The sequence below is a fragment of the Papilio polytes genome, unplaced genomic scaffold, assembly GCF_000836215.1.
Source record: "Papilio polytes unplaced genomic scaffold, Ppol_1.0 DF823731.1, whole genome shotgun sequence".
NCBI classification, from domain to species: Eukaryota; Metazoa; Arthropoda; class Insecta; order Lepidoptera; family Papilionidae; genus Papilio; species Papilio polytes.
Window position 1 is genome coordinate 1458567 of NW_013525473.1, and position 70800 is coordinate 1529366.

General features: G+C 33.8%; 3 protein-coding genes across 3 annotated transcripts in view; 2 read left to right on the top strand and 1 right to left on the bottom strand.

The window, feature by feature from the left end:
* Positions 1-2309: 2309 nt before the first annotated feature.
* Positions 2310-39587, top strand: LOC106103744 (desert hedgehog protein B; the record flags this gene model as incomplete). Its single annotated transcript, XM_013283597.1, has 4 exons — positions 2310-2789; positions 29748-30009; positions 37146-37288; positions 37519-39587. Coding segments are annotated over 4 exons (1353 nt in total), but the record flags the coding sequence as incomplete, so codon positions are not given.
* Positions 39588-61673: 22086 nt separating this feature from the next.
* Positions 61674-63985, bottom strand: LOC106103549 (max-like protein X). The gene is made up of 5 exons (XM_013283333.1): positions 63814-63985; positions 63587-63663; positions 63260-63370; positions 62394-62591; positions 61674-61975 (listed from the first exon to the last, which is right to left on the bottom strand). The coding sequence occupies exons 1-5, from the start codon at positions 63887-63889 to the stop codon at positions 61808-61810; spliced, it is 630 nt and encodes a 209-aa protein (XP_013138787.1). The 5' UTR covers positions 63890-63985; the 3' UTR covers positions 61674-61807.
* A 331-nt stretch (positions 63986-64316) lies between these two features.
* Positions 64317-70800, top strand: part of LOC106103458 (F-box only protein 28) — a 12458-nt gene continuing 5974 nt past the window's right edge. The window contains exons 1-7 of the mRNA XM_013283238.1: positions 64317-64521; positions 64761-65062; positions 65292-65540; positions 65913-66108; positions 68821-69013; positions 69801-69999; positions 70755-70798. Coding sequence (XP_013138692.1) covers positions 64787-65062; positions 65292-65540; positions 65913-66108; positions 68821-69013; positions 69801-69999; positions 70755-70798 — 1157 coding nt within the window. The 5' untranslated portion in view covers positions 64317-64521; positions 64761-64786. The remainder of the gene's footprint in view (positions 64522-64760; positions 65063-65291; positions 65541-65912; positions 66109-68820; positions 69014-69800; positions 70000-70754; positions 70799-70800) is intronic.

Below are 70800 nucleotides of genomic sequence, written 5' to 3' on the forward strand. Positions count from 1 at the left end.
ACTTATGGGCTGATTATGCGCGCCATGCATTTTATTGTACGAGCAAACTCGTCGCAATGCGTACAAATTATCCTAAACGGGCAGTCTCTGTTATGTAAATGTGCATATAAATTTCCCTTAAAGCGACCATTTTCTAGGTCAGAGTTGAAAGAGAAGCCGAGCTGTTGTTTCTTTGAGAGTAAATCTAGTAATGGGTATCTTGACCTTAGATGAATAACTTTAAAAAAACTTTACCTATTTAAGTTAACTAAAAGAAAATGGTGAATATTACCTATGTTATTGGATTTATTACAAATTTGCTTTCGCCAGCGATTCCGTCGGCGTGAAATTGTAAAAGAAACAAAAGCCAGTAGCCTATATGTTCTTCCAGACTATCCTCCACGTCTATGCCAAATTTCATCGAGGTCCGTTAAGACGTGTAGGCTACAAACTTTAACAAACATTCAACCATCCAGCTAAACTTTCGCATTTATAATATTACTAGTGAGAATAGTAAGATTGATTTGTTTATTATCAAGTGCATGTACCAAAGGATGACCGACAGTAAAGGAATAAAATTGCATATAATTTATTTCTATTTCCTAATAAACTAATATGTATTTAAATCTACACTTTTCTGAATTCAAAAGAATGTTTAGTACTTGAACATTTGGCAAGAGAGTGGGCCCCGCCGACACTACGAAAATAATGTAAATGCAAATGTGACTACTTTACATTACGTGATAAAATCAGGCGACACAGCAGTTTTTTGTGTGATAAATGTACTTTGTGAAGTGACAGTAGGGTACAGAAACGTATATACTCCTGAAAATCAACTACATACTTTTGTATATATCGCACTGTACCTACCCATAGTCAGTGTAATAAATAAAAAATAAGTGAGTGTGAGTAATACGGCTTCCTTTAATTAATTACTTGCTACTTGATTTGGTCCCATAATATCAAAAAAAACAACTCTCGATGCACCATTAACTTGCGAAATAGAATTTCTCGTTATCTCTCAAGTGTTACACTGTCGAGACAATTGGTTTCAGTTGTCTGCAAACACTTATCTAGACTTTAGGCTGCGGTGCTAACATATTCTCTAATACCTATATGGATACTCAGACAAATACAAACAATGGATCGTTAACAGCTCAATACCTCATATTTGTGCGACATCGTGGTTTTGAAGTTCTAATTGTGTTTCCCCACTTAACATCCATCGATGTACAAATCTTTAAACATGACCTAGGAATAGTGAAAAGTAGCGTAACTATATTACATGAAATACTTTTCAGTTATGTATGTATGTGTGTCTAATGTAGCTGTTAATTGTGTGTTCGTTTCAGTACATAGATGATGTTCGGAAAAACCATCAGTAGAAGGCATCATGAATATTGTGTTAACAATCTTTTAGCTCAGTTCAATGTTTTATTTGCATAAGAACTACGGGTTGGTTTTTCTTGTTTTTTTACGCATAACAGTTTTCGGTGAATGTAATTATGTAACAATTTTAGTCACCGGTTAAATTAAAATAAAACTTAATCTTTTGTTTCACCGGCGTTTTTACGATTTCAATTCCACGCGGCTGCAACTACTATTAAATAAATTTGTAGAAACTAGTTGCGTTCGATAAAAGATGGGCATGTTGTGAAAAAGAAATCATAGCCCATAATTTTTATAAGTATATTTGCAGTTTTTATAGTTTTACGCACACGTAAAAAAACTTAATTAGTTAGCTAAAAACGGTTTCTTCTATTGTTGAAGCGAAGGGTTGAAGTATAAGGCAAAAAGAACAAAACAAAAAAAAAACAATCGAATACATTTCAAATTAAAAGTGTTAAATTTAAATTTAGTACAGACTTTGTTAAACTATTTATATTTAAAGTGAATCTTAATATTACCTCAGTCGAATAGCTATTTAAACAACCGACGGTAACAATTTTTTTAAGTTACCTTACTTTTTTAATAATTTTCTTTAGTATACCGAGTTTGACGGGCAGACGTATGTGACGTTTGTAATTTTGTCAATGTAATCGAACAATCAAAAACTTACAGTATTTATAAAAGATATAAAAGTGTTAATAACTAGTATAGATTAAATCTCTTCAAGTGAAATTGAGTGTGCAATAATTGATTTTCTTGCGATTTTACATTGGCCTCTGAAAAGAAAAATATTTATTTATGTTTTAGAGTGGAAACATAGCTTATCGATGTCACCCTATTAACTAAGGTAAATTAAAGTTGATACTTTTGTAATTGAACACAGTATTTTCTACGTTAAGTAGATGTGGAAGAATCCACGAGAGAAATTAAGGCTTGGCTAATGGAATGTTTTTAGGCAGCGAGATGAACGTCGAGCGCGGTGTCCGTGGCGTTGGTGGCGCGGGTGGTGCGGTGGCGCGCGCCCAGGGGATGCAGGCCGGGCCGGTGGTAGCCGGGCGGCCGCGCCGGCTTCTCGGGCTCAGTGTCGCTCTGATCGCGGCGCGCGTTGGTCGTGCGTCGAGCGCGCGTGGAGTGATGTCTGCGAGATGAGGCTGCCGCTGGTGCTACTGTGGCTGGGCGCGGCGACGGCGTGCGGGCCGGGCCGCGGCTTCACCCGCCGCCACGGACCGCGCCGCATCACGCCGCTCGTCTTCAACCAGCACGACCCTAACATCGGCGAGAACTCCAAGTCCGCCAGCGGGCCCCCCGAGGGCCGCATCACCAGGGACGACGAAAAGTTCAGAGACTTAGTGCCCAACTACAACCCGGACATCGACTTCAGGGACGACGAGGGCACAGGCGCCGACCGTCTCATGACACAGGTAAGTGCATACGAGTGTTATAGTTTTTAATTGAAAAAGTTTTCGTGCGAGTTTCCGTGTGTGACTGACGACGGTCGACGGTTGAGAGTTGGCCGTTGTTGAAACAATGGGTTTCATGAGGCGTCCTCTGTTTTGAAAACGGGTCCTCAGTGCGCGGGCTGGGACAATCGCCGGTGTAAACATTACCATCCGCGGAACAATGGGGACAAATTGCGGGCGTTACGGTAGCTTCGTAGCGAGTGTTACGATTGTAGCGCGGCAATTACGCAGCCATCGACAACAAACGTTTTGTCTCTGTGACTAATGGATGAATGATGAATTCTTTTCAATATTGATGCCGGTTTTGGTAAATATATGACCGTCGTAAAGTTGCAGGAGAGGGTGTCCGAAGTCGTGCGTTGTCATTCACGATGTTTTGTGCATCGCATAAAGACAATTTACGGGAAACTTATTGTCTCCTCTTACCTCATTGTAGTGTGCATTCTTTATGTTGCTCCTTAAAATTTTAATAAGCATAAACTTTAAGCACATTCAAATCAATCTCTTAATTTTTCTGGGTTGCATAGAAGGTATTAATATAAGCGACGCACGCTCAGTGGTTGTATGGACCGCTTTCGAATAAGGAGTTCCAAGATCGAATAATTTTGTAACATTATATTCATGAAATACCTTTGCTTTTTTGCCCTTTTAATGGTTAAAAGAGTAAATGCAATTTTTCAAATTAGATTCATTTTTTTCTTCTAAAAAGGTAAACAAATTTAATTTTATGGAGTAAAAGTCTTGTAAATTTCATTATGGGAAATAAGTTTTGTCTTAATATGTAGAATTATTATTTTAATTGTAAAAAGTCTTGCGATTTGAACTTTGTCCTTCTTGGCTGAGACACCCGCTCTTTAGTTTACTTTGGAGGCAATTGTATGATTTTAGTATATTTTGCATATAAACTTATTACGGACACAAATACAGTATTATGTTAATGTTTGTTATTTCAATCAACTTTTATGGTAGTGCTTTTTATGTTTTAACCATTAGGCAAATTAAAAAAAAACCCTATTTAAGTTAGTGTTTTTTATAATTGAAGAAAATCTTCATTTATAGGATTTTTTATAGAATTATTTTCGATACGGAGTAAACTCTTAAATCCCTTGTATATTGCCCTTGTTTAATGTTTCGTCATAGAATTAACATGTATTATGCAAGTGATATAGGTACACATTATATGGGAATTACGTTGTACCGAAAACTTTGTCGGATTTCTTTACTTCGGTCAATATTGATCTTCGACATACAGCCTAGCATTATATGAACAAATAAGGTATTTAAGATGCGTGTACGCATTTGTACAATATATTTAAAACTAGACAATCATCCAAAATATCTGTCTGGTTTTTTGCAATATAGTTAGTGTTTATTCTTGTCTTAAATTGACATTACTTTCCTGGTCAAATATTTAGTTTGTACTTGCGAATCGTTGAAGAATACTTACACTCATTTTACGGAAGATTAACGAATCGAGTAGGAAAATGTCTGCGGATAGTTGTAATGTGGTATTTATATACAAACGTAAATCTAATAAAATATCGGTTATCTAAGAAGTATAAAAATAATAGAAGCTGATAAATCAATATTTTTTGTTAATAAGGATATAAAAACGTACCAAATGTAGGTCCCGAGGCCTAGACTATCTAACCAAAGACACCTTATAGTATACTAGCTGTTGCTCGCGATTTCGCACGCGTGGAATTAAAAATAATAAAAATTATAGCCTATGTTACTCATAGATAAATTACCTTTCTAATGGTGAAAGAATTTTTAAAATCGGCCTAGTAGTTTTTGCGTGAATCAAATACATACATAAAAACAAATCTTTCCTCTTTATAATACTAGTATAGATGAGCAACAGCGTGCGATTTCATCGGCATGTATTTAAAATATAGTAAAAATTGCCTACTCGGTAATAACGTAGCTTTTTAAAATCGGTCTTTAAGTTATTTCAGTACATACAAAAATACAAAGCTTTCCTCTTTATAACATTAGTATAGAAAAAATTAACACCTAGACATTTCTAGTAGTAAGTCTTTTAAAATACATTAATAAGAATAATAGTTTTAATCTAAAGTACATTTTAATTATTACTTTATTATAACTGTATCATGGCTAGTGTATCTTTGTATCACATTTATTTCTTTTCAAATGTAACAGAAGGACATATTTTTTATCTTAAACCAAAATCAGTTCAAGTATATTTGATTGTGTAGATAATTTTTAAACATAGATTAGAATATTAAAAGTAATAAGTACCACACAGAAAAAAGTTAGTTGTAATTATTTATTACATTCGTTTCTAGTTTGATGAAGTTTCGTGAATGTTTTTTGACTAAGTTTAATTCATGTGTCATGATTGAGTCTTGTGACACATAAATGGCCGATATTCACCGCGTTTGGCCATGGCCATTTTGCTAACCGCAGTGGGTTTTATGAACACACAAGTATGCGATGCGACTGCCCAACATTTTATTTTAATATTTTTTTTCACTAAATCTTAAAATTTGAATTTGATACTTTCTTAGCTTCGTGGTTAGTAACTAAAGTTGTTACAAATTTTATTGGTTTCAATATCCTATAAATATGTATTTGTATTTAAAGTTCATTATTTTTTTTTTTAATTTGTGTTCATCCTCTGTAAAAATTGAATAGCAATTTTTCTTTCCATGTCCCCCCAAAGAGTTGATAGTTGCGAAAGTTTGTACAAAATCCAAAAGGTTTTAACAATAAATCAGCTAATGCGCTCTGTCGAGTTCAGGTTTCATCGCTTTGTCCAGTTTCAGCCTTTACCGTCGCCGCGCTCTAATGGCTCAACAAACACGCGCGCATGTTGACAAACAAACAAACATTCGCCATTGCGCTCGTACTATTTCCTGTAGGAAGTAGGTCATTTCGAAACGCGACACACTAATCTCGTCTTACGTCCAGATTTCACTAACTCTTAATAGCTTTTTTATGTTCACGCCAAATGTACTTGGTACAAGCAGCACTGAAAAAAATCAATAATTAATTTGTGTTATCAATTGATTTTTAATCACAAAAATCACGTGTATACAAAATTTTCAAGAAGTTAGCCATTGTGTTAAGTGAGTTAACATCAATGCGTTTATCATACAAATGTTATATGAAACTATGTAACTCTAGGATCTACTCTTTGTCAAAGATTACTCAAAGATTACTATTTAATCTTTGATTCAATAAGCCAACTTGTTTTAAAAATTATAAACCTATCAAATGTCTTGATACGAGTTGTGAAAGTGTTTTGAACATTTCATTGGTCATTCCATGGCCAGTTTTATTTAATGTCTGACAAATATTTAAATTCAATTATGCTAATTAGCTATTAATACTAATCTTTACCAAATCATCACAACTTGTGCTAGGTTAGGATTTGATCTTATGTCATACTTTGTTTGTTTGAAATATCATGTCATTTCTGTTTTGATTAAAAATTACCAATCCGCCTGGATTTTCTTGAAAATAAAAATGTGGTCTTGACTACTCGTGAATATCAGAGATTTTTTTTGGTAATTTTATTTTGATAAATAATTATGGTAATTATGGTTTTTGAAACGCATTTACATTATCCAGTGTCGTGTTTAAGTTGGTGCAACGAGTTCAAAAAAAAAAGTTGCAAGAATTTCAAACATGTATTAAAAATTTTAGTTTTAAGTTATCTTATGCATTATACTTTAAAAGATTTGAAACAAATCAAAAATTGTTGGTAATATCACCTGGCCTGTTAAAATTCATTTGCTATTCAATCACCTTCCTCGGCAAAAAGTGGATCCAGAGTTAATCATAGTGGCCTAAACGATAGTGACATGTTTATCGAAGCCGTTATTTGAAATGAATGTTTGCCGCAATGTCGATCCATCGTTGCCGGTAGTTAAAATTAGTTCACTTGATTTAGCGGCCATCGAGCAAGTTGTTTGCGCTAATGGTAAGCGCGTACGCCTCCTCGCTTCGCGTCACAACGAAGGTTCCTGAAATAGTTGTCGCACACTCAAGGATGCGTCTTGTAGGTGCGCAAACAATTATTTAAATGCGGACCGCAGTTTGTGCAGCAAATATTTTTATAGCCTAATGTGCTCACTCGGTTACCAGTTATATGCCGATGATAATGGTCCGGGGCGCAGAGCGCAGGAGACAAGGCGCGGGTATGTGTGCGCGCGGTCGCGGCGCGAATCCGCCGTGGGTTACGTTATGTGCCGGCGCGGCGCGGCACATAGCCGGGCCCCGCTCTCAGCCTTGCATTCGTAAAAATCTCCAAACCGGTTCGTTCCTCCATTACTTTCTTTCTGCCTCCAGTGTGCCTCCCATTTAACTCGGGGCCCACTTTTTATCAGGAATCGGTATCTCCTTCTAATAGTATTATTTATTTCTCATGAATAAGAGGGAATATACGTAAAGTTAATGCGCACGGGAAGCGATGCGGTGCGTTACATGCCGTGCTTCTGAGATAAACGTCTCGCTCGCTCCATTGGAGGCTGCCTGACTAACTGCCGATGCCGTGCCGAGGCGACGCCGGGATTTATGCTGCTCCCACGGCTTCCTAATCTCTCCTAATGAATTATTGTTTTGATTTATGTTCGACATTTTTGACTGACTAATTTTAATGTCTACCAGTAATGTTGTGCGCATTAGCAAATATAATTGATCGTAGAAAGTATTTCATTTTAATTCTATTAAGTTGTAGATTGTAATGCACTGAGACATCCTGTTTTGCCGTATTGTGTGAATACGTATAAAAATTATGTAAGTCGTCACAATATTTTTCTCTCATGGGGTTCTGTCATATCATTTCATGACTTAATATAAATGTAATTACCTAATAAATAGATAGTACCTATTTGTACCTAAATGATTCAGAAAATGATTGAGGTGTAAAGATAAAAAAGCACGTGTACCTAACTTCTACGGGTATATAAAACAATAATTTACAATGCGACTCTATTATTCAAGTCCGCTGTCTAAATCAGAGCTGTAAAATACTCGTAATATATTATATTTGCGCAATTCATGAAATCCCAAGGAGATTTATGAGCGCGTAGTATCGCTTTTCTATTACAAAATCAGTTAGCGACGTCTCGCCGACTAGGCCGGCAGCTCGGCATCTCGGCCGACCGCAGAGTAGGCGCACGACCGCAACGCTTGTACTTCTCCGATTCCAATCGGACTTACTTACCATTTTATGAAAGTTTTTATTTAAATATTTTACATCCCAGGCCGCGAAAAAGGCGCGGGCGGCGAAGGGCAGGCGCGGGGCAGAGGGACATAAATATCTTGGTGATTTATGGCCGGGGCGGTCGCAGGATAGGTCAGCATTATTCAATTTCGTATTTGAGGCTCGGGTTACAATGAGCTTTTACAGCGGCGCGCGCGCAGATAATGACGACCGACGACTATTCCGACCGCCTCACTTACTTTTGTTATCTACTTTTTCCAGGTTATACAACACGGATTAACGTGTGTTTGACGCGCCCTCTAACGACTAAGATTAATCCACGTTTATAAAGTTTTTTTTTCAACTTTGTGCTTTTCAACTTCACTGTTTGCCGGCACATTACATTCTTTTGTCGAGTCGCCGTAGACTCGAAACGATTTGTGACGATATTTGTATAAAGGATAATTTTGTTGGAATTTTATCAAAACAAACACATGGTTTGTTAAAGTCCAATCGTTTAAAACTAGCTTAATTATCGATTGTTAATATTGATTTTATTTCGGCCAGTGATACGCTAAAGTGGTTTAATTTGTTAGCAGCAAAGACACCGCCGACCAAATTAGATACTTTTCGGCTTATTAGCGTTGAGTAAAAAAAACGAAATGAGGCCCTCATCGCTTTGTGAATAATTGACTATAATCAAATTAATCCTAAATTCTACGGTGGGTTTACAGCGTTGTAAAATGTAATAAAGACCTCTTAACGGCCATATTATAACATCTCTTGTTTATCATGAGTTCATGAGTAATCATATATCAAACGAGTTTACGTTTCACGGGAATTTGTTTCAATTTAGATTTTGTCAATATTATACCGTTGTATGAATTGTGCAATATTGTAGATCATTATTTAAAAAAAGTAAAAATCAATGTGTGTATTAACAAGTCTTTTGTAACTTTTTACTTTATTATGACAGGGGAAGTAATAACTAACAGATAAGCTATACCCGCTGATAAATACATTCGCAGCTGATTACGCACGCAATGTGCATAATCTGTGATCATCTGACAGAGAACATGCGTTCAGACTAAAACGTCTGTGTTACTGAATAAAGTAAACGTATCCGTTCAAATAAATTGATCAGCTTTGATGTTAGAGCTACCGTTCGTAAGAGTTCTTAAATATACCCACACTGACCGTGGAATGATGCAGTTTTTATGTGTTCACTAAAATTAAACTTTGTGTTTAGTGTTGCCATGAGGTAAAATCTGAAATACCTTAAAATCATTTCCTTTGTTCCTTTTTTAAACGAGGGCCGATCAATTGTCGAATCTATGTCGTTTAAAGCTTAAATAATATTGAATGAAATCCATTGTCAAGGTATTTTTTGCCCGTCTCATTTTACCTTTTCGTAAAATCCGGTTGCATAATTAATTAAAAATAAAATTAAAAGTAAACACATTTTATAGACGCATCAAATAGACATCTTGTAAACAATATTAAAGTAAGTCATAAAGTACAGATCTGAAAATCGATTCAAAGAACTGCTGCGTATCATTGAATACAATAATGCAGCTAAACAATACAGATATAAATATTAAAACTAATATCTATCATGCAATAATCGTTAATTTATCCTCCATTGTCTACAAGTAGTGTTATACGTTATAATTGACGGGCGAATATGCAATGCAAACTAGAGAAATGAGCCCCATACACATGTGTTGGAGGCAGCGTTAAGAAATGTATAATTATTGTAAACTTTGAGATATGATAATTTATTCCGGTGCTTTAATCAGCGAAGATTAGAATGGAAAAAGTAAAACCTTTGTCTTCGCAAAATATAAAAAAAATCAGATGTTTAGATATGAACATCGATATCACAGCGACTTTAGCTTAGAAACTGGGGTTATTCAAAATAAAAAATAATCAGTTTTTTCTAATTTACAGTTATGATAAATCTGCATTTCCTTATTTAGATATAACAATTTGTTTCGCATTAGTGAACTGTAAACATAACTGAAAACAATTCATAAACAAAAGCTACCAAGTTTCACTTGATGTACGCAATAAAGGGATTTTAGGGAAAACGCGCGATGTGTGCAAGCCCTTTTACAAGTGAACGTAAGCACACTTGTTTAAACACAGACCGAACTGTTCAAGTGATAGGTCTTTGAACCTCACCCGTGTTTGCGGTTTGTTTTATATAGTTGCTTCTTAAGGTGGCGATAAATTAACGATTTGCATCTCCCCGACGAACGTAAACACTAGTGATGTATGTAAACGTTAGTGTGTCAATATCTAGCCGTGAATCTTTGAAGCCGTGTGAACGCGCGAAGCTGCAACTATTACTACGTCAATCTTTGATGTAAGTTCAAGGTAGCATATTAAACATATAGATCGATAAGTTTTCTATCGGAGATCATAAGAGAAGCTGAATTAAGATAGCTCACTAGCACCCACCTTTTTTGTCATTTTTAAGCCAGTAAAGGATTAGTATATTTTCTGACAGAGCCAGTCGACTGCGGTGCGTCTCTCACTGGGTTAAACATCCTACTTCCACTTGATTTATTACTTTTAAGTTTAAATCGACAAATTGAAATGTGTAGTATTGTTATTATTTCATTTAAAGACTTTTAGATATTATCCTTCTTCATTGCTTTTAATTAACCTCCTGAGGTTAAAGTAATAATCAAGAACGGTAAAATCAAAATATGAAACTAGACGATAAAGAAATCCAAAACGCTGCATTATAGATTATTTACGGTGAGAAACAGACAGTATATATTAAGAACATTAGGTCGGTTTGAAATAATTAAGACTTGCATAGATAATGTACCCGATTATTCTGTTGTGCAAAATGTACAATCGGTGATCAATGTTGCACAGATTCGAGTGGTCATTGTGTACACAGCTGCATGCAACACTTGTATGTTTTAACATGTTTTACATTTTAATGTAGCTTTTATAGCTTACTAGATTTCGCCCGCGACTCTGTCTGCGTGGAATTAAAAAACAAAAGTGAATAGCCTACGTGTTCTTCCAGAACACTATCCTCTACATCTGTACCAAATTTTATCAAATGCCGTTCAACCGTTAAGGCTGCAAACTCTAACAAACATCCATCCATCTAAACTTTCGCAATTATAATATTAGTATTATTTTTTTACATTAGTTTTAAATTTTTGTTACCAATTGATGTGAAATATTTGTAATATTTACAGTATTTAATAAAATAAAAAAGTAAAAAGCATTCCTTATTGTTTGTAAGGGTATCTCGTTGGTTTGTTTTAATTATTCCTGCAAATATTAGTTGTGGTACAGCTGTTGCCGCTTATCTTATTCTTATCTGTCAAACCTCAGTCAATGCTACACTATGAGGCACGGCCTTAAGGCACGGGCCACTCGACGTGTAACATTTCATGCTCTTTTCATCTTTCTATAATTCGTGTTTATACTCATGTTCTTTATAAATAGTATGTGCCTTTGATGGTTGCATAAAATGAACCTAATGTTTTCACAGAGGAAGATAAATCACAAATTATCAGGGATAGCTTATATCGTCAATAAATCGAAGGGATTTCATAGATGTAGTTAAAATAGGGCAACATAATAGATCAGTACAGTTGAGGATGAAATGAGGATATGTTGCTGCTATAACTATGAATTCAGATTAATATAAGTAGTTCATAATAATATCTGTTATGTCTTAAAACAGTGTTACAGCCACGAAGCTTGTATATGAGGCAACTAGATAATAATGGACTTGCAACAGTACAAACACCGCAAATACACGATAGGAGGAAGTGTTGAGTAATCAATCATCATAATAAGTATAAAACAAAGAAAATATATCGAAAGAAGATTATCAATGTACCTTCGCTTACACAAAAACTTGTTCTTGCGGATGTCTATGGGTAGCCGTCTCCACTTAACATCAAGTGTGCCGCTCGCTTGCTTCCATCTTCCATTAAAAAAGGGCTTAATTTATATTTCGTTCCATGTTATAAGGAAAAGAGGTTCGTCAAAGACATAACTGGCCGTAAAAATCAGGCAGGGCCGTACTCCAGCGTGTCGATCGGCACTTAAATCTTACACCCAATAAAAGTGCACCTCGCGAGTGCAGAGTGCCGTAATTGGTCCTGCAGCGGGCGATCTGGCGATCACGGCCGCGGAGTCGATCACGCCGGACATACTTTTACGATTCTCATTGGTCCCGTTTAATGATGTGTGACGGCTTGCAGCGAGGAAACAATGCGCTTGTAATTGAATTTTTACAATGTCGAAAATTCTCCCGTTGCTGAGCCGTTTCATGTGTGCATACATTACCGGTTTACCGTGATGAAAGCGTTGTAATGAACTACGTTTACGTCACCATTTCTTTATCATCTGCGACAAGAATCAAATAAACGATAGTACTGTAAATATGCAATATACGTACCACTATGAAAGATAAAGAAAAATTTATAGAGAGCAAACGGAATTGATGAACCAAAGAAGGAAAACAATATGTAGCAAAGAAGGAAAACAAACCTAATTGGACTGATCAAATAACGCACTTACTTATTTAATTACTAAGAAAAGTACTACGAGGAGACTAAGAAGAAAATCCCTAAATGTTTGCAGATCAGTCAGAATTAATAATCAGTTTGAAATCCTAAAAGCTTTGTTACTTTTTGTGTTGTTAAACAATATGTAATTTAATCGATAACGTTAAGGACGCGATGATTTATCGTAAGCTTTGTTTTAAAATCACATACATTCTTTTAAATTGTATTGCGGTGCGGGCTGTGCGCAGGCGCCGCGGGACGTCGTCGATACCCCCCGCACGCCGCACGCCGCACCCCCGCGCGCGTCACACCACCCTCACCTTTATTTATATTTATTTACCTTCCCTTCATTCACCGAAGGTCCGCCCTTTCGGCCCTTTTTGTCGCGCCCGATACAAATATTGTGAAAGAGCCTGCGGTTGGAGTGAATTTATTGTGTTACAATTTGACGTTAGTTCTATGCCGGTGACGAAAAAAAGCATTTTGTAAAAATATGAGCAGCTGGGACGAATGCGTGACATGTAAGTCGTAAATTAGGGTAGACCTACGAAGTATGTATTGTTTAACAATTAAGGTATTGTTATTTGTTTTAGACTTTTAATGGTTTTAATGTTACTTTTTGTACAGGTTGAACCTGAAAAAGCGTACTAAGACTTTCAGTTTTAATTAATTTGCTAATAAATATTTGACATCACTGTGACTGTATTTATGAAATGATGTTAGCTTTAACTTATTAATAAATGTGAAAAGATTAAGAGTAGATAGACGGTATTCTTGAGGCACTAAAGATGAAATCTTCACTTCATTTAGTCTCTGGGAGACGGGGACGTCTGAGCATCAGTTATCATGATAAATGACGTATTTATTTATCCGACGAGCTTAAATAGCTATGGTAATATTGGTCGTACAACAGCACAAAAGGTAACAAAACACAAAAGTTGAAAAAGGTAAACCGCGCTATTTACAAAGTGGCTAGCGAGGACCACACAGCCACAATCGAGCCGCGCGTGCGACTCCGCCGCTTACGACAAAAAAAATCATTCCCAACATAGATCTTTTTTGGTTATAGATCTCGCATTTTGGTGGTGTGATTTGTGACGTTCGGAAACGTTAATGGCACGTCCGATTGATATACTTTTTGTTCATCTTACCATTGTTTGTTGCCTGAATTGTTTTTCTGTCATTACGAGGTACATTTCTAATGATATACCTACCAAGATTTTAAGCATGTGATGCTATACTAGGATTCACCGAATACGCGTGCTCGGGTGCAAGTGCAGATTCACGTAAAAAGACAAATCGATTCGTACGGGCTGTGCGGTGCGCGGCTGTTTACTCGAACGGCGGCGCAGGCGCTGACGGACGATGAACACGCGCACACACTTTGACACCGCACTCGGCAGCTCTCCGCATCCCGCCTTGCCATCCGACCTTAACTATTTTTGTCCTCTCTACTCTCTCACGCTATTGTTTCCCATCATTTCGCTTTTGTTTGCCAATTTGCCTTTCAAATGAGCTCGTCGTATTAAGCGGCGTCTAACGGTATCTATACATCATAAAGATCTATTTATGTTTGGTGACTTGAATCACGTGGTCTACTAGATGGATATTACGTTTGGGAAGTGATTACACGTGTGGAAGTTGATATGTACATGTTATTAGTTGGCCTCACGTGAGTACACACGCGCTACTTTGGGGTCCTTCTAATTGAACGTAGGCGCGGCGGCGGCGGCGGGCTGCCTAACCTAATTTACATTAATGCAAACGAGGAGCATTGTTCAGGTGTGAAACACCAGTGTCAACACGAGCCCTCTACTCAAATAGTTTATTAGCTCCACCCAGCGGCGTGCTGGCGGACGGACCTTTGTTACACTGACATCCCTTTAAAAGACACGCATACTTAACGCTTAAATATGACTGTTTAAGATACCGCGTCATACATAAACAGGGACGTGCCTTTCCACTCATCGTTAGTGTTTATATTCTCAGACTTTTGTCTATTTTAAGAATGTATTCATGATTTTATATAACAATTCTAAACGAACCGGTATCAAATTGTTTTGTTTTAATGATATTTCAAAGGATTTCGATTATCGTTTTACGAACTTTGTGTTTAAATGAAATCCATATGCAGTTTCTTAGAGATGCAAGATTAATTCAACTCTAAAATAAAGCAATCATCCTATAAATTGTATTTAATTATTATGACTTAATAGCACATAATCTATTTCCTGGTCGCGCTTGTTCCTTTTCCAATTGATTAAAGTATGTGTTCCAGATCGGTTTTATTTATGGTGCGCGATTAAAGCCTTATTCCCACTACGTCAATTTCAGAGAGTGCATTAACGATTTTATGAGTGCTTTACATCTGCTTTATAGGACCGTTTAAGAGACAATTTAACGCCTATAAATGTTTGTCATTGATTGTGATACGTGTATACGAGAAATTGTGTTGGTCAGGGAACGGATAGGTCGTTGACTCGAGTCTCGCCTCGCGTTGCGGTCGCCTGAAACACAAGAAGATCGTAGTGGTCACGGCACAGCCTCTATGGATCTCACTACAAACACTTGGGTCGCAGTGAAAGCGCTTCCCCACGTATTAATGACGAGTAATATGAATATAGAATGTTCGTACAACAGTAATTGTGTTTTAACGTAACTGTCCGACTCAGGACGGGTTAATAAACGTATAGATCGACGAAATAAACACGTAACTCCTATTAACGCCCCGAAAGCTCTTCCGGAATTTCATCGCGGGCGTGTTAGCATTCCCCAAACATTATTCACCTCGGATGTACATTCATGGGTGCGCTTCATATCATTATAAAGCGTCAAGACTTACTGACCGGTCCCGAGATATACGTGTCAAAATAAATATTTAATTGAATCGGATACCGATGCGAATGTATGAAATGATGTCACTCAGGGAGACAATGGGTGATCATAAATTTATGTGACAAAACGCCACTTTAGAGATTAATCTTGCGACGTCGGTGTCGTGTGGGCACTATACAAGATCTGGGTAAATGTAAAGAATTACCGATTGAGACTCGGTCGGAAGGTAAAGTGCATTTTTGTGTATATTGGCCGTAGTCAATTCGCGAGTATGTGCGAATGTGAGAATGGAACCTCGGCCAGTTGTTGACTGTCGTAGATATGTGATGCTATGACGGGTTATGATTCACACACCTTTACAGTAATGTTGTTGAAATTAATATGTTAAACTATTTCGAAATTTATACAATAGCTTTGTACTTAATGATGTTGCTTTAGTTATACTGATTATATAAATTGATTGAACACTTTAATGTGTTTTGTTTTTCTTTAGTAAAGTTAAACTTTTATTACTGTATCAGACCTTTACAATAACACCGTGGGCGTCCTACATTCTAATGTTTATATTATTACGAGTGTTACTTATTTTCGTGCGAATAGTCTGTTTACCCGATACTGATGGCTTTATATTCTCTTTAAGATATATGCTATTTATGTAGGGTAAGCAACTGTGTTGAACTTAAACCTAAATATTTCCTCCTTCTTAAATTTGTAGTAAATATTTAGGTCTCTTACTTATGTTACGGTAAAAAATATATTATTTAGAATATTGAAAGAAAACAAAACTAGAAACGCACAATTAAAAATTAATTTTTATACGAAACACGAAATTGATGTAGATAAATGTTTGGAAAAAACAAAGTTTTGGGGAATCTACGAACAAAACAGAAGAAAAAATTTAGATAAGTACGTACTAAAAGCATACTAAAGACTTATTACAATTATTTGCATTTGATATCGTGTTAACTTCGCACGTGTTATAATATCTGTATCCGATCGTGTGGTATTAATGATCTCTTCTGTAACTGTGTCTAGGAAAGGATAATAAAATAGTTCGGTATGGTTTAAATCGGTACACAGACATATTTCTGCAGACGCATGTAAACCAATTAAGATGTAAACACACGCGTCGTAGCGTCTCGAAGCAGAAGTGTTTAACCTCCTATATTTATTAATAGAAAAGTTTTTCATGTTTTTGTTTAAAATTACCAATACGAGTGCGCACGTTTCGTACTAGAAAATTCCAATCTGATAAATCTAACCGTGATTTCTTGACGTTGTATCTACGATAATTTTAAATGTTGAATAATTGTTACTTCAACAACTTTTTGATATACAATATTTAGTTCATTGCATGTTTAATGTTGAAGAATATACAATTTTCTTTATTCTTTATTTCGCTATTCATTTGATTTGTTCGGAGCAGGTTAGTGGAAACTGTTGTTTCTGGAAATCAAGGAATTGTTTTTCCTGATATAACGATAAAATATTAACCGGATCTCCTTATTTACAATCTCCTTAAATTTATATTTTCTCGAAGAGTATACATTATCTTAAAATTGATATAGCCAAATTGCACTTCAATATAATGCGATTTCATTTAATTTAATCTAAAATACACACTGGCATGTTTACGACCAATTATTTCTGATTAAAAATGATTTCATGAGCATGTAATTGGTTTTCTTTTATAGGTTTTTTGTTTATGTGGAATGGAGCGCGTTTGTGTCGGAGCGTATGTTTACGCGGCCACGTGAGCGAACGTTCTCGGATTCCGATGCACGAACTAACGAATACATAACTCGCTTTGTCGTTTACATTCTTACCGGTTGATATTTGTGTAATTACACGCATTCAGCTTTCAGCTTCGCGAATAAACGCCTACAATAGCTGTTTACATACCGCGTAATGGAAGGTTCTCGATCGTTACAATCGCCGGCCGCAATCCCTTATGTAAACCGCATGACATGGTCTCACGGGGATTGCTTTTTGTCGTATTTATTTAGATTTAAAAATGATTGTGTTTTAAATATTGTCTATTTAAAATTGACGAGATCTTTTTTAATTGTGCATCTAATTGTACAAGTAATAATTAATATAATACTGTAAGATCGGGTTAGTTTAGAGTTACAGTTAAGTAACAAATTATCACATTTTTCCTACAGAAATTGAATAAGGGCAGGACTCTGTAAGAAAAGCAGATATGGGAGGTTTAAGCGGCTGTAATGGTTTTAACAATTTCCTTGTTGTTAACCTTAAACTTTTATAGGGACTTGTTTACTAAGTAAGTAGCTAAGTGAAGGAGTTTGAAATGGAAAGTAGTTTTTTTTTTAATTACATTACGAGAGACAACAGCGTTAGAAATTGTTCACTGGTCATAAAACATTTCACATCGTATTTAGTAGCAGAATTTGATGAACCATAGACTAGAAATATTACCTTGTGAATGTCATCGTTAGCGACCGGTTTGAAATAAAATACTACTGTGTCTAGTTTTTTCATAATAATATTTAGTCAGTATTGTGGTAAGTGGAGCCGACATTCGAGTTATTTGGTCTAGCGTCGATTGTCCGACTGAGAACAATGCTCGAAGCCGCTCGAATTAATAAACTAATGGTTGTAATTGTTACTCCACGTAGGGTATTTTGACCATGAACGATCGACTTCGTGCCTCCGATAAGGCACACCTCACTTCTCAATAACACTTTTGTTTTATTTTCAACTAAACTATTAGGAAAGTATAAACTTCCGTCCTTTCATTTCATATTTTTGTTATTAAAAAATAGTCTTTTATAACATGCACCACCTTAACACAACACAATGATGTTTGTTAGAAAAACATTCTTAGATAACCGTTCATACTAAAATTTACCTTTAGTATATAACGTGTGCACATAATTCTTTTAACATAAATAAAGCCTTAAAAAGTGTACGTAAAATTTTATTCCAAACGAATTTGTGTGTGCCGTCATGAAGCAATGAAAGATAAAAGAAAATTCATTTAGGAAATACTGGTGTGCCACCGCGATGTCTCATAGAGGCTTGCAGGCAATGTATGCTAGTTTCGCTGGCCCATGAGGCATAAAAACAAAGTTATTGGTCATTGTTTTAATACAACAGCGGACGCACCGGCTGACTATTAAAATACACGATGCGTTGACCTGGATGCTCTCGGTAATCTGCAAGTGTCGTCTCAGATTTATTCTGCATTCCTCTTGCTCCGCTTGCCTTCTGATGCTGTTTTATTATTGAGCAATTTTATTTTATTGTCTTGTAATGCTTACGTATTGTGCTATTTTATTATGTTCACGTTAGTTTCTATGATTTAACTTACAATTATTTGTTAATCCCATTAGAATGTAAACATCTAGTACTAATTAGTAATGTCGTAAATGTTTTACATAAACTTTGACAATAAAACGCTATAAAATAGTGGCATTTCGCACTTGTTAGGTAAATGCACAACACAAACATCGCACAATGTATTTACGTGATGAAACTTGACAGATATATTAAGCATAATTTTAAAATTAGCCTTACGTAAATATCAATACAATGTTTATGTACCAATTACCGAGTAGCGATATTCTGTTATATTGACTAAGTACGCCTTGCGGTAGTGTTATGACATACTCGACTATCGTAGGTACTCAGAATTGTTAAATTAATTAAGTAGATTTCTCACTCTGAATATACACTAAGTGACTATTAAACTAGGCTTTTAACAATACGGTTGTAGGAAAAAAAGAAGAATAGTGGAAAAGTTCAAGTTAGTAATGAGATGGATCGGCAAATGTATTAATTTACTGTTGCTTGCAACTTAGCGCGCGTAAGATTAAAAAAAAAAACATAGTCGTTACTCACTGATGACGTAGCGTTTTAATGGTAAAAAAATTTTTGGAATTAGCCAAGTAGTTTTCGAGTTATTTCAATACATACAAAAATACAAATCTTTCCTCTTATAATATTATCTATTAAATATAAGAAAGTGTACCATAAAATAAAGAACGAAATAAAATAGAATTTGATTATATTATCTAAAGAGCAAGTAACATGTATGTGAGTGTGGTTTAGTGAGCAATAGAAAAGGAAGGAAAACGTAACTGATCTAATATTTGCGTACATGCTGACTACACAATATATTGAAACATGGATATTCCCAACATCATTCCATCGATTATATAATACAAGATATAATTAGCAACTTGAAAATTATCGCAGTTGTGTAAAATTTCGTATTTTCCTTATAATTTGCCGATACCAAAAGCACATGTGTAAAAACTGCATACAAAGGGTGTTCTGAAAACAATAATCAAAATAAAAAAATAGGCTTTGTTGAAAATTTGATTTACATCTCGAAATCGTAACCTTTTTTGTTAAAGTTGAAATGCACTTGCAATAGAAGCAGTTTTCCTGGTAAATTAATTTGAATAAAAATTATTAATAATAGTTTCTACATAATGATGTGAAGTCACCGGTTTTGCAATTCAGATAGGTACTATCGAATGGGTTCCATCGTCTATAAAATAATTAAGTTGCAAATCCGATGCCTTTAATATTCTCTCGTTCCTGTTATTTTCAAATTTATCGTTTGACTTTTTATTATCAAGGTACTATGATATTTTTTTTAAATTTTCAGGCCTAGTATAATAATAAGATTAAAATGTTCGTCTCATCGAATGTTCTATCTGGCCTTTAATTCTGTTTTAAATTTTGATTTATATTGGGTACAAACTAAAATATTGTAGAGTCAAATATTTTTCGATAATAAAACATCAATTCAATCCAGATAACTACGCGAATAAAAAACTGCCGCAATCCTAAAAAGGGCGTGTCGATGCACAATATTTAAATGACATAGCTATCTTTTACGGTTTGTAAACGCAGTGTTTGTTGGCAATAAATTATCGTGTCGAACACACAAAAGTTGGCATTGTCAAGTCGATACGCCGATGTACGATAAAGATCGTGCGACGGACCCGGGCGAGGCGAGTGCGGTAAGATCGCAACTCGTATGCAATATCTATACTTAAGTATCCAGTAGACGTAATATTATGAAGATAACTCATACTGGTACTCGGCCTTTGCGAAAATACCAAGTTACCAATGACAAAAGAAGCGAGCTATCTTCATAGACTTGTTGAAAACGATCACAAAACCGATAGCTCTTGGTCAGAAGTTACTAGTTATCAAAATATCCATGTTATAACCTCTTAAAATGCTCCCATTAAATAAAATATCCAACAGTGAGTAAAGTAACATTCAAAGTTGTTATTTAAGCTAATTTTTATTCACCGACAACGCTTTTAAACGCATTAAAAAGGGACATAATCCTTAACAGTAAGTTCCGTACAAAGAATTCAGGCATTTTAATTTTATTATTTAAGATATCGCTATTACGATTAAACAAAATTTATGTGTTAACAGCGAGGCATTAGCAAGGCGGGCGTCATCTGTTTAGTGCGAAGCGATGCGACATTCGTGGCGACACGCTTTTGTGTTCGGCGATCGTTGTTTTATGTCCAATTAATTTAAATAATAGCTGCCTCCCAGCCTACCTGAGCGGCCTACCCAGACATTTTCTTATAACGATACACACACGGTCTATTTTTGTCGGAATTTCACCGCACCGGGTAAGGACATTGGTCACCCGTTTCGAGATTGTTAACCCTCGTAAAAACTTTACACATTATTTTTTTTTTCTTATCAGACGCTCATATTTGCGGAAAATCGTCGTTAGGATGCTCTGTTTAATGTTAATGGTTGAGTTAATTTAATTGCTTTGAAATCTGTTTACATTAATGGATTTTTAAAAGATTTTTTTACTGTTGTTGTATTGATTATTATTTTTAAAACTATCTTTTACTTAATGCTTTTAGTGAAGACGGTAAAGAAAAATCTGATCTGTATTTTAACAAACTTAATACTAACATCTTCACCAACGCTATTATAGTATTTGTTATACGCAGAATTTATTTTCAGAATTCTAACTCACAGGAATGCTATAAATAGTGATTGGTTGCGCCTCTCATTTCATCTTCCTTTGACCATAGACAACCAATAGATCACCCACTAGAAAAGACACTAATAGAATAAACATAGAAGCAAAACATATTCCCTTACAGCGCTTCTAATCGGCTTTGTATTATCTGCACACTTTATGCCCTTGTGTTTCATAAACAATGATATTATGCTTATTCGATATCGTATATTGTGCTGTCTATAAGTTAAACATACTGTTAACTTATTGAAATAAAATAGAACAAACTTGTAAGTCAATTGAGGTGGCGTGAAACCACTTTGTTACATCTGTCTACTTTCAGGACAGGATGCATTCTTATTTTTAATACATAAATGATGTGTAATATCCATTATCAATTCAGATTTCATAATCAAAGATCTATTATACATAAGCTTACTGCAGTGTATTGAAGCAGGCTTTTAAATTAGCATGTGTTGTAAAGCATTCGAGTGTGAGCCGCGCATTGTGTGCTCCGGGGAGACATTTGTCTACCATTATTATATTGGGCCGGTTTTTCGGTGTACCTGCCTACATGGCGCCTAGCTATTCATATTCAAATTGGTATTTCGTGTTGAGTAATTTTTCAACATTTATTTACAATTGTGTAATCCGACCTCTTGGATGATAAATTTAAACGACGCGTGGACGAGAGGTGAATGAAAAGGTTCCTCCGTAATTGATCAATAATATTGATATAATGAAGATAATATTCGTAAATAACATTTGTATACGTGTCAGTATAAAAGAGGCCTTCATGTGAAAAAAGCTATGCGTTTGTGTTGATAATTTGTGGTGTAACGGGTAGAGATAATCGTTAATATGATGCGAAGATCGGTATCGACCAATAGCACGGAGGTGAAGGGAGCGGGCGCTCGCGGGCGCTCGCGGGCCCGGGGCCGGAGTCCCGCTGCGAGCAGGTCTGGGTCATCCAGATTATTCATTAGTGCACTGTTCCTCCCACCGATGCCAGTCATTTTATTTTATTTATGGCCGCCGAGCGAGGTGAGACCCCAATTTCGCATACGCCTGCGTCTCGATAATTATACACTAGCATCCACTGAAAAAGGACGCCATTTTAAAACGATCTAACCGAGCGCATTTTTGCTTGTTGAAATCAGCTAATGTATTTCAGATGATTCAGACTTTATTCTTTATAGATGTCATAAATTTGATATGGTATATAATAAATAAAGTACTGTCAAAATAATCAAAAATATTTTATAAACATGATGTATACGGACATCTCTTCTCTCTCCTTTGTGGTTACTAAATAAATTTACGCACATTTTATGTAGCTTGTGATGTGGCGCGTTAATCGCCACAGACAGGCCATGCATATTTATGGCGTTCTACTTATCGCCGTCGGTATCAACTTTTGATATTATATAGTGACATAAAATTTGCATTATCGGTGAGCACGTAGGCTACAATTAAAGTGAAACGTTTATATTTAACAGTATCTGTAAATATTTATAGAGAAATTAATAAAAAGTTCGCTTCATAGTAAAATATGTACTCTATTATATGGTGGAACGACACGCGTTTGTTATTTTTTTCTTCATAAATATAGACTATAATTAAGTAACTTTAAGTTACAAAACAGACTGAGGCTACATTTAATTACGAAAAAGGTGAATATTTAATTTTGGTAATTTAAAAAATGCAGCGTCGAATTAATTTAATCGCCAATGCACAGGCAAAGGCGAGGCAAAAGGAAACAAAGAAGGTCAGAGCGAGGGACGCGGTGGCAAAAAGCTCTCTCATGTCCGCGATGTTAAGATAACCTTAAACTGAGCATTTGTTATCCTTATCTGGTGTTGGAGCGTGGCTAATGTGGCCGCGGGAGATACGTGCGATCGATTTATGTCGCCTCCTGGCATCCACGACAAATTGATAATTAATTTTCGTCCGAGGCCTTTGATCGCACCGAGGTATTCGCGACCCGTTCTAAATGTCGTCTACCGTTAAGGCCTTAAAAAAATACTATTTTTACTCGAGCGTCATCAGTCTTGTTGGCTAATGATGTAGGCTTTGAATTAAACCGACACTTCGTTTATTTTTAACAACTGTATTCAGCTTAAAGAGATTTGAATGTTGGCAACGATAAATAGCTTCATATCTACAAAACTAAGGCTACCAGTACTGTACCAAGGAAAAATGTTGAGTTAAACAAAAAGCACATTATAAAACTAGCGTAATTCTTACAAAAAATCTAATTCCTTAATAACATATATAGAGAATATTTGACTATTTTTAACGAATGGTTGCAATAATTCAAGTAAAAATGTTACGTTTGTTGCGGGCAAATGCGAGGCGTCCTCCGACGGACAAAGGGCTGGCAGGCTGACTGAAGCGACCCGAGTTTCGCTTTGTTCACAGATAAGCAATATAAATAATCGGCCTCTCAACTGATGGACTGCAGTCGGAATGTTTGTCTTCCTAAATATATTTTCTACTTCCCTAAACGAAGCGTTTGTTGAGTTATAGCACCTGATTTCCTATTGATATATTAACCTAGTTGTAATGTTTTGTTAGATTTGCAAATTCTTTTAAATCTTACCATGGCCTTTATTGCCAAACACACAAATACAAAATTATAATAATTACACGTAATACAATACGTAGAAAGCTGTGTTAATAGTAAAGTAAGCTATTCTAGTCGATTTCTAAACACGGCTTATTTACTCTTAATTACCACACTCATGTCTTAACTTCAACTTCGTTCATTTATTCAATGACAAATATTTAAAGTAAATTAACTATATATTTTGCCAAATTCCTAAAACTAAGCCATGCGAACAAAACTGTCACATCACAGTTTCGTGTCATTTCGCTTTAAAACGCGCTAGTCGCTTTGAAGCGTGTTAGCTCTTGTAAACTAATATTTCCTTTAAGTACTGCTTAGTGTATCTTCTATCAACTAAATGTATCAACATCCTTATTTCGAATGGCATACGGTTTAAATTACTATGATTTTTTTTAATATCATTGATGGGATTTAAGAAAAAACGATTCGGCTCTCATCGAATGATTTCGTCAAATTACTTGAGAGATATCAGTTTTGATTTGGGTTCGGAAAACAATACAAAACCTTTTGTGTAACTCGACACCGGCCGCGGCCGCGGTCGCCAAACTCAACTTGACTACACTTGACGCTCAAATGCTGCGTTTAAAAGATTAGATATTATTTTTGTAAACGCTTATACACCTTACAAATATAGAAGCGTTTTTAAAGCCTCGGATTAAAACGAAAAATATTTAAAACAACTTTAAATACTGTTCTTTGCAAAGATCGACTTTTGGTTGTGACGGGAACAACTAAGCATAGTTAGTTACAATTACAATATTTTAATTACTATAAAGTTTAAAATCAAATTTTCTAACGAAAACTATCTATTTTATAAGGTTTAAAACTATTTTGAAACAATTCCAAAGCGGGATTACCTTATCGAACTCCTTAGCCGGTAGTCATTTCACACTGATAATTTGTTGACTCAAAAAAGGCATGTGTCATAAAAATATGCGTGTTGATCGGCAGGTCGCCGTTGCCCCACAAAGCCCACGTAAACGTCACTTTAATCCTTTAAAACAATGCTAATGGATGTAAGTAAGGTCCGCCGCTAAGTCCTGTCATCGCGCGCGCACCCGACCGCGAGCCTTCACGCGTCACTCGCCACCAATAAAGTTGACACTAAATTAGACCCGTCTTATTCTTTTTCCGGCCGAAATCAAAATATCCTTAATAAATATTTTATTATACGTGTTCACTGGGCGCATTTTAGTGTGAGCGATGAACACGGGTTCACGTCAAAACATCTTTATCGGGTTATTTGTCTTATAAAATATTATCGAGAGCCTCTTCGGGAGCGTCAGCAAAAGAGGACGTATAGTGTGATACGTGCGATTGTTGTCTTTACGCCCACGGCGATGCGATCACTCCGCTTTGGGGCGAGGGATAAACAATAAAAGCGGCGATTACGAGAGTGCTGTAACAAATACAGTTTATTTTTCTTAGAAGATGAGACGTCGAGGGCGAGGCGCGAGATGGTTGCGACCGCGGCGCCGCGGCAGACCGTACGGCCGGGATTAGCGCACCGCGCACCGGCCCGGCACAAACTCGCACCGACAACCCGACTTATGAACCTCTGATATAATGATAAATCAATAAGTCATTTTATTACGACAACGCGAGCGCATCGTGAATGCGCATTTTTTATGGATTACTTAATGACGATCATTGGCACGATACCATCGTTGGCAACAAATTAAAAAAGCCTCTTGGAGGAGCGTTAAATAAAAGCAGGTTGGGCCGCGAGGGGCGGGCGACGACGTCGACGATCACGTACATACTTGTCTCGTTTTCATCACCTGTTTCGCTTAAAGTGACGTAATTACGGATGCAAATCGATCAGCAACAGCTCGAGTTATTGGCTCGCGGAGGGTTGACGCCGTAAATTGGCACCATACGGGTAATGTTTATAGCCTTCGCACGCGATTTCGCGAAAAGTATAATTACGCGGGAACGGTTAAGTATCCACTCTGAAATTAAGTAGCGTCCGTTAGTGATTTTTCCACCTTTATGTTTTTAAACACGCGAATGTTCATTTCAATATTGTAACAGACATCTTTTGTATTATAAATTGTACAGAAATAAACAAAGGTATACTAAGATCGATGTCGGAAGCGTGGATTCCTTTTCTCATGGCGTGACTTGCACGTCGCGACTAGTGGGCATGCTCTCATTGACTCCGCCATTGACCCTCGTATCAGCTCGCTGTCCGCTGCCCGTTACTGATCACGATAATATAAATAACACGGTCGCATCTTTCCCATAGGTATTAAGTACAATTTGCTTTGTACGTTATTGAGAATTCAACCTTAACAAATCGGATACGAGACTACTAACAATCGGGACAAACGAGACATGAATGGATTTGCACCTGTTGCTATTCAAGATGTATTTCTTGTAAATAAATCATACAAAATTAAATAATAGAGTTTAGATGAATAATTGATTGTTTATAATGCCCATCACGTCCATTTAATACAAACATGTGTACATCATTGTTATTTGTACTATCTGAAAAGTCTTCTTTTAGGTCAAAATTTAGTAGGTCAAAATTGTTGTATGTATAGCTAGCAAAACAAGTATGTTTTCAACATACTTTTAAATATTGGTTTCGGTTGGTATATCAAAAACCATTTTATCTATATTGAAAACGAATTCATTTTTATCAAAATAAAAAATAAACTGTCAATATCAATGTAAATTTTCAATTTATGATCTGTCACTACGATTTTTTTAAAACTTAAAAGCCTTCTAAGTATATTATTGTTTATTAATGTGTTGTAAGCTTTAAAGCGATAACATACCTTAAAAGTGTTAGATAAAGTGACTATATTGACTGAATTAATTTTGTTCGTTGATAAGAATAGAAATGAGCTCGGTGGCCCAAAACTGACGACAGCCGCGTAGAGTTAACAAAGGGAGATATTTTTCGTGAGCAAACATTAAAGTGCTTCGAACATAAACATTCACACAGGTGATCCGCCCTTCACATGTATATTTATGATGTGTCCGACCGTCGCCGTCCGCACTATGTCGCGCTTGCTGTGGACAAATGTTTGCTATGTGCTCATTTATTAGTAAACATACGCTTATGAATAATATCCTCTGGCGAGCTAATTGAATGTTTATTAATTAGCACTCAATTGTTTTCAATTAAGTCTTAGCTAAAGGCATGTAAAGTAATTTAACTATTTGCACCCTGAAAGGTATGGTTAGTTCTAAGAAACGTTTTATAATAGAACTAATTTTACAAGAGAGAGGAAAGAACTTACAAATGACTAACATAAGTTCGCTTAACCCATGTGAATGGACTACCTACCTTATAAAAAAGCGCCCTTAAACTATTTGTTGTGGTTTCTACAAAAACAAAAAACGTAACATCGAAACCAGTCAGCATTGGTCGGTGCTTTTCGACTGCTGGCCTTGTACAAAAAACGACGTGTTAAGGAATGTAAAGAGCCATTTAATTATCCTAATATATTGTTATGGTCGCGTAGGGAGGCGGTTATAAATTAGCGGCGGCTACGCTGCGGCAAGGTGGCGAATGATGCGTCGGCAATCGCCGGCCATTACTCGCCTACTTCTATTTACATGTGAGCCGAGCGTCCGAGTGGCATCGAGTCGTCAGTGGCCAATGTGCCGATGTGTCGAGCTCGGCGAACTCCTAACTCGGTAACATGAGAGGCTCGCGTGAAGTCGAAGAGCGCGGCTCATGTTCTCACGTTACCGCACCCGCTGCTTCAGTGCGATGATCCTTTAAGTTTTTATTCGATTTTTGCCTCAATTCCATCAGGCGGCCTTCATTATGCGACCGCTGGTGCCTCGCCACCGGTTCAGGTAGCCTGGCGTTTCACTACAAATCTTGACCTTAGGTATTCGATACGCTCGTTACGTTTTTTTTTTTAGTTAATCAATGTAGTCGAATTTGAGATTTCGATGTGGTGTAATTCGATAATATGCGAATATATATTTCATTAATCGTGCCCGTGATAAAAACTCGTTTATTGTCGAATGCTCATTGGGTGTAGTTGCATTCCGAGGCGAAGGCGATCGTGGTTTTAGGATACGTGGGTACACGAGGCGAGGCGGGCTGGAGAGGTGTCAGAGGCAGGCGTCCCGCCGTGCCGGAGCATTGTGATCGACAGCTTGTTTACTAAAAATATGCATAATGAATTTATAATGGCCCGCCGGGAACGTCTCGTCGCTTCTTCTTACCAGATCCAGCTTCGCTTGCATACCGCTAGCGCATATCAAAATTATATTATAATCACTTTGGATGCAATTCTTCTCATAACAGACAGACAAGAAAAATAAACCTTAAAATATTTTTAGGAACGAACAAACTTTAATTATAAATGTTTCTATTGCTATGTTAATAGTAAAAAATGTGAAAGCAACGATTTGGATGGTGGTGCGGCGCGAGAGGCTAATTGCGCCACCGTCGTGTTCCCACGTTAAAGTGCACGAAGTGTTTGAGTATACATTTAGCATTCGATTGTTTTAGTGCGGGCCGAGATGACCGCGGGGAAGTAAACATTGAGCATCCCGTGCTGCGGCAGTGCCTCGCCCTGCCTCGCCGCACCTTGCCTCTCTCGTCTACCTGTCAACACAACTCGTTTACTAAAACATTTAATTTAATTCTATCTCTTTCAGCCAACTCTTCTGTTAGTCAAAATAAACTCTGTTTTCTAATTTGGGTAAATAAATTCATATGCAATATAAAATTTTACTGTGTTAGAAGCGAGAAAGTATGTAGCAAACGTTTAGATCATAATTAACTGATATGATTTACAATAATTACCTTAGAAACTGAGATTTCTTTATAAATAAACGCCACTTAACTCTAAAGTTAACAGTTTTTTGAACAGATCAAGCGAATCTAATGCATTCATGTAATGATATATTACGCGTGAGTTTAGACATATGGAATTACCATCCGAACTATTGTTGTACATATTGGACGGAAACGATGATTTTACCAACTCTTTATTACTTTAAGACATTCGTAGAAATAATTATGTACGGTGCTTCAAAATATCTGTTACTTTGAATGCGAGCGAGCGAGTCATCTAAGCGGGACGCCCATCGGTTCGATTCGTTACGTCAATCTCTCGAATTTTTTCACAGAGAATCTGCATAGAGTGAGTTGACATGGGGACACAAAGCTAGCGTGCGGTGCGTGGCGCATTGTCCGCATTTCTTTATAAATATTTTGACATTGCCTTTATTTGCTCCACAAAGTTATTTCACAAATGGCATCGTGTCGATTCCTTTGTGCGGCGTGTTTTAATTTGATTTATTCTTCGACGACAAAACGCTCGACATCCCGCGCCCCCGCACCGACCCCGGCGCCCCTCAGCGGCGGCGGCGTTTGTCTATTTGTTAACACGTCTATTGGTATTTTCTTTAGGATGTGCAAACAAAAAGATTCGCGCTTTACTGTGGAATTGTTTCCTGAAAACCCATTGCATGTCATTGAATTTGCTTGTACAATGTAATGCTATCCGTAATTTACCAATCATTGTTTTAATAATGATATTGAAAACAATAATAGACTCTGTAGACATACCACATAAACATTTCACGTGTGAATCTATCAATATCGCCGTCTTGTTTAATAACTATCAAGACGTCAAATAAAATTAAATAGTGTATTCAAAGTTTATCACTTTCTTATTATTGTTACTTCAATGTTGAATGTAGTTAGCTCGTAATAATAATATTTCAACTTAGAGTTTATAAATTAACATGAACAAAATTACGTTTTCAGCGTTGCAAAGAGAAGCTGAACACGCTGGCTATAAGCGTGATGAACCAGTGGCCGGGCGTGCGGCTGCGGGTGATCGAAGGCTGGGATGAGGAGAATTCACACCAGGAGCATTCGCTGCACTACGAGGGGCGAGCCGTGGATCTCACGACCAGCGACCGCGACAGCAGCAAGTACGGCATGTTGGCGCGACTCGCCGTCGAAGCCGGCTTCGACTGGGTCTACTATGAGAGTCGCTCCTACATACACTGTTCTGTTAAAACAGGTACGTACTAACAATATATTTTAAATACTTCTTGAGATAGTTATATTTGCAACCTGCGCCACAAGTATTTGAATTTTGTACGTTGATAACCTAGTTATTAAATAAAATGAAATAAAAGGCGATAGAGAATATGCAAGATAATGTTTTATACTTGATGTTTAACTCTCGCAAACAAATATCTAGAATTGTTGACCTAAGATATGCGTTTAAATCTTTAGCATGACGCATGGGCCTCGCCGGCTACTTAGCTTATACTCCGTATGGAATTTGTTATGATTACTTTGTTAAATATAGTCCAATGTTATTTTTAAATAAAAAAAAATCTTGTCAAAAACTTAAACAATACTTACTCAAATGAAACTTTATTGAATCTTATTTAAATTGCTGGTTCAATATAAACACTAAAAATTTTGAATATGATGGCCTATAAATGTCAAGTCATATAATATCAACTTTAAAAAAGGACATTTACGGATCTCAATTTTTTATCTCCCTTTTTTTATAATTTCGGTACATAATTAACTGTCTACGGGACGGGCCAAATATATAGTTGAGAGTTACAAGAATGCACCTCGGACAGTTCCCGCGCCCGCGCGCCGGCGGTGTCGATCAAACGGACGAACGAGCCTCTTGTTATCATCCCTCTCGCTCCCGGCCGCAGTACAAAGACCACTCTCTCCCTCGCACATCGCCGCATCGCAGCCAATCCCCCACTTCTATAATTACACCGGTGATTCAATGGCTTATAGTTATGTATAGAGCATAACGTCGAGAGAAACGAGCCTCTATATGTATGTACACGTTAGAGTCCATGATGGCATTCTGACGCTCATAGTTCCAATTAACTGAGCTGATTACCAATCGCCGATGAAAGCGAAACCCCGACGTTTGCGTGGAGCTATGTGCTCCCACTTGTTGTGATTAACTAATTCATTACATAAACATATCTACACTAAACTTAGGCTAAATTAGCGTAAGTAATTTGTAACAACTTTAACACTAACTTAAATATGTTTGTTGACATGACATATGATCACTATTACTTCTGCATGTTGCTTACGTGCTGAATATCATAAACGCATTGATTTGTGAAAAACCCAACTAGATAAAAACACGTTAATACAACTAAGTACGTCTAATTGTGTAGTAGACGATTATCATTCTAAAACCAAAGAAAACAAATACAAAAAAAACGCCCAATACTCTTATATCATTGTCAAATCGAAGTGGATATTTAACGTTTAAAGGTTTCGGGTAAAACATAGCGAGGGGGCTCTTAAACGGCCATTTATCATTGAAAAAAGACAAAAAGTCCTTCATTGTTTCAAAAGCTCAGCCACTGATAGTCCTTCGGATCGGTCGCAGTCAATTTGTTTCGATGTTTATTCATTTATTCCGACGTTTAGTTCAATCGGGGGACGTTTTAGTAATAATTTGGAACTCATAAATAATTAATGACCTTTGTGCGTTGCGGTCGCGGCTCGCGGTGTCAAGGATGCGGCATGCACGACATTATACATCCTATCAAATGCACTCTCTCACATACTTTTGAATAGTAACAATTATACGTGAAAAACGTTTCCTGACACCATATGTATCATAATAACTCTCAACAGCTCTGATCCTTTATCGATTTCTATTAAAAGCGTATTTAGACGAAGTTAAGTCGTTACTCCGTCACTTGAACACCGCCATTTTGAATTATGGATATCCAAACAATTTTTTTAGACATCGTCAAACGGACATTTGAAAGCAAATGAATTATAAAGTTAAATTAATAAATCTATTAAATTTCCAATTTCCGTCATCTACATAATTAATCAAATCGTAGACATGATTAAATTATATTCCTGTTATTTGCTAGAGATAAATCATTATTTAATTAAAAATCAGATGAAAAGTGCATTCATGTGTCGGGTACATCAGAGGGGAGCTGTTAATGTCAAGTGTCACAAATCGTTCGGCTTTGTAGATAAGATTCCGTAAACATCGGCGCTGGGCTGACGCTCACTATATCAAATTAAACTATCGCACTCGATCATCATGCCACCAATAAAATGGCGAGCTTTTTTATACAGGTTTGAATTAATTGATTTTTATTGGTCGGTCTTGATTATTTCGTTTTGTATACGATTTAATAGAGCGACGGGATTTTTCAAAGGCAAAGTGATCATATAAATTGTAAAAAAACAAACAGCGTATCATTAATAGTGAATTAAGATTTTATTTTTTAATTTAATACGTGTTATATTTAATCCTTGCTTGACTTGTTTTATATCCGTAGCAAATATCACAGTTCATCAGTTCAGTTTTAAAGACATCAACGCGTTCCGTTTTACGTGTCGCATGAAGTTTAAAAAAAATTCAGATATAATTTTAAAAAGTAAAAAAAGCGAGTAATTAAAAACGTGAGATGTTTTTAAAATCTTCTAAGTCAATTTAAAGTTTACTCTTTAGAAAAAATCGAGATTATAAAAGCAGAAAGCTATAAAATGTTAAAGTTGAACGATTGTCTTTGTATTTAAATGTAGTAAAAATGTAATTCGAGGAATAGGAACAATGTGACAGGCAGTAAAGGTTGCTTTACACGGAGGAGGCGCGGATAAATGGGGCGTGACTGACGTTGTATGAGGCAGGTCACGAGCTAGACCATCTTTCCTTTATAAATGTTCCATTTAATGTTATACCTCCACAACACGTCATTTACTTATTAGTTACACATTTATATTAAACTTATAATTTTGTTAAAGAGTTATTTTCTACATTTGAGAATATTTTAATAATGGTAATACTGAAATCACATACTTAATAAAAAAGGTTATTTTAAAAACACTCAAAGAACTGCACTTTATAAAAGCAAGTAAAAGAATAACTAAAATATAAATTTGTGGTTTGTGCCATTAAATATGCAGGCAATAGAATGCCGACAAACATAAACAGATACCTAGATAAAGATAGAAAATAAGGAATTGCTTAAATCTTGGGATGCGATTTGATAGATATTAAATATTTCTTATAATCCCAGGTTATTTGTAGTTGCAGAATTAATGCATTCTCTTGTAATTTTGTTATTCTCTCGGAAGGAAAAGTTCGTTTAACATGTAATTGTCAAATTACCACTACTATAAAAAAAAAACAATGTTAAATGATGTGAAATAATCCAAGGTGTAAACAACAAAACAACCTTAAATAGAACGTTATGTTTGTGTTGTTAAGCAAAGTGTATAAACATACATTTTCGGAGTGGATCGTTAATATTCTGTCTGAGCTATGAAGGTCGTTAAAAGCGATCACAGATTAATAAAAAAAAAACAAGTAGAGGAGTTAGTGAGCGGACGAGCGCGCTCGGGGCATGCGTGCGAAAGCCTGCGCCGTTGTCTCGACACTCGACACGCCACATCCCGGAAGGTTGCGGTTTGCTCCCGCAACGTTCTCACAAATTCACCCTTTTTCACATTCATACCGTTCAACTTGTATTAATGTGTGAACTCGCATCAATATTTGCTTTATTACTGGCCAATTTTATGATTAAATAAATCGACTACGTCGACTAAGGCAATAGTTTTAATTAACTACTATGGATGAAAAACACATTAGAAAAAAGGGTGGTAAAGTTTCAATTTATATTTGACAATAAAACTTACTTTAAACTTTTAGAGTTCATCACAAAACAAATAATTCGTTGAAGAGAAGCTTATAGTTTTTCAGATGTTAAATATTTACTGGCAGAAATAAAGAAAATTGACTTTTAAGTGAATTCAAATAATTTAGATTTGCTTTAAGTCATGCGTGGCTTCTTTATAGGGTATCATTTATTTGTATAATTTTGTACTCCATTACACACACACACTAAAAAATAATGTATAAATCTAAAGCACACGGCAAAGCACAAATAATTATCTTACTCGAAAAGACGCGTAAATTTTATTATTAACTATTTATTTTATCTTGTAGATTTAAACATAAAATAGGTAACGTAACGATTACTGGCATTGCTACATTTTATAACAGCTTTTCTGTTTGACATTACAATGTGCATTTATGAAAATATTTCGCAATAATTTGCATGTCCATCTATTCTGAAATGACATGTAAGTGATATCTTTTATTCAATATCGTAAATGTCGTCTTGTAATGTTTAGAGTATGTAAGTTATGTTAATATGAGACATAAATACATATTATATTAGAAGGGCTGATGTCGCTTATTTGTGCTTTAAATCATTTTGAAAACGAGTCGCGGGGCGGTGGCGGTGGCGGCGGCGGCGGCGGCGGGCGGCATATCGTACATCGCGTGGCCGATCGTATTCTTATTGCAACTGAGCAATGACTTTTAAGCGAACCCGAGAAGCTTTACCTCGTTAAATTTTGTTGTTCCTTTTTAAATACCAGTTGCCTAGAATCTAAAAAAAAACATCAATTTTTATACAGCCTTATTAGCGATTTATAACATAGTAAAAACTATATTATTTGTTAGTTGTTAGATATAACAATAAATGATTACCAAAAATAGATTTCGTCGCTCTCGGCTACGTAGTAAAATTCCAGTTTCTGTTGGGTTAAAACTGACATGTTCTTTTTATATATTGCATTTAAATAAAAGTATCGGTAGGTTTTTAACTTGGTATATGATGATACTCCGGGCCGGCCGCATGAATCATAACCGATGGTTTGGCATTTGCATGGCCACGCGGCCGGGCCGACTAATTGCTATTCCATACGATATAAATCACATAGATATATAGACCGCTTAAGGCGAGATCTTACATTGTTATCGGCATATACGGCTCATTTTATTCGATACGTTGCAACCATCAAGATTGTTATAGTTCGTTAAATAACCTCCAAAAAGGCGAAGGAACGTAATAAATGCGGATTAAAGCTGTATCAAAAAGACTATAAATAAGAATAAGTCAAACGTGATCACAATAATGCACTTTATCAAAATTCGTCATCTCTCGTTTGTTTATTATAAGTTATGATAATTAAATATTTTTTTAATATTTCTTGACTGCGTATTTTTTTGAGATTCGTACTTTTCAATTGCTTCATATAAGCATCAAACGTATTTGTAACAGTCTGTTATATAATTTTATTATTATTAATTATATCAGCACTAGATGGTACCAGGATGTAGGTCACATTTAGTGATGGCATGAATAGAATCGAAGTATGAGGAGTGTGTGTGATGTGGGCACGGCAGGGCACGGGCATGTTGCGCTGCGCCGGGCTGGTCGTGCGGCGAGGCGGTCGAGCGCCGCCTAGCGCGCCCGGTGGTCCTCTCGGGGCGGGGTCTGCGCGGCCACTCGGCTGCGTGCGCGTCGCCCGCCCCGCGCACCCCGCGCACGCCCCGCGCCATCGCCTGCGCAGCCTGCCCGCGCCCGCGCCCGCGCCGCTTATCGTCGCATCTTCAGCCTAACTTCACTTACGTCACGCCGCATAATTGTACAACGACTGGTCTCGGGGCCTCGAATTAGTGCTCACGGCTGAGGTCAGGACCGCGAATATCGATAACCTCCACCTTCCTAATCGTATATCTTATCCGCAAAATCTTGCAGAATCAAATACCTTAGGCAATGCCTAACCGTTTCCTTTATTGTTGAATAAAAGAGGTCGTATTACTTGTAATAATAAGATTATACATGCAAGGTATTAGAGTTAGGACAATGTTGTAATTTCGAGAACTCGTTTTTTAATAATATGTGCTTTATCACATTGATGATTTGGTAACCTTTTAAATATGTACATCATTAGCTGTGTTTGCTCAATTAATAGCTATTTACTTAAACATACATACATCAAACAATTAACATAAGCATATAACTTGTACATGTAAATAATCGATCAATGAAATTCCATGTACAGGAAACGGCTGCGGAATAAGCGCAACAAATACATTTAAAAGCCATTTTAAGAGGTATTAAGGTTTGCAAAAAAGCAAAGGTGGCCGACTGCTATTCAATGATTCGTATGATATGCTCAGTCGACAACAAACAAAATGCGGACAGCGAGAGCTTGACTTTGAACGAAATCTAATTTGTGTTATTGTGTAATGCGAGCCGCCGGCCGCCGCTCACAATGACCGGGATCCGCCGAATTTATCGCTCGGTTTCACAACAAATCAAAATTTAACGAGCCCGCGCAAACTCGGGTCTTGCAATGCCACCTCCGGGTGCACTTGTGCGTGTGAATGTACCGCCCACGGCAACCGTCGCCGCACTCTCTTTAGCCGCCCAACTGTACTTTCCTTTTTCACTCTCCTTTCTTCATCTCATCTATACGTCAGCTTACGACCCACGACTTATCTTCTCATACCATTTATTCGCACGTAAATACACATTTTTTTGTAACATGCAGATTACGGACAGGTAACATAAGCAGGATAAGGATTTAAATAAATACTATTAGATAATAAACAAATACAGCTCACCTATATATAGTTTTACTTTGACTTTCGTAGATTTTTTGCGAACAATGGCCTTAAAGAATTAACAAAACGGATTGATTTTTTCTTTTGACACGTTAAAAAGTTGTTTGGGGATGTGATTAAGGAATTCTTTGAATGTTTTTTTAAATGAATTACTAGCAAGTAAAGGTTGTCGGACTCGGAGCGAGTGTAACAAAGGGTTTACCTGTATGAAACAAATTCCTGTTAAGCTGAACGCAGATAACCCGCGCGGACAAGAAAGCCTTCTCTTCGGTTTCGTCGTTACCCTTTTGTTTCGTATCTTATCGGATTTTAATTACGAATGTTGAGGAATCTCGTTATTCCTTAAATGGATTGAACTGCATCGGACTAATTTATTATTAAACAACGCAGGGTTTTATTTAAATAAGTCCTAAACCTGATTGATATTGTAACAAAGAACTCTACAGAGAAAATATGAAAAAAATAGACTTTCTTGAAGTATTTTTAAATTGTAGAGACGATTCTTTTTATTCGAAACATAAACGACATATAAAATATTGTTTAATGTTTGATCAAATTGTAGTGATCAAAGTGTAGTGTGTTGATCAATTATAAGAAAGAAAGGATTTAATTAAAAATTTACTATGAAATACACTCTTTTCAAATTAACTGTTCTCTTTGTATGGTGTATTAATATTTGTTCTAATTTACCGTCGTTATAATTTCAGAATCGTCAGTGGGTACAGGCGCCGGGTGCTTTCCCTCTGGCGCGATTGTGTACACGGAGAGCGGGCCGCGAGACATCGACTCTCTCAAGAAAGGAGACCGCGTGCTCGCCGCGGCAGACGACGGCAAGATGATATATTCAGAGGTCAGTTCAATCTGGTATCGAAAGGTTGTTGCTAAGAGTGATTGTACGTTAGAAGCTTGTATTATGGAACAAATGATAAATGAGTCGGTAGCCTTTTTAGACAAAATAGTAGATAAAAAAGAGTGAAATTTACATCCCAGATATCCTCATCGATATTTACCATGCTATTGATTAAAACATCTTACAGAGTTTGACTACGTTACTAAAATCAAACGTATTTTCATTTCCAGGTCTTGACGTTTATAGATCGAGATCCAAACGCAACGAGGCAGTTTATGGAAATTACTGCCGAAAATGGTGTGACCATAACCACGACACCATCGCATCTGTTGCTGCTAGCGGCCGCAGACGGCTGGCGAGAGTCCTTTGCCGTTAACATTAAACTAGGCGACGTTCTACTCACGAGGGGAACGGGAAGTGTGATGAGACCGTCAAGGGTGGTTCACACGAAAATGGTGAAGAGACGGGGAGTGTTCGCGCCCCTCACTAAAGCGGGCACTATCATAGTTGATGATGCTTTGGCGTCGTGTTATGCACTCGTCAGCAGTCATTCGCTAGCACACGCCGCGATGGCGCCCCTGCGATGGATGGCCAGTTGGAGCAAATCCGAAGAGATGCCGCGCGGCGTACATTGGTACGCCAACGCTCTGTACTCCTTTGGAGATTACGTCTTGCCTTCAACATATAAATATCGTTAGTGACGTGCCAGTGCGGCGACCGTTTAAAACAATATATTGCGCGCGGGACGTGCCTTTGACGGATTATGTAAATAGTATCCAAGTGTAAATACGACGCGAACTGAATGTGTAAATAGGCTCTCAATAATGCAATTATTAGTCTGCTGCATAGGACGCCTCGACTACGTTTATCGTATTAACCCATTGAAATTGTATTTATGAAGTAGTGTAAGAGACATATTTTTGCGGATTGCAGTTGACTTTCGTATATTTGTAAATTGTGTCGGTGTTGTTATTCTGCACAATGCAGAAATACTTAAATGTATGCGCTTATGTTTTGTTTATAAGTATAGTTGTATGATACTATTTAATATTGTTTATCTTACTTAAGTGGCTCTGATTATATCTTATTTCTCTCTTGACACTAAAGTTTACTCGTGTCCGTGTTCTACGATTGTAACTAGACATTCCATGCCTCTAATCTTTTACGTACTAACATTCTACATGTGTAAAATATAATGAAATTGTGATCTTGGTACCTAATACAGTGCCTTAAGATTTTATTTATTGTTATTATTGTAGGCTAGTTATCTATTTAAAAAATGACGATGTGAAGATTGCTTCGATGTAACATACATTTAACTTATTCTGCTTTATTTTCTACTTTCTTTTATTAATAATATTTTTATTTATTACTTCTTTACTTTTACTTTAAGATGTCATTTATTTATTCGTATATAGTTAGAAATGCATTCGAGGAGATTTGAGTTTTTCTGAAGTAATGAATACTGTTGAAGAGTAGTTCGTTTCGAAATTGTAAATTTAAACTGACACAGTAAAAGAAATGTTGTAAATGTATTAAGTGACTTAAGTGCCAATAATTATAAGGTATAACAATTTATTGAAACAATAGTATAAAATACATAATATTATAGATAATAAACCAGTTTTAAACAATTATTTTGGACTTCGTCTGATAAACATTATCAACCGATAGTTTAAAGTTTTGCAATTTGACTGAATAAGGCCCTGTCCCACCAAATTGTATATTGTCTGATAACAATCCAACGTCTAAAATATGTGATTGAAATATCGGATTTGTTTCCCTTAGCTGACAGTGACATCATTTTTTAGCTATCTGAGCGTCTATCAGCCAGTGGTGGGACAGGTCCTAAATATTATAAAAGCTATATGTACCTTGCTTGTAATTTGTGGCCATAATTATTATACTTAACAAATGTAAACATTTTCCTCGTCAAGTATTAAATCAGCCAGTGATCGTCAAAATGATCTTGAACTGAAGACAGTGTTCCTATATGAATTTATTACAAAAGTCTTGGTTTATTTTAGCTGTATTTTGTAGCAAAATAGTTGTTTAGAGTTTAACATATACAAAATATCAAATATTACTAAAACTACAGTAATTTTAACGGTATAAATTCCGTTTGATAACAGTTTATATTAAAAATAAGTGTTTTTATATGCAATCTGTCCATGTTCTAAATATATAGAAACTTACTCCAAATGTTAACTCCTCCTTTGGCCATGTAATAAATGTAAAAAAAAAGAATAACGTAATACGTATGTAATTTTGTATACGCATAGCTTTATATTGTATAAAATCGTGTTGCCTTAAAATCATGTTTATTATTACATGATAGAATTCTAGATTTAAAAAAAAAAACTTTAAATGTGCCGTTCTATTTATTTATTGACAATGAATTTGTACTTAAGTGAAATGTTAAATGTTAGATGTATTATTTTTGTATACTCAAGTCTTGACGTAAAACTCCTATTAGATATATTTATTACTGTGCAGTTATCCAAAACATTTCGTACTAACATTACGCCCGTATGTATGATCGGATTAAGTGAATAAAATGTTGGCTTTGTAGAAAAACAATTGTTTTCTTTTTCAACGAGTTATTTTAATTAAATACCTTTACAGAACACAACAATTTAACTCAATTAAAATCAATCACGTAATTAAATTAAGATTATGATTGTAAATATAAGAAATATTAACGCCATTTTAGTAAAATATTGAAATCCCAACTTCAATGTCAAAAATACTAAGGGCCTGTCCCACCACTGGCTGATAGAAGCTCAGATAGCTAAAAATGACGTCACTATCAGATAAAGTAACAAAATCCGATATTTCTATCACGTATTTTACACGTTGGATTGTTATCAGACAATTTACAATTTTGTGGGACAGACCCTAACTTATGGATTTTATCAATAACTATGGCTTTTTCATTTGTTACCATAGTTATTATTTCACTGTACCCTATTTGTTATTCGATTTAAACTTTTATTCTATCAAGTAATAAGTAAGGTTCAACAAAAGCACCAAAGGATCAAGATTTGAGAAAATTTATTGCGACTAAAACGTATTAAGCATTTTGACGCATAGTTAAATTGGACGAGGGTTTGGGAAGTTGCCTGAAAAGTTATTTATTTATTGATATAATTGTTTTGAACATCAAATAAATTTGACTAAGCGATAGTACAGACAGAACAGAATACTTAATTAGTGGGCGTAGACGATGAATTAATTAATTTGATCAAGGCTTCCTATTATTGGACATAGATAACGAATTAAAAAGGGGTTTTGCTTCTTGATTAAAACAATTTAAATGTTTCTAACTAGAAGGACTGTATATGAACAGCTTTTTTTAACCTGTAAGCGAATAATAATTTTACATATTACATCAAATAATAATAAATAATACATTATTAACGTCCCTGCCTGTAGTAAAAGCGTTAATGAACCAATCATTCTTCTGAGAGTAAATTTTTTTAACCTTCGTACTTAAGAGCACAATAAACGAAAGTCTACAATCTGGGTAAAACTATTCCTTAAAAGTAAAATAAAAATTATTTGAAAAATGTGGGTAATTCGTCATTTCATATTGAAGGTTTAGAAATATTTTCAAAGAAATTTTCCTAAGACACATCAAATTTACAAGACTGTTTTGACATGGAATTTATGGATAATGTCCAAAATAACATGACAGCAATAAACTGTTTACTCGACCTTGTCTCGAATATGTTAATCCGATTACTAAAATATACAAACACAGTAGACCAACATCACAGTTCGAACAGTTTCAACAGAATCATAAACATTGTCTTAGAGTTTTAAAAATTGTGAGGTGAAATAATTTACTAAACACCCAGTACAATTAAGTGACGTCATTAGGTTAGCTATCATTACACAAGTACGGTGGTTTCTCGTTTTACCACATTTCAGTTGTGTTTAGATTTACAAGTTAACCTAAATACAAGACCCGACTTACTAAATCTATTAGGTGAATGGACTCGAAAACACCGAGAAAAATATTTAGGAAAAAGGAAGACAGTTATGGCAAGTGAGATTCGAAGTTAGTTTTTAACCTTTTTTTAGAATTTCAATTCCCATGACCATTGTAGATGTTTTGTGCTGATGCAATATACTCTAAAACCCGTCGAAGAAGACGAATCAAAAGACATCTCGTTTGTCAAAATCGGTTCAGTAGTTAAAGCACGAGGCTGTTACATTGGAATTTACATACGTTTACCACGACAAACATTACACTCTTTGTCAGTTGGTAAGAAATAAATGCCGAATCACCTGAGATATGGTTGTGAAAAACTTTTATGATAACTAGTACAGAACTGTGCCGAATGTGTTTGAACCTTCTTCACTATGGCTTAATGTCAGGAGTATTGCCAAAGTTCGAAGAACATGGGTTTCTTATCCATCTTCCTGTCAATTTGTTAGATATAAAAACATGCATTACGAGAGATAAAGATTTCAGGAATCTTATATAGAATGTTTTACTCACAGACAACTTTTGATGGTGGAAAAAACCGCAAGACATGTCTTTCTTGTTTATATTTTGAACCACATCTTTGATAAGAACAATAAAAATAAAGTAAACGTAATTTGTGATACTTAACGCCATTCTCTCTAATGGGGTTTACGTCCATCGTAAAATGAAATTGCAAGCAGTTCCACAATAAAGCAGTAATAAGAAGCACACAGCTTGGAATAGCTTCAGTTATGAAAAGCCACGCTCTGTATCGCCGTGAAACTTTATTCTTGTCGCTTTTGCCCGATGACCGTATCTGCTTTATGCCTTCTTTACGGCTATTGTTTCCTGCTATTAGATTTTTATTTAATTTTTCACAACAACGAAACGTTTCGTATACAATGCCGCTTTCGTTGGTTAGTACGATACGCACCGATTTCACAACGCTCCAATGGATGGTCACACAAGAAAAGCTGTTGCAATGATTGCGTATGGTTCCTAGACAACGTGGAGCGGCTATGTGTGTCTACTGAAGTCGGCGGATCAGTAATATTTCAGGATTCTAGGAGAGCGCACGTCATTCCCTTTACTGAAATACGAATGTATTTGTATATCGCGAATAAATTAAATTTATAAATACACAAATATTTTAAGATTCTGATAACGTTGGTAAACGAAATTGTAATAATTAAAGTTTATTGTTTTACGTTTCATCGCTCCGGCAAGTAAAGTTTAAACATAGTTTAAAAGTTTATTTCAAACTGAGAGAGATTAATGGATATTTGCCTACGATAAAAATACAAAAGTGGATTCCTTTTTGCCGAATGCTATGCTGTACGTGCGGTGAGTATTATTTTTTCATTATTTCATTATAACACTGTATTACATTGTAGAAAGTTTGTGGATAATTTGTCTCAGGGTCCGACAATGTATGTTTTCTCGGTGCTTTACTTCGTTTTACTTAAACAAATTATGTTTTGACCACAAGAACTAGATGCGGGTATAATAAATGTTTTTATAAAATATCTATTGTGTTGTAGAGGCTTATGGTAACAATAAAAAATGCTAACAAAATTACGCAGATGGGAACTGGGGCGTTCGTGAATAGGCAAAGTCTAATGAAATGGAGTGATATCAGACGGTCAGGCGGACTACTTTTAATCTCTACATCGAATTAGAATACCGCTCTTTGAATTCGTAGAAAGGTCATTGTAATGCTGGAGTAACTTTTATACGGATATATTATAGGTTTTTCTCGCATACCTTCTTTGTTAGTTCTTTCTTAGATTTTGTAACCTAGTTGTTGAAGTATCTGTAGCTATAACATTTATTGACTTTACAAAATAAATGTTATTAGTAATTTTAATGTAAAGGAATGTAATACTTCATTGGCAAGGGATTGAACCTCCTACTAAAAGTAATAGTTACAATTACTACTTGTTTTGACTAGATACACTCTGCTATTTAATAAGATTTGATTTTTAAAAAAATATTTATTTCCTATAGGAATTGTAAATAAGGTTACGTTTCTTATTAGATGTTATTGATTCTTATAGAATATCTTAATAGAACAATTACGGGTAACCGAATATACAAATCGACAATTTCAATAGGTATAATTTGATTTGAATACGATTACAAATTTACTGTCATCTTTTTCGTCCTTGAGTGTGACAATAAGTAATATCCTTAAAAAAGACGCGATAAGAAAAATTATCAAACTCAACGAGACTCGGAAACTAGAAGTACACCCTATTCATCGTTAATCGCAGCATAATACCGCATGGGTCGGAAGATAAGACTACGTAGGCCCGCTAATGCCTAATTGAATAAAATATATTCTGTAGTTCTTAAAACCCTCCCAAAGTACATAATAAAACAAATAAGGAATACGTATTAAAATAGAGTTAAAGTCAAATTGAATAAACACTAGAGTCCTTTTTGTAACAAACTAGCTGTTCTGTTGAAATTTAAAAAAAACTTTATTTTGTTGTTTACATTTGTCCAGTTCTCAATTGTAAAAATTACCGTTACCATAATAACCCTACTTCCTTAATGTTGGCGGCTTGTAGTTTGGTCCCTTTCTGATACAAAGGTTGTTTCCATTTTACCCCAAGCTTAATAGAGAGAAAATATATAGACTAAAGCGTGTCGTAAGTTTAGAGCTTTTTATTAAAGAAGGAATTATTCAAAAATATGCTGTGATTGCTGACATCCTAGGCCACAACGTAGTGTGTGTTTATGGTTTATTATATTAATATAGATTTAATCTTTACCACCGCTAAGTTATAGTATAAGTTTACCAATACCTTATTTCACTTTAGAGTTTACGAACTTATTACACTTAGAAGTCCTCTACAGTGAACACTCAGTCAACAGCGTGGAGTTTAAGAGACTCGAAGCTAAAGTTGTGATTCCATTAAAACTTTGAATAATCTTAACCGATTTATAATTAAATAAATTATTGGAAATATTAATAACAACTTTTAAACAATGCAATGAACTAGACCCTTTTTTTTTGTACTTTTTTAGGTATTTATTACTTTAAGGTTTTATTTATAAGCGTTATTTTTCTACTAGCTGTTGCTATCACTATCAGCGAGTTTTCCATTACTTCTAAGACTTCCTTTATTGAAATAGACCATAGATATATCTCTATGACGGAAACAATAACTATATACTAATTTTGCTAATGTTTAAAATGCGGAAGTTTGGATAGTCGGATGTTTGTTACCAATAACTTCAGAGCTGCTGCAAGGATCTGTAGTTCACTACTTTTTCAATTGCGCGGACGCAGTCACCGACATCAGCTAGTCATATACAGCCACAAGATATATGCATTTTCAGTCGTTATTTTTTCCATTTGTGTTATGTTGGGATGGCCTATAGATATGACACTAGTTACGATTTCATTAATTCTTCTTGATAAATACTTCTTCGATTACGGCCCTAAATTTCATTTGAAAATCAATTTGAGATAGTGTCCGCAGCTGCGGTGACTGCGGGCAAGAGCTGAATGCTATTACTAAAGCACTTTGTCTTAAACGAACCTCTCAGAATACTACTAAAATAACATCACAAAATAGACGTAGCAAAAAAATTTCCAATCATTAGAAAAATTTAGACAATTACTTTTTTATTTTGACCTCGTATTGGAAAGCACATAGATTTTTGTTCATTTATTATCAGGTTTAGTAGGCAAAAGTCATTAGTCGTAATTTATTACACCATAAACTCTATTTCAAATAGATTTATTATCAAGAACCACAGAATTATTAGCGTAACTTCAGAAATAATAAAAGGAAAGTTATGTACGTCAATATTTACTACAATATGGTTCTGTGAAGAATTGTTTGTTTTACAAAGGCGGAGGCGAAATGAATTATGAAAAAGTTGATTATTATTTTGCTCCTAATAAAACGTCCTTTGTTTGTATAAAATAACTTTAAGATTAAAGTATTTTCTTTAACATATCTTACATATTATTAGGAGGACCATTATTTTTATGTTTAGATTTTAAGACATGAATTGTTATAAAGCAAATTAATATGCACTACTAGAATTCGCCCCCGATTTCAACCGCGTGGAATTAAAGAAAAGTGAAAGTGGTCTATGTAGTCTACTATAGTATTCTCTTATATGCAAAATTTCATCGAGATCAGTTTAGTCGTTTAGGCTAAAAACTATTAACCTATGTAACCTCACACCTCAAACAAAGTTATATGTGTAAGTAAAAATAATCTCTTTCACGAGTGTACATTTGGAAATGCTAGTATTGTTGAAAGTTTACGTTCCTTTTAAAGGAAAATTAGTAATATTTTATATTTTCACGTTGGACGTGACTGTACTGCGTAATATTGTTCGCTTGTGCTTACATCACTTGTGCTTGTTAACCAGGGTCGTGCTGCAATTATGACGCATTAGATGAAGCTGACGACAGAATGGTAAAGACCAAACGAAGTAGACATTACTACAGGCTACGTTAATAAGAATTTAATTAAAAAAATACCGATGAATTATAGCTACCTTGCCTATTTATTTCTTCGGATACCAAGTTAAAACATGTTTAAAAAACTATTTTTATTCGAAATAAGGAAGGAATGTATAATATTTGTCGTTACAAATACTATACATTCGTAATTACACAATAATTTTTATTTTTGTGAGTTAAGCTATCATACACATTTTACTTCATAGAAGAAGGTTTTTAACTAATAAAATGATTTATTCGTGAATATTTAATTGATGTATGAATTCAATTGTTCCCATATACATAAATACAGACCTCATAGTTAGAGTTTCGAAATCGATTATTGGTTTCTCACTAATATCGTGAGAGTAAATACTAATTCGGTAACATGTCTCCGCGTTGAATAAACAACGGTAAGCAATAAAACAATTAGAGGGAAAACACTCAGAAATAGCTCCGCTCGTTCTATTTCCCAACGTTGTATTTGGTTTGTCCATAATCTTATCTTTATTATGTTTAAACTTTGTTTTAGAAAATCCAAATCCTTTTGTACACTTTTAATAGGTATATTTATTATTTACTTTTAGTAATACTCTATTATTTTTCACATCCACACAAACTTCTCCAATATTCGTATTATAAAAGGCCGATAAACCAGATGATAAACACCCTTGATCGTCTTTTTTGGGAAAGAATTTGTGAATTCAGATATTGGGACAAGAAATCATACATTTATAATCTGTTCTATCCATAACTTTGCATAAAACGCGAAATTTATGAAAGTAGAAACATGAAATCATTAATTACTAGGATATTCCTTTTTAACAAGGCACGGAAAATTCATCAAAGCTGTAAAATCAACCGTTTATGGTTTTTGTAAATAAAGGATTTTTTTTAAAAAACAGACATTTACAAAATAATAAAATGGAATAAAATGTTTAGATCGCTTTAGTAATACACATTAAGGTATACATTGAAATTTAAAAGTATTCGATTGGGGTAAAGTTCAACGGGCGATGTTTACATTAATTCGTGTGTGCAGTTCTTGGAAAAGTTGGATTGTTTTTCAAGAAAACTATTTACTAAAAATAGTTATCTAAAATTGAACAGACTTGCTCGTGAATGATTTTTAATATAGAACTAAGTAGTAAGTACACAAGCATTTTATTTTAATTCAAGCTTTCGTATTCCGCATTGCATGTTACAAGGAGAACGTTAGTTATGAGTGTGGAAGGGTACATCGATAGAGGTAGACCTAGAAAGAGATGGATGGATTGTGTAAAAGGTGACATGATCAAAAAGGGAGTGATGACTGAGATGACGTATGATAGAGTTATGTGGAGGACAAAAACCTGTTGCGCCGACCCTACAGAAGTAGGATAAGGAGATGATGATGATGATGATGATGATGTATTCCGCATTGGTATAAGATCAACACTGTAGAATAAATAGAATTTTTAAAACTGGCAAATGATACTAATCTTAAACTTTGTAAAATACTAAGACATTTTTGTAGATTATACAAATTGTTTCTCAAGAGTTCGTCCATTTTTGTAAGTGGCCATAAAAATGTAAGTACGTCACGGCAACTCTCTTCTGCATAATTTTAATACTTCGCGAACATCGTACTTGAATATTATGACTAGTATTTGATCTTACATATTTTAATATCCTTAAAACGGAACGATGCGTTATTTCTTGCCTAGTAATTATATTTTATGTATATAATGGTTTATAATTAAAAAGATGTATAATAAAATATACTTGAATGTCGTTAAAAGTGCGTTTACATATCTGACTAATAAATGTTTCACGCCTAAATGGTTGACAGGATCACCATGAAAATTAACATAGACTTAGGGCATAGTTTGAAAGAATATATATGCTACTTGCTTTTATTTTTTTTAATTTATGCGATTTTTAGTCGTTGACGAAAACTTTTTCTAATATTTAAAAGTGCTAAATATCATGCATTTCGTGTAAATGTACGAGTAGTTGTAAAATCTTTTCTATCTAAATGTCTCTATTAGCATTTTAAATTACGATTTTTAAATAAAAGGTCCAGGCCACAACACATTTACAGTTCTTTGATGATTCTCGCAATACAACGATTGATTCAAAACAACTGTGAATAAATCGAAGTCTTCAAAGGCGACGCATGTTATTTATATATAGTACTGAAAAAATTCCGTCACCTAATTACGTCGGTGTGAATTATTCAGTTATATAAAATTAGGGTAGGCAGAAACAAAATAACCTTTACCGGTAAAATGATCATTATGACTATTTTAATCCTAATCATAATTAATTAAATTCCGATGTGTTTTATTATTGTATCATCCAGATTTTAATTAAAAATCGTATCACTATTTTTAATATTAATACAAGTATGAGCATATTTGTCTATAAATAAACGTTATTGAAGCCATCTTGTTCGTATTTCGGTAAGTTATATTCGAGAGTCAAAGCTCTTATCGAATTCGAAATAAAACTGTCATAAATAACACGGAGCGTGTCATTTCGTCGCCTTCGTCAGATTTTATTTTAGTTAAGAAAATCCTAGAACATTTTCTTCAAAATATTGTATAAAGAAATGTAATATTTACTTACGTTGATAACAAGACTGATAAGTTTAAGGAACAGGATTCATTGTTTTTTTACATTGGAGTAAAATCCTTAATTTTAAAATTTGATTATACGATTAATGTAACGTAAACCATCACTTAAATATGTTTTGATAAATCTGTCACTGCTTTATTTCTAAACTGCACTTATTTCTTATTTATTAAACGGAAATTAGAAATTAATAGATTATCTTTTTGATCAATACATTAATTATAAATAATTTAACTCTAAGTCTCATCATAAAACGATACCCGATACATAAAATTAATTTGGAAATTTGGTAGAGAAAATGATTTGACGTCGACAGCTTATCAGATTATCTTGACGGGGATCGATACTGGTAGCACGTGTGAACACTAAAATTTTCACATTTTTCATCAAATACGTCTAGATCAAATATCCCAAGGTAAAATTTTATAATATATGACATAAAAACACAATTTAATCAAACGAAGGTTCAATTGAAATTAATACTTATTACAAGAATACAAAATTTATTCGATACTCGTAATCAATAGAAATATAGACGTGACGTGTAAATAAGGGGTTACAAAATGTACTATTCCAAAGTTACGGAAATAGAATAAGTGAATTACTTAAATGTTATTCAGGAACGTGACCTTAATGGAGAATTATAAAAAAAAAGATTCCCATTATATGCTTCTTTAAATCACTTTGCTAATCCTGTCTTATAACCTACGGTAATGTTTTCCCACGAGTGTGTCCACAGCCTATAGAAGTTCATACCAGAAGCCGTATCTCACAGTTTTACGATAATGCAGCGTTGACATGGAGTGATTTAAATGCCCTTAGCTTTATAACGCTAAAGAAACTACCGCATATTACAAGAAGGAAAATGCAGATTTTTCTAGAACTAAAATTAATTCATTAATTTTATATATTCTAATAGTTGTAATGTTATACAAATTGTTGGTTTTATTGGTATTTAGAGATAATTTAATACCTTATATGCCTTTTATGCGCAAAATAAATCTAAACAAAGATGACTACAAGTATCATCATATAAACTTTTTTGTAGAAACAATACAAAACAATTTGGGACCATATACCGGTGATAAATGTGAAACTGTTTTGTCCTCATCGTTCTATCGAAATAAAGTAGTTTTACCAGATGCAATCAAACAGCCATCGGGTGAGACATTTCGCAAAGGAAATGAAACAAGATTACGTAGACAGGGCGCAAAAAGAGTTATGGGAACAGCTCACTGTGATTGCAGATTTCGATTGTGGCCCAATGAATTTGTTTCTCTGTTTGATTTGGGTTACTTTTTTCCTGGTTTCAAGAAAAATACTCTGATTAAATTGTTATTTAATTCCCTCATATTTTACTATTTCTATAAATGCGAAGTTTAAATAGATGAATATTTATTAGAATGTATCTCCTAAACGGCTCTACGGATTACAATTGAATTGTATAGATGTTGAGGACAGTCTGGAAGAACACATATACTACTTTTAAATCATGTAATAGTTATAGTTCCACTGGGATACATAAGTGGGATATAAGGATGTTTTACTTATTTTGTTGATTTCATTTGTAATTCGTTTCATGTAACATTGAGGTTGATTTAAAGTTGGTAAAAGATTTGGACAAAAGGCACTCTACTATATGCATGGAGGCATGTTATACAAATAAAAAAAACATGTCCTAATCTACTTTATGAAAAGTACTAATGTAATGGAAAGTTTTTTCTACCAGCTTATCCTATACTTCAAACCAATGAATTTCAGGCTTCTTATCTTTTCACAAATACGCGTAACAATATATCACGTGAAGGTTTATGAGAGCTGCCTTCGGCCGATTTTATTTCGTCTACGTGTTTGTACTTAATCCTATAACAAACATTCCTTTCAAAGACGAATAAGTGCCAAATACTCCAAAATTGAGTTCAAATATCACGTGTCTTATATATATCTATTGAATTATATGAATGTACTTATCTCTACTCATATTAATTTGTAGTATATAAGATTCAAAACTATGCAAAGATTGGTGCTTTCTTATTATTTCCCTACTTTTTATTGATAGTTTCGAGTTGCATAATTCTATTTATATGTTTGTTCAGCAGTTTCATTGTAAAGTTAGCGATGATTTGTAAAGAAAGGGAAATTAGAAACCCTTACAATAAACAATATATCTCAGTTTTTACTATGTTTTATTTCACAGTGAAAACGTGATAGGTTAACAACCATCGCGATTATTATCGTCTAATTTTGAGATTATGATGAAAATTTAAGAGGAAATTAAAGTTACTTTTATGGTCAATGATCGATCAGAAAAGGCGACGATGCGAGAAATTGATTTATAAAGCTGTGTAAAATATATTAAACTTTGTATCTTCGAGTAAGTTACTAAGTTAAAAGTTTGGAAACGAGATTTTCTCTTCAAATGGTAATCAAAGAGCTCTTCAGAAATACATTTCCGATTCGATGTTATAACGCGATTCGTTCAAATGTAATAATCCTTGTTCAATAAATAAATATATTGAAGGAAATGTGAATATTCACAATTTATATTCCGAGTTTACTTAATATGTAGAAATATGATTTTATTCCCATCTACATAAGCTTTTTTTTCTTGTAAATTGGTTATTATACAAATAAGTAAGAACATGTTATTTGTAATTAATGTATGTGATAATATTTCGTTCATTTGGTTTTTAGATATAACTATGTGGTAAATCATAACGCTACAAACGGTAATTGGTTTTCTAATTATTTTTTTTAGTAATTACTGTGGTAGAGCTCGCTTTAACATTTTCGTAGGAATGGGACGGCTCGCCCGGTGTGGGATACGTTAGATAAATTACCATGACCACACAGAAGACAGACGTGAAATGGGAGCAATTCCGCGATTCGTCTGATGAGTGTGATGCAGGAGGCCTACTTTTAAGGATAGGACGGAAAAGTATATTTAAAGGCGAAAGAGACGCATGAGAAGAGAAAATTGCGTCTGTATGTGCGTCTCCTCCTCCTTCGATTAAGGGTAACGCGTCTGCAATTATGGATGCCTATGGGCAAAGATCGCTTCACCATTTGGCAGGTGGCCGCTTGTTCGTTTGCCACCTAATAATATAAATAAAAAATAACGTCTTTGTATTTATTGTGTTTGTATTTACAAAACATGATCATTTTTACAATGGTATTAAGAAAGTATTAGTAATATATAGCATTGTTTTCCACACCTTGACCTAAAAGTTACAGTTTTAGACAGACAGAGTACATCAAACGTTGAACGAAATATTATTGAGACAGATCGTTGCACTTTAATTAGGACAGGGACGAATTTTTGTACTAGTTGTGTACCTACTGGAGATTCCTATAAACACGTTTATTTTCTTCATTTGCGAATTTGATTTGCGTCCTTCGGCAAACTAAAATGTAAGACTTATAAAAATTATTATTACTGCTCTTATTACTTCTTGTGTAATTTACTTATAATAAAAGTAAACTATTCGTCTTTCGAAGGTCCTAAGTCCAGACATATTTATATAGCAAAAATGGTAATACAGAATTGCTAATAATAGAAAAGTAATTTTGCGTAAAACGTTCTATTTCACTTCTTTAACGCCTCGCATTGCCAATCGATCATGTTTCCTAATACAATGAAAAAAGTTATTTTGTTTATGTGTTCACCCGTGGCTCGAATAAATAACGTAGCAAAAACTAACACATCAATATCCGTACCACACGTGGTTATATATTGGCTTATTTTCCAATATCCTACCAATTCTACACGAAATAACGTTTCAGGATAGATGTGAAATATGAAAAACTAGGCTAAAACTAACCATACTACAAATCAATTGAATTATTAAATAATCTACGTAACTTGACCTTAAATGATTTACAAATTTAATTTCCAATTCTTGTTCAATTTTATTAATACAAAGCAACCTTTCTTAAAACATATTTTATTCAAATATAAGCTATGAATACTGTTGCAAACAATATTCACATAAAGATCAAAGCACAGGTTATCTTTGAACGAACGACTCTGAGGATAATATGAAAAGAGATCAGCATTAAATCTTCTAAATTTAGCTCGAAAGAAAATTGAACGTTTATTGTCTGTACAATAGAAGAACGCTTATTTACTTTTCCGCTACTTTGAAAAGGCGAATCGCATAAAATTTGTATTATGCGTATATAAAAATATATGTATAGAAAATGATAAGAAGCAATTGTAATACCTTAATTATTTTGCTTATAAAAAGCTTTGGCCTGTATGTTCATTAGCTTCTTTTTTAGTTTAAATAAAATACTTCAAAGTGTATTGTTAAAAATATTTCTTATGAGCAACAACGACTGATTTAATGCCCCAAAGCTGAATTTTTACAATTCTCAGATGCTTGTGATCCCCTTGCGTTATTGGATTCAATATTATTTTATATGTATGGTATATTTTTTAGCTGTTTGATCTTATCCAATCATACCTGAGACTTGATTCATAGCGTTGTTTTTGTACCTGATTTACGAAATGAAAATTCATCAATCAACAATATATTTTCGTTGATACAAATAAGTTTGCTAGACATATTAGGAGTAGACACAACTTCTGCTGAATTGTGTTCCCTTTTATTTATATTAAATTCGCATATCTAGCTGGGCCGTAACTTCGTCAACGTGCAATTCAAAAATATATATTTCAAGACAACACTAAACTTCCCTCACCTTTTTTTATAAGGAAATCGGAATTCGGAAATCACGCCTAAAATAGGAAATATCCTTTTGTTTTCATTCCTGTAGGTAAAGCATATGCAAGATTTTAATGCAACTAATAGTGTTATCTACGCCTTTGAATCTTGGCTCGTAAATCAAAGTTTAACCTAGACAGTAATTAGTGTCGCAACAAGGGGACTATCCTTTGAACTTAGATTACTCTCTTGCTATAAAATTAAGCGCTTGGTCACTTAATTACTTTAGAACTTAACCACTAAATTGTTTATTAATGTAACTACATCCATCATAATGTATTACATTTTCAATAAATCTTGTAAGTCTAACATTGAGTTTGCACTGCAAACATGTATTGTATAAAATCACTGTTTTTATGGGTCCATTTCTCAAGAGAAAGGTAGAACCATTTCCTTCTTCCACATAAATGGTCTTGTATATGTTTCCAGCAGTGTAAACTTACTGTACATCGATGGATCTTTAAGTATGAACAAATGACTTCTAAATGTAATGAAATGTTTAATAATTCAATTATTTGCTTATTATTAGAAATTAAGCAACGACCTATCCGTGTAACGTTAAATTTCAACATCAAATAATCCAAGCCTAAAACAATTCAAATTGGAATACCTCCTCGAGATTCTTCCTTGGTAAATCAAACAAGACATTTTAATTAAAGTTATTTTCTATTTTCACTGATGTTTGAAACGTATTTTCGTGTGTTTATTTTTAAGTTAATTAAAAAACCATTAACAAGATATAAAGTACGTTTTTGTTTAAGTCTTTACAATTCATATGAGATTAATGTAAAAAACGTGTTATGAGTTTTCTACAAGTATTTTCGATATACAGAGTGTTCCCTAAGATGACGAAAAAATTGTCCAATAAATTGCAGCCCTTTTGTTCTTCCTTCTAGAATTTCTTTTGACAAGATTGCTAATAAACACAATATGGCGTCAAAGCATAAAGGTTTCCCACAAACTTATATGGAAGTAGCCAAAATAATACGGATAATATGTGAATACTAGCTGTTCCCGGGCGGCTTTATCCGCATGAAATTATGAAAATTTTATTTTATTGTTTACATTACAATTACAAATGACAAAATAACATGACATGATGAACCTTGCTTCCTTGATGTTGGCAGCAACTTATGGTCTCTTTCCGACATTATGGTTTTTATCCAAAATATTTACTCCCTAAGTTTAATGGCGTGAAAATATATAGCCTAAAGCATGACGTAAGGCTTTTTATTAAAAAAAGAATTATTCAAAAATATGCCGTAATCGCTGACATCTTAGGCAACAAAGAAGTTTGTGTTTACGCTTTATTATAAGAGTATAGATAAAACATCAAACATAGAGATTTTTAATATCAACTTCTAGTAATTAAAAATACATTTACGTATTTAAATATTACATGAATAATAACAGGTATGCATTTAGTAAGAATATATTAGCAGTTAAATTTTACTTCTATGCAATAAATATGACATTTTTAATTCGTGATTCAAACTTCAGAAATAAAACCGCTTGAAGTTTTAGTTCCTTAATTCCATTAAAAATTTATGATTTAAATTGATATTGAGTTCATGAAATAAAAAACTTCACTGTTCTTTATTATTCCAACGTAATTTTTATTATTCTGTATTTCTTTAAGTTATTAATTTAGTTTAAGGCGTGGGTAGCTAATAATTGCCTTGAAGATATAGTCCTTCCTTACATCTGTGCGAAAATTACTTACCGGGACCCTATCTTTTACATATTTTACTCATTGTTAAAAACTACATGCATTTAAAACTACAAAGGAGTACAAGTAACATCGTTTGATAACATTTTAATTGATATTGGTGTTTTGGATTGATTTTAAAGTAAAGTAATCATTTAAAAAAAAACAAAGCGACAAATCAAAGTAGGTGATTTCGGTTAATTTTTCCTGTTATAAAAGTGCTAATCTATCAAAACGGGGTTCAATATAAATTTTCTTTTTTTATTTTCATATACCTCTGTCTAATGTCTAATTCAGAATTTAAGATGGTAAACAATAAAATAAAGTTTTTATAATTTCATGCGGGTAAAGTGCGGGAACGGCTAGTTATATTTATAAACAGCTTCCGTTTTATATTAAACTACATTCCTGCAATAATTAACTGTTTCGTATAAAACAAATGCTTGTTAATAAGAACCCCTATACACACCGAGTATACAGCCATATACAACCATTCCTTTCCAAGCATTCCAGTTAACAATTACGTAACAAAACTTTAATACAGCACTATACAAGAATCCTACGAATGGGAGCTATATTTAATTCCTTCATTCCTAGACTTATTTATAGTTGTAATAGTTTTCATATTAAAATACGTATTGGTTTATAAATAACAAATGATTAGCTTGCTCGTTTGCCACTTTAAAATAAATAGAAGCAATAAAACTTAAGAAACAATTGTAATAGAGAAAGAGTACTATGAAAATAATAGTTTCATGATTGTCGCTAAATATTGTTCTATAGCTATATATTTTAATACTAACGTCTTGTTTTGATACTACGACTAAGATTAAAATAAACAAAAAGTTTATGAAAGTATTTGCTAAAATTTCGTCTTGTTTGTTTAGTATTAGGCGTAACAAGCTTTAAATTCATTGCGAAGATAAGAAAAGTTTTGCTTTTTTTGCACGAAAATAACAAGGGAGTATATTTTCTTAAAAACATGAGCGAGTAAAAACAGATAGAATGATTATTTGTCTGGATGTCTGCTGATGTATGTTACAGTACCTTTACACACTAATTTGAATTACAAATCACTGTCTCACGTTTATTGGTTAAATGTTAACAACACAATTGAACATATTTTCGCTCACAGTAAATGATGTAACGTCGAAAATTGTTTATATCGAGCGAACTTTATTAAATTGTCACCATTTATCACTCAATAACAACTCACGTTCACTTGCTACGATGTTCGTAATTGGAACAGCAAACGAATTAAACTTTTTGTACAAAAATACGGAAGTTTTTATAAGTTTTTTACTTTTTAAATATCTCATCATCGGGATTGTAAGGTACGCGTAGCCGTAACGCTACGACTGCTACGAGCTACGAACGTTTATATTGTAAAATCCTTATTAAGTTTATATGAATTACAAATTAAATAATATCTATCTACACTTGCTATAACAGACAGTGAAAAAAAAATATTTTTTTGAAGTGAATAAACTATTAGAATACTAATACTACTAATTCGCCGCGACTTTGTCCACGTAGAATTAAAAAAAAAAAACAAAAGCAAGTAACTGTTCAGACAGTTACTTGCTTTTGTTTTTTTTTATGATAAAATTATACGAACGATAAAATTTGACTGTGGATGTAGAGGCTGAGATCCGTTAAGCCGTTTAGGCCTAAAATTCTAACAAATATTCCTCCATCCATTTAAACTTTCACATCTATAATATGTATTGGTAAGATGAAACAATTATTACATGACACTATTTTTTTTAACAGATAAATCGAAAATGGTTTTACACTCAATAGTGCCGACTTCCAAATCACATGCTATTGTTAAAATAACTTTTACTTCAAAACCAGTGGCAAGTGCCTATATTTTATGAGAATAAAACTAACTAGTAATCTATTTTCTACATAGTAACATAAAGCCTCTTAAAGAAGCAGTAATAAAAAACTTTTTGTAGAAAGTAATTCAATTTATGAACGACGTGTATAGAATCATGATATTCTCAGGATCTTAAAAATAGTTCCAGCGTCATAAAATAAAATCTTTATTACATTACATATGGGTATATAATATAATAAATTTTTATATATATGGGTACATCACGAACTTTGGAATTAACACACTTTCATACATATTTTGATAGCATACTTGTTATTGATATTTTTTATGTATATATTTCCGAGATCTCTTGTTTTTCTCTTCGGAAGTTGTATCATTTTAATTTACTAATCTGAAGTCTAAGAAATTACACGGCGCCATCATTTCGAAAGTATACCACTTGCAATTTATCCCACTTTTATGCAAACCTAAGCAAAGCTCTAGAAAATGTCGTATTTTTTATTTGAAGATTTATAGCGGAGTGTAATCGCTAAGACACTAACTAAAATGACTAGGTTTTGCATGACATGTACATTTTTGTAGCGGAAGCAAGACTCTGCACTTTTTCTACATTTTACATTTATAGTTTACATAATTATGATTTATTCATGTTTAATATTAAAATAATATATCGTAGAATTGATCAACGAATTGATACTTTTTTGTTTTATGCGATAATGTAATGCAATTGCAATCATAGTTTTAATTTTTTACTAAATGTGTGAAATGAAACCATTCTGGTAACCTTTCTGTTAAGTTTAAACTTGTATCGTTTAATAAATTAAATGCATAAAATGTTTCTTTTTATATAATTTGGTATATTGGACGAAATGGAACACAACATTAATTATAGTTCCAACAGAACGTGATTTTTCCAAGGTTTTATACTGGTCCTAATAGGATTATGTCGGGAAAATATATGAAAGAATATTAATAAAAAGTGAAGACATTTTTTTAATATAAAAAAAGGGCCTTGATATAACAAAACTTATTTGTAGATAGTACAAAATGTATATTGAAAATAACTAACTAGACTAATTTTTAAAGAAATTTGCACAATTTAGCACTGGATATAAATAGGTATAGATGCAAATACGAATCTGTCCACTATTTTTTCTTAAGTTAAATATATCAAATTGTAGCTAATTAAACATAGTACAATTTGGTGTTCTTAGTTTAAAAACAAAAAAAAAATCGATTGAAACGTATTTTATTCTATATCCTCTAATTATTCCTAAGTTTGTTAATGATTGCATCGTATCATTTGGCCATCTAGTGTAAGCATATTAATAAAAGCACTTACATATATTTTTGTTATTTATATTTCTTATGTTAAATCGTTTATGTAACTTCTTACTTTCTATTACAAATTCCAAAGTTTAAATAGATGGTTGTTTGTTAGAAGATTTCTACCGATCGTCTAACTAGATGCCAATGAACTTTTGCACAGATATATAACAAAATCTGGAAGAACACATGGACACAGACTCGCAGGCAAAAGCTAGTAAGCTATAATTTATCACCACATTGCTCTACTTGGACATCAACAATAAAGATTTAATTTTTAAACATGATACAGTTGAGTTTAATTATAAAAAGTTATGAAGCTAATCCCCACGCCGATTGGCGTTCATCGCGTATTCATGAATAATTTACTAGTTCTCCGCGTATCACACACCTCTTTTAACGAATGAGTGCATTAAAAATACAACGGAATTAAAATTGAATAACTAATATGAATTATCCTTTTGTCCTTTAGATTTCATCTTTTCTTCGCTGAATTACAAAACTACGTTTTGAGAAGAAGTTAATTTCAAACCTATCACAGTGTAACATAGTCCTTTGTAAATGTTACCCCCTACCAGCACAACGTCGCACAAATAATGCAAATACATTCTAGAGCCGCGGGAGACATGTACACTAAAGTGCTCCAGCAGGGAGTATTGAGTCACCTATAATATCATTAAGTTTCCTTCGATATACTGAAGACAAAGATAAAAGCTTCGCGTCTGTAACATGGCGTCAATTTCCTTAAATCAATCGCAGTCGGTTTATCTAAATTTTCCACCATCTTTGGATATGGAACACGAAAGGATATTCCCGATAATTTGTTGAATATAGGGGGTATTTGTATTTTATATGTCACCGGTTGTTCATATTCATTATTTTGTAATTGATGATATATTTCCAATTTAACATTCTATTGATAGTTTATTAACGCACTAGCTTTCGCCCACGACTCTGAACGCGTGAAATTAAAAAAAAAACTAATTAGTCTATATGTTCTTCCAGATTATCCTCTAAAAATTATAAATACCTGCCAAATTCATAGAGATCCGTGCAGCTTTTAGGCTACAAACTCTAACAAACATCCATATAAACTTTCGCATTTATAATATCAGTAAGATAATAATTTAATCTTTAGAATAGTATTGTCTTATTAATACCAAGTTAATTACATTCCGTTTAACACCCTTATCTATCATTCCTATAAACTTTCCATCCCTTATCAAATTACATTTTGAGCTCGTCTTTGACAAAGGGCATTGAAATTCGATTAAGGAAATGTAACAGATGCTTGACCTTTCCTGATTCTATTATGATAGTTGATACCCCAGTCTATATTAGAACCATTTAAAGATTAAGTTTTAAGAGTTTTTGTTAAAATAACAACATTTAACTGGTTCAGCAATAATTGATTAAACTATTGTATTTAAGTTCAGCTTAAAAAATTGACTCCAAAAGTGTATGTTTTATTCAGTTACTATACATTTTAAGGGAATTCGAACCATTAACTTTAAGCTTGTCAGTCTGAAGTAAACTCAGCGAGTGATCCCTGCGAGCTACGCTTTCAATACATTATAATCAGTCGGAGTACATTTGTAGAGACGGTGGAAAAGGACGCCACGATATTACGACATCAAGACGTCGAATTTCAACTTTAAATATAAATTTTATTAATGGATACGTAAAGTAGATTACATATCAAATAAAATATGAGAACGTATAGATTTTTTCATTTTAATACTATTTACTAAATCGCCAAAGTGTAGGTATATGAGGTCGCGCTTTAAAGGCTATTGGTGCTTAGAGTTCCGTAGCTAAATTATTCCAGAACATTTGTGAGTGTAAACTAACGAGGAAACTTCGGTTGCCCACACGGAACTGTGGTGGAAACTTTCAAAAACGTTTAAACTTCTATTTTTGGATAAATGAATACTCAATTTTTACTTTAAACAATGACCAAGTTGTTTGTTAAACCGAAAGTAAATCATAATTAGTAATAATCGTAGTTTTTTTGTTTTACAGATAAGTAACAAGAGAAAATGGGTCGGAACTCTGGTGGTGTGGAATCCAATGGAGAACTTAGAATATTGTTGGTTGTCACAGTAATAGTTGGATTACTATTGATGCTGTCCCTGCTGATGTGCTACGCGTGCGTGCTCAAACGTCTTTGCTGCGGCACACCGCGGGAGAGGTCCAAGAATTTAGCATGCGCTAGAAGAACTGAAAGCTATCCTATGGGAGATGTGACTCTTCTCTCGCAGCCTACGGAAAGTGAACGGGTTTAACACGTTTATGGCATATTTTGCTATTTAAAGTAGTTGTATAAGAATATATGAATGTTTTTGTAGTGCCAAATTTAAGAAAAAACATGACTATTTTTTTGTATACGAGTTTCTAAACGCAATTTAAACGAATGATATAATTTATCTACGATTACATATATATTTTATTATCAACGCTACACTTTCACTTTTAACTGAACAAACATACTACACAGTTAAACTTCTGTGTGTAGGCAACATTTTAACTGTCAGTTAAACTAGATTTGCCTACACACGTATGATTTAACACTCCGAATGTTCAATAAAAATTGAAGGTGTTTATAGGTAAGTGTAGATTTTTAACTTACATAAGAATATTTGATATTTCAAAATGTATCGAAAGTTTAGTAAGCAACAGATTAAAAAGCAAAATAATGTAACAATCTGAATGCTAGTTATAATTAAAATTAAGCATTAATACAATAAAAAGTAATGATACATAGTTACATATATAATGTCTATGTTTTATGGTCCTAAGCAAACAGAAGCCTGTGGGATAAACAAATAAATAAAAGTTTGAAACAAGTTTTAACGACGTTGAGAAATGTTATTGTTGATTTTATCTGAAACAGTAGTAGTTTGTTTTTATTAAATACGAATTACGTATACAAGTTTTCGAATAAAAACATGGTTTTTAATTATATATCGGTATGTCTATTTTGACAGAAGAAAATAGAAATTAAGAAGAAAAAACTAGTTTAAAATGTTTGGTTTATTACACATATGTTAATATTCATTTTTCGATATAAAAGTGTTTTAAAATCAAATATGTAAGACTTATTTACTTATTTATTTATTTATTATTACCTTTGTCTATAACTAGTTTCTGGCTTCGTTGGAAGTTTTCTTTTTATAATTCCATAATTGCTTAAAACGGAATTTCATAAAAATATAAACAATATTCAGGACTTGTATTAATTTTCATTTAAGGAACTATTTTTTTGATAAACAAGTTTAAAAATTCTAAATTACACTCTGGTAACAGATTATAAGTCTAATTTGTGAATTAAAAATGTATCAATATAGAGGATCATGGATGTACCAAAAAAATAAACAAAACATGAGCAGTATTATGATTTATTTAATATAATTATAACCCCTGTACTTTCATCAGCTTCAATATCTACCAAGTTTTTTAAACATAATATCTTTATAAAATTTAGAATTTTGTTAATTCAACAACTCAAATGTTATTAAAAGAAAACCATATATTGAACAAAATCTCAAACTACACTATAAACTATAACATTATTATCAAAATTCTTAGAAATGTATAAACTACATACATATGCGGTTTACATTTTAATTAACAATGTAAATAATATAATTTTTTAATAATTAACAGATTACATAAAATTCAATATACATTTATACAAATAATCCATAACAGATTGTATATTTTATTTCAACTTTTTCTTATTAGCTAATCTTATTTAAATGTTTTTTTATTTAATTTGTAATATACAAAATGTACATGATAGTGAAATGTGTAGTAACAACTTATATAAACTCATTGTAATTAAAAAAAGTTAGTCTATGGTGTATAATTTTGTTCCCGTAAAACTCCATGTACCAATGTCCTTAGAGAATTAGGTTTGCAGTATTCTTCCAGCCAATTAAATACGCCAGCGGAAAATTCAGCAAAATTGTTTGTAGGCACAGATTCAAATGATTCAAATAACTTGTCCATTATACCCTGAAACTGATGACAAAATAAAATAAATTATGTAACTTTAAATGCTGGCTAGAATGACTCATAAGAATCATAAGAAATGGCAACTCTAAAATCTTGGACTATAGCAATTCTAATGAGCGACAATAAACAATCAAATTTATTATCTATTTGTTGATAAATTGGTTTGATCAGGTCTCATCATAACACTCAATTATGTAGTGAAACCAAATTTATAATGCTACCAAATTGTTCATGATTGTATATTCTGTTCTTTAGAAGTGCTAACCAGTGTTTCCATAATGTGAACTCTTAATTTCTACTGTTCAATTAATTACAGAGTAAAAAAAATATTGATAAATAAACAAGTTGCTTCTTTTGGGAAGTCGGTAAAAGTGTAATGTACAATTTTATGTTAAGGATTAATAATGGAATAATTTATACACACCACTTGAAATTTATCTTGATCAGTTAGCCTCTGTTCATTGTGTCCGGGAACTGAATGTTGGGCTTTCACAATCTGTTCATAGTTAGCCTGCATTATGCGTAACGCCACTACATCTTTACGTAGTGCATTCCTTTCCTCTTCCTGTCTTCTTCTTTGTTGAAGAAGATATTGAATATAATCTATGGATTTTTGGAGCACCTGAAAACAAGACCTTGACCTCGTAAAACTAATCTTTTAGTGTTTTCTATCTTAAATGTCCATTTCAAAGCATTTAATATTTAAGATGTCAACTACTGTTATAATTAATGAACAATAAATACATGTAATTAATCATTTTATATTTTTTTTCCCAATTGTTTACAGATAGAAACATGTATTAAAACTATTTTTTCTAATCTACAACATATTTACACAGATAAGATTATAGTAGTTGTAATAAAATGAACATTATTCTTATCTGAGCAAAGATAATATGTTTGGCACAGTTGATAGTTACAAATAGAAAAAACCAAAACTTAACAAAATTGGACAAATATTGACACAATGAAGATCATGAGCTGTTTGCATGCAAGATTACAAAACAATTAAATATAAACTATTCAACATTATTGTTATCATTCATTTGTTTCTGCATACCTACAAAAAACGGTAAAGTATTATGTTTAGTCCGGAATTTTGTAGAAATATATAATCATTTCAGAAAAAAAAAATGATTAGAGACAATCCACACTTAATAATGCACAAAAGTTTTAAAATAGTGTAACAACCTCAAATAAATATTGTTAATAACATTTTGGTCTTCTATTGGAATAGTATGACTTGTATATGTACAAGAAAAAATTGTTATTATTTTGTAATTTCCTTACCGCTGCTTTACTTGGTTTGTAACCAGAAGCATCTGTTTGTTGACATGTGGGCACCAGCTCTTGTAAGGAATCATAACCTTTCTTTATAGCATCTCTTCTTTTTTGCTCTGCCTGAAAAGTATTTAAAGTTACCTTATTATTATTATAAATTACTGTTGTGTCAGGTTGAAAACTATATACATTGGTATAGGGATAATGATAAAAATATGAAGAAAAAAATTAAAATGCTATAGCTGTGACATATTTTTAAAATTTTGCTATACAATCATTTTTAATATCCGTTTATATCTTTTGTATGATTGAAATTTTACTTGTAATATAGCAAACCTGTGTATGGGCCTCCCTTCGTCTTTCTCTGAAGCTTAGAGCTGAAGCCTTGTTATCGCCACTATCATCTTCGTCTTCTAAAAAAATATATAGTGTTATCAGCAGTTAACTGAAGATATCAATCAATTTAATTACATGGGCTATGGTTGATATAAAAATAACTTTTGAGCATAAAACCTAATTAGTAAACATATTCCTTATTGAAGTTATGAACATTAAATTCTAACCCGAGTTATGATTAGATGATGATGGAGTTTGATGGATATTCTGAATTGAACCACTGCTTCCACACCGAGGATACATAATATTAAACTAATTAAAATACGACGTAATTAAACAATCAATTTAAAACAATAAATAAATATTCCTATAGGTTAATAGTAGACAGTTTGACAGAAATGTCAGTGACAATGACAATTGACAACATCTTAAGTGATGTTGCTAACAGAAAGTACTAAATGATTACCGTCTTCAATCTTTTCTCTTTTTTGCCATTCAGAGAAATAAATAGTCTCCTCCCTCTTGTTTAATCTCCCCCTTATTATAGGGGTTACATTGGTTTTACCATCGTATTATCTTCTGAATGAATCACAGTTTTGCATTTTTATTACATTACAAAAATGCTTCTGCATGCAATTCTCTACATTTGTCTGTGGTTTTGTTAAATTGGTACAAATTGGTAAAATCATGCCTGTGAAACTGTAATGTTGGTAGCACTGTAGTGCCAAGTCTGAACGTTTTCTCTCCATCTCCAACAAACAAAAAAATATTTTTTGTGCAAGCTAAGCGCTCTAGTGGCTATTGCGTCTTAACATTTAAATTTGCTTGAAAACCAAAGATAAAATTAATAATTAACAAATAAAACATGTGCATGAACTCTTGAGTGAGTGGTTTATTTGAGTTAAATTGTTTGTCGGATCATGATGTCTATAATCGTAGGTATACCTACTCGAATGCTCAAGTGACCTAGCCTACCATGGCCACCATTTTAGAAATGTTCGATTGTGATCAACAGTATAGTAGCATATTTTGTCGTGTAAATTTAAATAATACTAATGATTTCGAATATTTCGCAAAATGAACTTATCAAGATTACATTAACTATCCTAATTAAAATAAAAAAAAATAATCGTTAAAGTGTAAAATTGACTATAGGAGAAAGTTTTATTTTCAGAAGTGATAGAAAAATAACTAATCACAATGGTTTCGACGAGGCAAATGAGTAGTATAGGCAGCAGCAATGGTGGTGGCGATGGCTCAGGTCCATCTCACGCGGAGCCGGTCACGGTGGCCCGTGTGACACGACACTCGAGCGCCTTGCTTCCCGGGGGCTCCTCTCCGCATGCCGGGTCTTCTAAAAATACATTAGCACCTCCACCAAAAGTATTTACTACTAATTTCCTTGACATGCCAACCGAAGTGGTGGAAAAGATTTTCCGCATTTTGGGATTCAAAGCAGTCGCGCAACTGAGATTGGTAACATTTTCAAATATTAGTTAAATTCCATCTGTAAAGTATATTTATTACATTTATTCCATAATGCTATAAAAAGGAACTTGCATATATTGAAAAAAGTGTTGTTTAATGTGCTTCAATTTGAACACAAAAACCATTTAATCCATATCACTTGAGTGATAGTCGAAATCTCAGAAGTAGTGTTATGTTTTAGGTTATCACCATGTTGCAATAAACAATGTTATTACAGGTCAATAGGCAGTTCAATACAATTTGCAGTGGCTTATTGAATTCAACATTCCAACGTCTACAAAATCAGATGCTGCATAGATTTCAGTCAATAAAAGCTAAGATGCCCCGAAGGGAGTCAGCTCGTCGAAGCCATCCTTTGGCATGTGAATCAGATATCATTGAGACATTACATATGAGATTGAGTTTATTGCAAATGACATTTGGAAAGCACATTGAGAGGAAACATTGCTGTTTTTTTCCTGGAGAGGTAAATTTTTATCATGAATTTTCTTTGTTTAATATTTAAGAATCCAATAAATCTTATGTAAGCATAAGATTTATTGGATTGAAGGTCATAATTATAGAAAATTATATCTAATCTTCACCTATACTATTCTAGTTATTAACATTTAAAATGTCAATAGCTTTTACATAAATATGACAAAGTATAGCATCACAACATTTTCATGTAATGTTTAAACACAATTGTATTTGCTATTTTAGCCTTATGTTTAAATACAAACAGGACAATTTAAAACTTAATACATCATTTTATATGTAGTCAATGTTAACTTATCCTTTTTATTGTATTAAAGTTTTATATTGTGGAAATATGTTTATCATTTACATTATATTTTAGATATTGGATGAAGTGTATGGCATTCTTTCATATTTGAAAACAGCAACAAAGTTGGCGAGACCTTATAAAGTAACGGATGAGTTGTTTGATTTAACTACAATGGCAATGGAATATTTTAAAGAGCACATTGAACCTAATTTGCCTGAAATAACGTACTTTGGTACTGATTTCTTTGATATTACTAATGCATTTTCACGTAAGTATTTCTTGATACTTTTTTAGTAATAAGGAATTAATTTCTAGTGATAGTTACAAACTAATTTAACCGTCAATCAAATTTTTGTCCATTTTTCATTAATCTTGATGATTTAAGATTATCATTATTACATCAAGCATTTGTCATTGTATTACTAGTATTATAAATGTGAAAGTTTAGATGGATGGATGGATGGATGTTTGAGTTTGTACACTAAATAGATGTAGAATATATTCTACATCTATACCAAATTTCATTGAAAGACTATAGTCTGCAAGAACACATGTTCACTTTTGTTTTTTCCAATACCACACGGATAGAGTCGTGGGCGAAAGCTAGTTTTATTCATATTATTTTCATCAAATTAAGTCACAAAATGAATAACATCAAGATAGCTTTTTTAATCTTCACAAATGTTTCTGGATGAACATAAGTACATCATGAACTCATGATTGAGGTTTTCCTAGAATTCTAGAATGTTCACAAATTATTTTAACATTTGTGTACAACTGTATACTATATTGTTCTTTAAGTAGGGAAATGTTATGCCTTACATGCTAAGTGTACATGATTCACCTATAAATTATAGCAATGTCTAATTTCATTATGGTGGTTATTGTTGAAAGTCATAATTTCATCAAGTTTTCAAGTTTTTTTTTTAAATTTCATCTATGATAACTACTTTTATTTCGTGTTTTATCTACTGCCTAATCTTTGAAATGATTATGATAAAGTATAGCTATGGGACAAAGATAGTTTAGACTACTTTTAGGTTAAACTAAAATGCAATGTGTGGTTCATGTAGCTCTCCTGCTTATCACTTAGAGGTTGATAGATTATAAAGTCAAATGGCATTTGTCTATAACTAAACATTCAAATAATGCTAGTTATATGAAAGGATTACAAATAATCATCATAATGATTTAGTAGTAACAAAACTTATGTTCGCCCTATATCGCAACCTTGGTTAAAATCTCTTCGCAATACGTATTTGAGACTCGACGTGAGATGTAACAGTAATACTCTACTTAGTAATAGAAATTTATATGCAAGATTTCATATTTCTAAGCCCAGTAGTTTAAGAGCTAATATTTCGGTTAACCTTATTATTTGTGTTCGCCATATCTTCTAAAGTATTCGTCCAATTTAAATACTGTAAAGGACACTTAGGGCCTGTCTCACAATTATAGTAAATTATCAGATAACAATTCAACGTATAAAACATGTGATGGAAGTATCGGATTTTGGTGCTGCATTTTCTAAACAAAAAATGGCTATTGTAAAAAAACCGTTAAAGATAGATATATGCCATCGCGGACTTTTCTGTAGAGCTTTTTGAAATCTACTATTCTTTCATACATAATTTTTATGTAACTCTAACGGTTTACGCAGCGTAAGCCGAGAAAATTTAAAATACAGCGTTTTTCGGTCAAAAAATACGCTATTTATTAATGGTTTTAATAAAAGAGTATAGCCATCTTATTCTCAGATAAATTACCTTTCTAATGGTGAAAGAATTTTTAAAATTGACCCAGTGATTTTTACGTGACTGAAAATTGGTCTCGCTTTATATATTTTTATGTAAGTTTTTGTAAGCCAAACTTGTTTAAGGACTAACAAATGTTTCTTTACATACAATTTAATCTGTTTTAAGAGTTTATGAATTTCATAAGTGTTAAATACTTACATTTTTATCCTTTTGGTCAATATTATTAAACATTTATACTTTTACCTTTATGTTATACATAAAAACCTTTTTACGGAAATTACATTTTATAATATCAATAACATTCACATAAAGGTACAAAGAGCTTGGTTTTCCTGTTTGTGTATCACAGTGATATTTGCACAGTAATGCTTCTGGTTACAATATTCTATAATAAACTTATTACATTACAAAAATACAGATCATATAAGTATAGATAAAGCCCTAGCACAAGGATGACATGCAAATTTGTAGTATTTACAAAATCAACATTGGGTGGTTTTTATTTTATAACATAAGGTGGCACACGAGCAAGCGGCCACCTGAATCCTCCAAAATGGTGAAGTGACCGCTACCCATAGACATCCGCAGTTGCAGATGCGTTACCTACCCTTATCTGACGGAAGAGGAGACGCACTTAAAGTGGATATTTCCCCTTCCTATGCATCTCCTCCACCGTGAAATCCACTTCCCCTTTCCATCCTATCCTTATAAGAAAAGGGTGGTAAAGAGAAAACACTCGTCAGACGAAACACGGAATTGCTTCCATTTCACGCTTGTCTTCTATGTGGTGTGGTATTGTTTATGTAAAAGAGAAAATATTCTCTTTATGTGCATTCCCTCCTCTATTAATTAAAAGTAGGCAATGCTATTGCCAATGTACATTACCACGGACAAAAGTCCCTTTGCAATTCTAGCGAATTCCAATGGCCATTCGCTCGTTTGTCACCTTATACTACAAAAAATAAGTGCCTTTAGCAATTTACGGATGATTAAAATTGTAAAGAAGATTTGTACTTTTGTTTTGGATTCACGTAAAAACTACTGGGCCGATTTTAAAAATTCCTTCATCTTTAGGAAGCTACATTATTGCTAGATTTTAATTCCGCGCAGTGAAGATGGGAAAAAAGTTAATAGTCTCATATCCAGTATTTTCCAAGTTATGGATAATTTATTTTTATTCTATCTATATTCGACGTGTGGTTAAATTATTTTTATATTATCAGCGGGTGAGAGCAGCAAGTCGTACTTGTGCCTGGACTCGCCGCCGCCGGCCGCGGCGCCGGGCAGCAGCGCGGGCGAGCGCGACTCCGCCGCCATACCCTACCTGGAGGAGAGCCTGCCGCCCTCGCCGCCGCCGCCGCAGAGCAACATGGTGCTCAGGAAACGGATACACCGCATCAAACAGGGCATGAAGAAGTAATCACATTTTATACTACTAATATAAGTAACTCTACAATTAATAAAAGACGCCGTTTGTTATAGTTGTGTATGTGATGAAGCTTCTATAGTCTCAATAAGATTTTTTACATTCATGTCATCAGGTGGCATCGTGGTCAAGTGCTAGCTTAAAGGTTAAACATAAAAAAAGCTAACTGAACAATATCAGTTTTTAATATAGCTTGGATAATTTAGTAATAAATGTAATTTTCTCATGGGGATTCCAATAAGAATCACACCTTTTTTGAATTGTGTATTCACAAGACAAAAAAGGTAATATATGAACCTAGTAGATATTTATCTCAATATATTTTGTTTTATCTAATTATTAAATGGCTATCAGTCACTTTTATTTCCGATGGTACCACCGGCAAAACTAAACAGTACGAAACTAGTCTGCCACCGGGATAATAGACGTGAGTAATAGCCTAAATTGTTAAATTATTAGGTATAATAATGTCTCACTAAAGTTTAACCAATTAAGGGTCTGTTCCATCAAATTCTAAACAGTCTGATAACAATACAGCGTGTAAAATATGTCATGGAAATATCGGATTTTGTTATGTTACCTTATCTGACAGTAACGTCATTTTTAAACTATCTGAGCCTGTATCAGCAAGTGTCGGGACTGGTCCTTAGTATTTTGTTTTATTTAACAGTGGTAGGCAGTGGTCGCTTCGCCATTAAAAAAAATTAAAAAGATTAGCAATTATGTTATAATAATATTTTTTCTAGCAGATACTGACATTGTATGTGAATGTTCCAGGTACAATGACCAGCTGTCGGCATTGCGCACGGACCTGCGCAGCTGTAAGCGCAAGACAGCGCTGCAACAGAAACAGATCGCAGAGCAGCAGAAGCAGATCGCGGAGCAACAGAAGCAGACGCTGGAGTACGCCAACCGTCTTGACGATTACGACAAGAAGAACGAGGAGACCAGTCGGAAGTTCCAGACTTTGTTGCAGGTTATATAATACAAATATTAGTAACTTAACACTTTCAGTTGTTACTCGCATGCCCAGTTCACTTTCATACAATAAATTCCTAGTGGCATGAAATTAGTTAAAAATCCTCTAAAACATTTTTAATTGTGGCATTGACACAAGAATTGGACAACTTTAGTATTTTGTTAGTATGTGTTAGGGTGGGAATTGAGGACATTTTTTTTTAATTTTCTTAATGCATGGTTTTACTTCATCGTTTACTACGTTTTACTTGACGTCTCTCTAAAGGAAACTAATACAAAAGAAAATCGGAGACAGTACGAGTGTAATAGCATCGGCGGTTGTAGTTTTGTGAAGATTGTACGCGGGTTTGGGGTTTGTTACCCTGACTTCGGAAGGAGAGATGTCGTCGTGTGGCTGCGAGTTGTATGCGGAATGTGAACGAATGTCTATGGTTAATTGTTGTTGTAAGTATGTCAGATTAAAGATATTTAAAGAAGCATTGATAAGTTTTATTGAAAGTACAATGCTTTATAAAAGACAATTTTCAAGTTGAGATGTGTGGATGGATGGATGGATGTGATGGGCATGGTTAGATAAGTATGAAAGTTGAAATTCAAGCAGATTTTGAACCATACACGGATTAACTTTATACTTAGTCAGAATAGATTATGTATGGCTAGATATATGTTATTCTACTTTTCCAAATAATCATATCTGTTTTAAATCTCAATTAAAACATGTTTGTATTGATTATATTTACATATATGTTTCAGGAGTTAAATAAATGCAAGACGGAGCTGCAGTACTGGCGGTCGCGGT

Coding starts and splice junctions, on each gene's coding strand:
- LOC106103549 (XM_013283333.1), bottom strand. CDS start 63,889: ATGTATCCTCGGTGTGGAAGCAGTGGTTCAATTCAGAATATCCATCAA. Junction 63,664..63,813: donor ATCATCTAATCATAACTCGG/GTTAGAATTTAA, acceptor ATATTTTTTTAG/AAGACGAAGATGATAGTGGC. Junction 62,592..63,259: donor ACAAACCAAGTAAAGCAGCG/GTAAGGAAATTA, acceptor TCTTGTTTTCAG/GTGCTCCAAAAATCCATAGA.